Source organism: Carcharhinus amblyrhynchos, unplaced genomic scaffold (assembly GCF_965287045.1).
Source record: "Carcharhinus amblyrhynchos unplaced genomic scaffold, sCarAmb.v2.hapA chromosome_111, whole genome shotgun sequence".
Taxonomy (NCBI): Eukaryota; Metazoa; Chordata; class Chondrichthyes; order Carcharhiniformes; family Carcharhinidae; genus Carcharhinus; species Carcharhinus amblyrhynchos.
In genome coordinates this window covers 293,319-365,407 of record NW_027649851.1, presented here as the reverse complement: position 1 = coordinate 365,407, position 72,089 = coordinate 293,319, and the positions used below count along the sequence as shown (strand labels likewise).

General features: G+C 45.9%; 1 protein-coding gene across 1 annotated transcript; it reads left to right on the top strand.

The window, feature by feature from the left end:
- Positions 1–24,270: 24,270 nt before the first annotated feature.
- On the top strand, positions 24,271–64,949 carry LOC145338625 (NACHT, LRR and PYD domains-containing protein 3-like). The gene is made up of 10 exons (XM_080183001.1): positions 24,271–24,715; positions 35,315–35,481; positions 38,134–38,305; positions 38,412–38,477; positions 39,426–41,205; positions 57,200–57,286; positions 57,418–57,588; positions 58,003–58,173; positions 58,436–58,603; positions 64,811–64,949. The coding sequence occupies exons 1-10, from the start codon at positions 24,271–24,273 to the stop codon at positions 64,947–64,949; spliced, it is 3,366 nt and encodes a 1,121-aa protein (XP_080039127.1).
- Positions 64,950–72,089: the final 7,140 nt, after the last annotated feature.

The window sequence follows — 72,089 nt, the reverse complement described above, 5'->3', positions numbered from 1 at the left end:
GCCCACCTGTACACAGAAATAGAGTCCTCCTGTACACAGAAATAGAGTCCTCCTGTACACAGAAATAGAGTCCTCCTGTACACAGAAATAGAGCCTCCCTGTACACAGAAATAGAGCCCCCCTGTACGCAGAAATAGAGTCCTCCTGTACACAGAAATAGAATCCTCCTGTACACAGAAATAGAATCCTCCTGTACACAGAAATAGAGCCATCCTGTACACAGAAATAGAGCTCTCCTGTACAGAGAAATAGAGCCCTCCTGTACACAGAAATAGAGCTCTCCTGTACACAGAAATAGAGCCCTCCTGTATACAAAAATAGAGCCCTCTTGTACACAAAATGGAGCCTCCTCCCTGTGCCAGTGAGCTGGTATAATTCAGCTGAATTGGGACTGGATATAGCCCTGGGAAAACCTCCCCAGGCCCACTGCTGGGCTGAGAGCGCTCTATGAAGCCAGCTTCATTTTCAATGTCACAGAGGGAAAGGTTATTCAGTGTCTGTACAAAGGGCACATTGATAACTGGAAATTTATGTTGTCAGGAGTTGCATCTTATTTGTTTTACATAAAGGAAGTAACATTTGACATCATGAGTCCATCATGTCCATCATGGCTGCAAGGTGACAGGGACTGGGAGCTGAATGTCCAGGGGTATCAAGTGTTTAGGAAGGATAGGCGGGAGGGAAAAAGGGGGGGCGTAGCTCTGCTGATTAAGGATAGCATCAGGGTGGTAGCAAGGGATGATATTGGAACCAAGGAGCAGAAGGTGGAATCGTTGTGAGTAGAGATTAGGAACAGCAAAGGGAGGAAGACGCTGGTGGGTGTCATCTATAGGCCCCCCAATAATGATCTGGAGGTGGGGCGGGCTGTTAACGCACAAATAAGTGCGGCATGCAGGAATGGGACAGCCGTGGTTATGGGGGATTTCAATCTGCATATTGATTGGTCGACCCATGTTGGACGTGGGGGGCTCGAGGAGGAGTTCTTGGAATGCTGCCGGGATAGTTTCCTCGAACAGTGTGTGTTGGAGCCGACGAGGGAGCGAGCTATCTTGGATCTGGTGCTATGTAATGAGGCGGGTAGAATTAGGGACCTTGTGGTGAAGGATCCTCTTGGGGAGAGTGATCATTGTATGGTGAAGTTTCTGGTGCAGATGGAGGAGGAGAAAGTGGGTTCCCGGACGCGTGTCCTTTGTTTGAACAGAGGGGAGTACGGTAGGATGAGAGAAGAATTGGCGAATGTGGACTGGGGGAGCGCGTTGGAAGGTAGGTCTGCTGAGGAGCAGTGGAGGATTTTTAGGAGATCTTTCTTGGTGCTCAGCGGAAATTTATTCCGATGGTCAAAAAGGACCGTAGGAGGAGAGGTAATAAGCTGTGGATAACGAAGGAGGTGAAGGAAAGTGTTAAATTAAAAGCGGAGGCGTTTAGAGTAGCTAAGAGTAGTGGGCGAGAAGAGGATTGGGAGAGGTTTAAATGTCAACAAAGATTGACAAAGAAGTTGATAAAGAAGGGTAGGAGAAACTATGAAGCTGGGCTAGCGCTTAATATAAAAAAGGATAGCAAGAGTTTTTATAAATATATAAAAAGGAAGAGGCTGGCTAGGGTGAACGTTGGTCCCTTAGAGGATGAGAAGGGGGACTTAGTGGTAGGGGATGGGGATATGGCGGAGGTCTTGAATAACTTTTTTGTTTCGGTCTTCACGGAGGAGGATGTGAATAATTTGCCGGATGTTAGAGATGGAAAGGTGGTAGGACTGGAGGGTCTCGATGACATTACTGTTACTAGAGAGGTGGTGCTCGACAGACTGGAGGGGCTGATTGTGGACAAGTCCCCAGGACCGGATGGAATGCATCCGAGGGTTCTGAAAGAAATGGTGGAGGTGATAGTGGATGCCTTGGTGGTTATTTTTCAGACGTCGCTGGATTCCGGGGAAGTGCCGGAAGATTGGAAAACGGCTAATGTTACGCCGTTGTTTAAGAAGGGTGCCAGGCAAAAGGCGGGGAATTATAGGCCTGTTAGTTTAACATCTGTTGTAGGTAAAATGTTAGAATCCGTCATCAAGGAGGAAATAGCGAGACATCTTGAGGGGAACTGCTTGATAGAGCAGACGCAGCATGGTTTCCTTAAAGGGAAGTCGTGTCTGACAAATTTACTGGAGTTCTATGAGGATGTGTCTAGGGCGGTGGATAGAGGAGAGCCGGTGGATGTGGTCTTTCTGGATTTTCAGAAGGCGTTTGACAAGGTACCTCACAAGAGGTTATTACAGAAGGTCAGGGGGCATGGAGTTGGGGGTAGGGTGTTAGCGTGGATAGAGGACTGGTTGTCAAATAGGAGGCAGAGAGTGGGGGTCAATGGGTGCTATTCGGATTGGCGGATGGTGACTAGTGGAGTGCCCCAGGGGTCGGTGCTGGGGCCTCAGCTATTTACCATTTATATAGATGATCTGGAGGAGGGAACCGAGTGTATGGTGTCGAAATTTGCTGATGACACCAAGATTGGTGGAACGGCAAATTGTGCAGAGGGTGTGGAGAGTCTACAGGAGGATCTAGATAGGCTGGGCAAATGGGCCAGGAAATGGCAAATGGAATTTAATGTTGGCAAGTGCGAGGTGGTCCACTTTGGTAGGAATAATGGTAGGAAGGATTATTACTTACGTGGAGAAAAACTGCAGCAGGCGACGGTGCAGAGGGACCTTGGGGTCCTTGTGCATGAGTTGCAAAAACCCAGCTTGCAGGTGCAGCAGGTGGTCAGGAAGGCGAATGGGATGCTGGCCTTCATAGCGAGGGAGATTGAATATAAAAGTAGGGAGGTCTTGCTGCGGCTGTATAGGGCATTGGTGAGGCTGCAGCTGGAGTACTGTGTACAGTTTTGGGCGCCGTACTTACGCAAGGATATTTTAGCCTTGGAGGGAGTGCAGAGGAGGTTTACTAGGCTGATGCCGGAGTTGAGGGGGTTGAGCTATGAGGAGAGGCTGAATAAACTAGGCTTGTACTCGTTAGAGTTTAGAAGAATGAGGGGAGATCTCATTGAGACGTATAAGATGATGAATGGGATGGATAGGATAGAGGTGGAGAGACTCTTCCCACTCAGAAAGGATAGTAGGACTAGGGGGCATAGCCTCAAGATAAAGGGGGGGCGGTTTAGAACGGAGTTGAGGAGGAACTTCTTCACTCAAAGGGTGGTGAATCTCTGGAATTCTCTGCCCGTTGAAGTGGTGGAGGCTGCCTCGCTAAATATTTTTAAGACGCGGGTTGATGGGCTTTTGATGAGAGAGGGGATTAAGGGTTATGGGGAGAGGGCGGGAATGTGGAACTGAGCCACGACAGATCAGCCATGATCTTATTGAATGGCGGGGTACGGTCGAAGGGCTAGTTGGCCTACTCCTGCTCCTATTTCTTATGTTCTTATGTTCTTATGAATACATGGCGACTGGATGTGGATTAAGGAACTGTAAGTGCTTTGAAACGCGCTCTTAACCTGGGAATACAAACTGATTTTCTCCTTTTCTGTCTACTTTAAAATAAGTGGGAATTTTTTACTGTGAATGTATTGGAAGGGTGTCAATAAGCAGAGTGATCCCAGAGATAGATAGGCACCCCCCTGCTCAGTTTGGGCGTTGTCTCTTGGTGTTTGTTCCCTGGTGATCTCCAGCCAATCGACTTCCCAATCCACCCGAGCCGAGAGAATTTAATAAGCAGGGGTCTTCAATCGTGAAGCTGATAGGACTGAGACCATTTGGACCAGTCCGAACCGATCTAACTCATTATCCTTTTAAAATTCATTCTGATAAATACTTATATCTGTATTTATAAAGATAATTTACTTCAAACTGGGCAACACACAAACAGTCTGTTGTTCTCACCCAGTCCGTGCTGTTGTTCATCCTCCACTCGTGTGGGACTGCAGGATCTAATCCCATGTTTTCAGCATGTTCCTATTTCTCTTTATTCTCTTTCCTTTCTCAATACTGAACCGATTGTTAACACCGACACACCCTCTGTTTTAATCATTAACTCTCCTTGTCGACTCCACAACCCGATCACTGGCCAGCCTGGGACCCCCACAGTACTGCTGTGCCACCCTCCTCCCACTCTGCAATGCCCCGATATCCAGCCCAGCCCCCCGGTAGTGGTGATCACCCCATCCCCCTCACCCTGGCAGATGCCCCCTCCTCCCGCTGACCTTCCCGGGGTCAGACCTCCCCTCCTCAGGTCAATGTATGAACCTCATTGTACAGAAAGGTTTCTATTTCAAATTGAGGTTCCCTTTGCCCTGTCAGATAAAAAGGCTCAAAGTCACTATTGGAAGAACAGTTGTGAGATTTCCTTGACTGTCCTCTGAGTGAATTAGTTTCATTCCACAGATTCTCCACCATCCACTTCTCTGACTATTCCACATCAGTATACTGTCTCCCATTTTAAATGTCAATGTGACTTGTGATTTTATAAAATATGTCATAATTCTGAAAGAAAGATGTGCAACATATCACATCTTTAAATGTCCAATCTCAATGTTCAGAAGTGTTTCAGAGGCTGAAATTCTCAGGCTTTTCCTGCCAATGGGATCATCCATTCCTGCTAATGATGGTCCTCCCCCTGAGATGTGTGTGCTTGTGCATGGGGATTTCAGATGAGTAGGGATGTATACATGGGTGTGATGCTGGGAGGTCCCAATATTATCATGCATTTTTTGTATAATACGGCAGGCAGGTGAGGTGGACGTAAAATGTCAACACTGCATTATTAACGACCCAATTAAATGTCATAATACAATGTGAACATAATAATACAATCTGACAATCAGATTGACACCATGTGTGGTTCCTGTTTTTTTCAATGGGAAGTTTGTTTGTGCGTCTTGAGCAGCACTACCTCAGTACTGACCCTCTGACAGTGCAGCACTCCCTCTGTAGCAACCCTCTGACAGTACAGCACTCCCTCAGTACTGACCATCTGACAGTGCAGCACTCCCTCAGTACTGACCCTCTGACAGTGCAGCACTCCCTCAGGACTGACCCTCTGACAGTGCAGCACTCCCACAGTACTGAACCCCTGAGAGTACAGCACTCCCTGAGCACTGACCCTCTGACAGTGCAGCACTCCCTCAGAACTGACCCTCTGACAGTGCAGCACTCTCTCAGTACTGAACCTCTGACAGTGCAGCACTCCCTCAGGACTGACCCTCTGACAGTGCAGCACTCCCACAGTACTGACCCTCAGACAGTGCAGCACTCCCTTAGTACTGACCCTCTGACAGTGCAGCACTCCCTCAGTACTGACCCTCTGACAGTGCAGCACTCCCTCAGTACTGACCCTCTGACAGAGCAGCACTCCCTCAGTACTGACCCTCTGACAGTGCAGCACTCCCTCAGGACAGACCCTCTGACAGTGCAGCACTCCCACAGTACTGACCCCCTGACAGTGCAGCACTCCCTCAGCACTGACCCTCTGACAGTGCAGCACTCCCTCAGCACTGACCCTCTGACAGTGCAGCACTCCCTCAGCACTGAGCCTCTGACAGTACAGCACTCCCTCAGTACTGACCCTCTGACAGTGCAGCACTCCCTCAGTACTGACCCTCTGACCGTGCAGCACTCCCTCAGCACTGACCCTCTGACAATGCAGTAATCCCTCAGTACTGACCCTCTGACAGTGCAGCACTCCCTCAGCACTGACTCTCTGACAATGCAGCACTCGCTCAGCACTGACCCTCTCACAGTGCAGCACTCGCTCAGCACTGACCCTCTGACAGTGCAGCACTCCCTCAGAAGTGACCCTCTGACAGTGCAGCACTCCCGCACTACTGACCCTCTGACAGTGCAGCACTCCCTCAGCACTGAGCCTCTGACAGTACAGCACTCCCTCAGTACTGACCCTCTGACAGTGCAGCACTCCCTCAGTACTGACCCTCTGACAGTGCAGCACTCCCTCAGCACTGACCCTCAGACAGTGCAGCACTCCCTCAGTACTGACCCTCTGACAGTGCAGCACTCCCTCAGCACTGACTCTCTGACAATGCAGCACTCGCTCAGCACTGACCCTCTCACAGTGCAGCACTCGCTCAGCACTGACCCTCTGACAGTGCAGCACTCCCTCAGAAGTGACCCTCTGACAGTGCAGCACTCCCGCACTACTGACCCTCTGACAGTGCAGCACCCCCTCAGTACTGACCATCGCTCAGTGCTGCAGTCCCTCAGTACTGACCCTCTGATAGTCTGGCACTCCTTCAGCAGTGACACTCTGACGGGGCAGCACTCCCTCAGTACTGAACCTCTGACAGTCCGGCACTCCCTCAGTCTGACCCTCTGACAGTGCAGCACTCCTTCAGGACTGACCCTGTGTCAGTGCGGCAGTCCCTCAGTACTGACCCTCTGACACTGCAGCACTCCCTCAGCAGTTACCCTCTGACAGTGCAGCACTCCCTCAGCACTGACCCTCTGACAGTGCAGCACTCCCTCAGCACTGACCCTCTGACAGTGCAGCACTCCCTCCGTAGTGACCCTCTGACAGTGCAGCACTCCCTCAGCACTGACCCTCTGACAGTGCAGCACTTCCTCAGCACTGACCCTCTGACTCTGCAGCACTCCCTCACTACTGACAATTTGACAATGCAGCCCTTCCTCAGCACTGACCCTCTGACAGTGCAGCACTCCCTCAGCACTTGACCCTCTGACAGTGCAGCACTCCCTCAGCACTGACCCTCTGACAGTGCAGCACTCCCTCAGTACTGACCCTCTGACAATGCAGCACTTCCTCAGTACTGACCCTCTGACAGTGCTGCACTCCCTCAGCACTGACTGTCTGACAATGCAGCACTCCCTCAGTACTCACCCTGTGACAGTGCAGCAGTCCCTCAGCATTGACCCTCTGACAGTGCAGCACTCCCTCAGTACTGACCCTCTGACAGCACAGCACACCCTCAGCACTGACCCTCTGACAGTGCGGCACTCCCTCAGCACTGACTGACAGTGCAGCACTCCCTCAGCACTGACCCCCTGACAGTGTGGCACTCCCTCAGCACTGACCCTCTGACAGTGCAGCACTCCCTCAGCACTGACCGTCTGACAGTGCAGCACTCCCTCAGCACTGACCCTCTGACAGTGCAGCACTGAGAGGCTGGTAAAATTCAGCTGAATTGTGTCTGGATGTGGCCCCAGAAAAACCTTTCCTAGCCCATTGTTGGGCGGAGTGATCTCTAAATCCTGTTTAATTTTGAATCTAATAACCTTTCACAGGCAGAGGGGAAAATTATACAGCACAAAGAGTATGTTTGCTGACTGGAAATTTCTGATAGCAGAGGCCCCACCTTCTTTCTTTTACACAAAGGGAGTAACATTGGACTTCAAACTCCATCGTGAATACATGGCGACTGGATGTGGATTAAGGAACTGTAAGTACTTTGAAACGCGCTGTTAACCTGGGAATACAAACTGATTTTCTCCTTTTCTGTCTACTTTAAAATAAGTGGGAATTTTTCACTGTGAATGTATTGGGTGTCCATAAGCAGAGCGATCCCAGAGGTAGATAGACACCCCCCTGGTCAGTTTGGGCGTTGTTTCTTGGTGTTTGTTCCCTGGTGATCTCCAGCCAATCGATTTCCCAATCCACCCGAGCTGAGAGAATTTAATAAGCAGGGTTCCTCAATCGTGAAGCTGATAGGACTGAGACCATTTGGACCAGTCCGAACCGATCTAATTCATTATCCATTTAAAATTCATTCTTATAAATACTTATGTCTGTATTTATAAAGATAATTTACTTCAAACTGGACAACACACAAACAGGCGGTTGTTCTCACCCAGTCCGTGCTGTTGTTCATCCTCCACTCGTGTGGGACTGCAGGATCTAATCCCATGTTTTCAGCATGTTCCTATTTCTCTTTATTCTCTTTCCTTTCTCAATACTGAACCGATTGTTAACACCGACACACCCTCTGTTTTAATCATTAACTCTCCTTGTCGACTCCACAACTGTATGAACCTCATTGTACAGAAAGGTTTCTATTTCAAATTGAGGTACCCTTTGCCCTGTCAGATAAAAAGGCTCAAAGTCCCTATTGGAAGAACAGTTGTGAGATTTCCTTGACTGTCCTCTGAGTGAATTAGTTTCATTCCACAGATTCTCCACCATCCACTTCTCTGACTATTCCACATCAGTATACTGTCTCCCATTTTAAATGTCAATGTGACTTGTGATTTTATAAAATATGTCATAATTCTTAAAGAAAGATGTGCAACATATGACATCTTTAAATGTCCAATCTCAATGTTCAGAAGTGTTTCAGAGGCTGAAATTCTCAGGCTTTTCCTGCCGATGGGACCTTCCATTCCTGCTAATGATGGTCCTCCCCCTGAGATATGTGTGCTTGTGCATGGGGATTTCAGATGAGTAGGGATGTATACATGGGTGTGATGCTGGCAGGTCCCAACATTATCATGCATTTTTTGTATAATACGGCAGGCAGGTGAGGTGGACGTAAAATCTCAACACTGCATTATTAACGACCCAATTAAATGTCATAATACAATGTGAACATAATAATACAATCTGAACATAATAATACAATCTGACAATCAGATTGACGCCATGTGTGGGTCCTGTTTTTTTCAATGGTAAGTTTGTTTGTGCGTCTTGAGCAGCACTAACTCAGTACTGACCCTCTGACAGTGCAGCACTCCCTCTGTAGCAACCCTCTGACAGTGTAGCATACCCTCAGTACTGACCCTCTGACAGTGCAGCACTCCCTCAGTACTGACACTCTGACAGTGCAGCACTCCCTCAGTACTGACCCTCTGACAGAGCAGCACTCCCTCAGGACTGACCCTCTGACAGTGCAGCACTCCCTCAGTACTGACCCTCTGACAGTGCAGCACTCCCTCAGCACTGACCCTCTGACAATGCAGCACTCCCACAGTCCTGACCCTCTGACAGTGCAGCACTCCCTCAGCACTGACCCCCTGATAGTGCAGCACTCCCTCAGCACTGACCCTCTGACAGTGCAGCAGTCAGAGGCTGGTAAAATTCAGCTGAATTGTGTCTGGTTATGGCCCCAGAAAAACCTCTCCCAACCCATTGTTGGGCGGAGAGATCTCTAAATCCAGTTTAATTTTGAATCTGATAACCTTTCACAGGCAGAGGGGAAAATTATACAGCACAAAGAGTATGTTTACTGACTGGAAATTTCTGATAGCAGAGGCCCCACCTTCTTTCTTTTACACAAAGGGAGTAACATTGGACTTTATCAAAGTCCATCGTGAATCCATGGCAACTGGATGTGGATTAAGGAACTGTAAGTACTTTGAAACGCGCTGTTAACCTGGGAATACAAACTGATTTTCTCCTTTTCTGTCTACTTTAAAATAAGTGGGAATTTTTTACTGTGAATGTATTGGAAGGGTGTCCATAAGCAGAGTGATCCCAGAGATAGATAGGCACCCCCCTGCTCAGTTTGGGCGTTGTCTCTTGGTGTTTGTTCCCTGGTGATCTCCAGCCAATCGATTTCCCAATCCACCTGAGCCGAGAGAATTTAATAAGCAGGATTCTTCAATCGTGAAGCTGATAGGACTGAGACCATTTGGACCAGTCCGAACTGATCTAATTCATTATCCATTTAAAATTCATTCTGATAAATACTTATATCTTTATTTATAAAGATAATTTACTTCAAACTGGGCAACACACAAACAGGCTGTTGTTCTCACCCAGTCCGTGCTGTTGTTCATTCTCCACTCGCATGGGACTGCAGGATCTAATCCCATGTTTTCAGCATGTTCCTATTTCTCTTTATTCTCTTTCCTTTAACCAGACATGACCCTCAATACGGAACCGATTGTTAACACCGACACAGACTCTATTTTAATCATTAACTCCCCTTCTCTACTCCACAGCCTCGTTAATCTCTTTGTACACATTACAAATCGAGGCACCTCTCTCAGATGAAAAGGGCCAAAGCCATGAATAGCCATTGTGAAGCTTTCCCGGCAAATTCGAAATTGGCGACCCATTTCACTTTTGAACGTGGATTATAAAATTCTGGCCAAAGTCATCGCCAACCGGGTCAAGTCTGCTCTGGGGTCGGTTATCCATCCTGATCAAACCTGTGCCGTACCCGGCAGGAAGATCTCTGACAGCCTTGAGCTACTCAGGGATACGATCGCCTACGTGCAGGACAGGCAGGTGGATACGTGCCTCATCAGCCTAGACCAGGAGAAAGTGTTTGACAGAATATCGCACAGCTACATGATGGATGTGCTGTCCAAAATGGGCTTTGGGGAGGGAATTCGCAATTGGATCTGGCTGCTCTACACAGACATCAGTAGCGCAGTTTCAATCAATGGGTGGGAAACAGATAGCTTCCAAATCAGGTCTGGAGTCAGACAGGGCTGCCCTCTCTCCTCCGTCCTATTTGTGTGTTGCATTGAACCCTTTGCCCAGGCCCTCAGAAGCATCCCAGGCATCAAAGGGGTGACAATCCCAGGCAGTGGAGGCACGCAGGTCAAAGCCTCCCTGTACATGGATGACGTGGTTGTCTTCTGCTCGGACCCCTCGTCTGTTCGCAGGCTCCTCCAGGTCTGCGAGGAGTTCGAGCTGGCCTCGGGAGCCAAAGTCAACCAGGGTAAGAGCAAGGCCATGTTCTTCGGGAACTGGGCTGAGAAATCCTTTATCCCCTTCACCGTCGGGGCAGAGTACCTGAAGGTGCTGGGGATATGGTTTGGAGCGGCAGGGGCTTACGCCAAAAACTGGGAGGAGCGCAGCGCCAAAGCCAGGCAGAAACTGGCCTTGTGGGAGCAACGCTTACTCTCCATGACAGGGAAAAACCTGGTGATCCGGTGCGAGGTGCTGTCTGGGTTATTGTACGTGGTGCAGGTGTGGCCTATCCCCAAATCCTGCACTGCAGCAGTGACGCAGGCCATCTTCAAGTTTATCTGGAGATCAAAGATGGATCGCGTCCGGAGGGAAGCGATGCACAAATCTCCAGAGAACGGAGGGAAAAACAATGCTGCCCTCGTCCTGTTGGCCACCTTTGACAAGTACATGAACAGGATGGGAATAGAGGGGTCTGAACCGTGCTGGGACCAGAATCCTGGCAAATCGTGTCAAGAGGACTGTAGACAGGGCTTTAAACTAATTGGGGGGGGAGGGTGCGAGGGTAGGTGGCATTATGGGGCCTAAAGTTAAGGAGAGGGTACAGGTAAGGGAAGAGGCCGAGGATGTCCCAATAATAAAGGGAGTAGGGGGCGTTCTGGCAAATAGGGTCCAGGTGAAGGCTGGGATGAAGGCACTTTATCTGAATGCACGAAGCATTCGGAATAAAGTGAATGAGCTGGTGGCGCAGATCAGCGCAAATGGATATGATCTGGTGGCCATTACAGAGACATGGCTGCAAGGTGACAGGGACTGGGAGCTGAATGTCCAGGGGTATCAAGTGTTTAGGAAGGATAGGCAGGAGGAAAAAGGGGGGGGGCGTAGCTCTGCTGATTAAGGATAGCATCAGGGTAGTAGCAAGGGATGATATAGGAACCAAAGAGCAGAACGTGGAATCGTTGTGGGTGGAGATTAGGAATAGCAAAGGGAGGAAGACGCTGGTGGGTGTCGTCTGTAGGCCCCCGAATAATGATCCGGAGGTGGGGCGGGCTGTTAACGCACAAATAAGTGCGGCGTGCAGGAATGGGACGGCCATAATTATGGGAGATTTCAATCTACATATTGATTGGTCGACCCATGTTGGACGCGGTGGGCTCGAGGAGGAGTTCTTGGAATGCTGCCGGGATAGTTTCCTTGAACAGTGTGTATTGGAGCCGACGAGGGAGCGAGCTATCTTGGATCTGGTGTTATGTAATGAGGCGGGTAGAATTAGGGACCTTGCGGTGAAGGATCCTCTTGGGGAGAGTGATCATTGTATGGTGGAGTTTCTGGTGCAGATGGAGGAGGAGAAACTGGGTTCCCGGACACGCGTCCTTTGTTTGAACAGAGGGGAGTACGGTAGGATGAGAGAAGAATTGGCGAATGTGGACTGGGGGAGCGCATTGGAAGGTAGGTCTGCTGAGGAGCAGTGGAGGATCTTTAAGGAGATCTTTCTTGGTGCTCAGCAGAAATTTATTCCGATGGTTAGAAAGGATCGTAGGAGGAGAGGTAATAAGCCGTGGATAACGAAGGAGGTGAAGGAAAGTGTTAAATTAAAAGCGGAGGCGTTTAGAGTAGCTAAGAGTAGTGGGCGAGAAGAGGATTGGGAGAGGTTTAACTGTCAACAAAGATTGACAAAGAAGTTGATAAAGAAGGGTAGGAGAAACTATGAAGCTGGGCTAGCGCTTAATATAAAAAAGGATAGCAAGAGATTTTATAAATATATAAAAAGGAAGAGGCTGGCTAGGGTGAACGTTGGACCCTTAGAGGATGAGAGGGGGGACTTAGTAGTAGGGGATGGGGAAATGGCTGAGGTCTTGAATAACTTTTTTGTTTCTGTCTTCACAGAGGAAGACGTGAATAATTTGCCGGGTGTTAGCGATGGAAAGGTGGTAGGACTGGAGGGTCTCAATGACATTATTGTTACCAGAGAGGCGGTGCTCGACAGACTGGAGGGACTGATTGTGGACAAGTCCCCAGGACCGGATGGAATGCATCCAAGGGTTCTGAAAGAAATGGCGGAGGTGATAGTGGATGCCTTGGTGGTTATTTTCCAAATGTCGCTGGATTCCGGGGAAGTGCCGGAAGATTGGAAAATGACTAATGTTATGCCGTTGTTTAAGAAGGGTGGCAGGCAAAAGGCAGGGAATTATAGGCTGGTTAGTTTAATGTCTGTTGTAGGTAAAATGTTAGAATCCATCATCAAGGAGGAAATAGCAAGGCATCTTGAGGGGAATTGCTTGATAGAGCAGACGCAGCACGGTTTCGTTAAGGGGAAGTCGTGTCTGACAAATTTATTGGAGTTCTATGAGGATGTGTCTAGGGCGGTGGATAGAGGAGAGCCGGTGGATGTGGTCTTTCTTGATTTTCAGAAGGCGTTTGACAAGGTACCTCACAAGAGGTTATTGCAGATGGCCAGGGGGCATGGAGTTGGGGGTAGGGTGTTAGCGTGGATAGAGGATTGGTTGTCAAATAGGAGGCAGAGAGTGGGGGTTAATGGGTGCTATTCGGATTGGCGGTTGGTGACTAGTGGAGTGCCCCAGGGGTCGGTGCTGGGGCCTCAGCTATTTACCATTTATATAGATGATCTGGAGGAGGGAACCGAGCGTATGGTGTCGAAATTTGCTGATGACACCAAGATTGGTGGAACGGCAAATTGCGCGGAGGGTCTGTAGAAGGATCTAGATAGGCTAGGCGAATGGGCCAGGGACTGGCAAATGGAATTTAATGTTGGCAAGTGCGAGGTGGTCCACACTGGTAGGAATAATGGTAGGAAGGACTATTACTTACGTGGCGAAAAACTGCAGCAGGCGACGGTGCAGAGGGACCTCAGGGTCCTTGTGCATGAGTCACAAAAACCCAGCCTGCAGGTGCAGCAGGTGGTCAGGAAGGCAAATGGGATGCTGGCCTTCATAGCGAGGGGGTTTGAATATAAAAGTAGGGAGGTCTTGCTGCGGCTGTATAGGGCATTAGTGAGGCCGCATCTGAAGTACTGTGTGCAGTTTTGGTCGCTGTACTTACACAAGGATATTTTGGCCTTGGAGGGAGTGCAGAGGAGGTTTACTAGGCTGATACCGGAGTTGAGGGGGTTGAGCTATGAGGAGAGGCTGAATAAACTAGGCTTGTACTCGTTAGAGTTTAGAAGAATGAGGGGAGATCTCATTGAGACATATAAGATGATGAATGGGATGGATAGGATAGAGGTGGAGAGACTCTTCCCGCTCAGAAAGGACAGTAGGACTAGGGGGCACAGCCTCAAGATAAAGGGGGGGGTGGTTTAGAACGGAGTTGAGGAAGAACTTCTTCACTTAAAGGGTGGTGAATCTCTGGAATTCTCTGCCCGTTGAAGTGGTGGAGGCTGCCTCGCTAAATATTTTTAAGACGCGGGTTGATGGGTTTTTGATAAGCGAGGGGATTAAGGGTTATGGGGAGAGGGCAGGAATGTGGAACTGAGCAACGACAGATCAGCCATGATCTTATTGAATGGCGGGGCAGGCTCGAAGGGCCAGATGGCCTACTCCTGCTCCTATTTCTTATGTTCTTGTATGGTCCCCGGAAGGGTAGAGGGTTTTAGTTCAGTTGGTAGCACAGTTGATCAGGCTTGGAGGGCGAATGGGCCTGCTCCTGTGCTGGAATTTTCTTTGTTCTTTGTTCTATGCAGGGTGACAAGGGAAAGAGAAACAAGGATAGTAATAAAAGAAAGAAGAGTAAAATACAAAAACAATAGACAGGGTAATCAAGAGCAAGAGGCAAATAGGGCCACAGTACAAGTAAAAGTTATGATTAAAATGGTCAAAAGGCAAGCCTAACGCTTTGTATATTAATATATGAAGCATTTAGAATAGGTTGGACAAACTGACGGCACAAATAAAGATAAATGGGGGTGATCCTGAGACTGTGCGCACCTTCCACAGGAATAGTGGTGGAGACTCAAGATCCTGCGTAACCCCGAATTGATGAATCTCGCTGATGAGATTATGATCTCTGATTTCTGCCATCCCTCACCAGCAACATAATCAGGTTATGGCCGTGAACCTGATCTGAATATATTTTAATAAATTTAAATGTAATTAAAGACCCACCATGACAGATATTCCCCTCCCCTCCTTCCCCAGTGTATTTTCAAACCCCGTCAATGAGGTTTACCACAGGTTCATCCTTCTGGAGAGGGACATTGCGAGGCAATGCCCTCTCCCTGATACTTCCCACTGGCACAGGCTGGCACCATGACAACCTGTTCCAGGATGCAATACCAGTTACAGACCCTGGTGGGAGTCTCATGGGGAGAGGACTCATTTAGTTTGGAAAGACATGCTGGTTAGGGTCATTTACTGGAACATGCGTCAGAGTGTGGCAAATAGGGGATTTTCACAGTCACTTCATTGCAGTGTTAATGTAAGCCTTTCTTGTGACTAATAAGTAAACTTTAAGGATTGGGTGGTTATGCTGGCTCTGATCATGGGACAGGTGAGACTCTTGACTCCTCCTGAAATCAGTGCAGCTGGACTTTGCCAATGTGTTTAGGCCCCATTTCTCAACATGGCAAGTTTGAAACACACCTACCTGTTTTTCTATTGATTAAGTATCATAAGATCTGGAGTGAAAACTGATGTGTTTCTGGTTTTCAGACAGACCTTAACACTTTTTGATAACATTCCACCCAGGATTAAAAGGAGATCAAAACTGAGAACTGAACTGTCAGGGATGTTTGACATTTTGGAAAGTCAGAGGGGAAGAAAAAGGTGGTGGAGTAGCACTGTTAGTAAGAGATAAAGTGAGGTCAGTTGTAAAAGATGATCTAGGCTTGGGTGATGTCGAGACCATTTGGAGGGAGATGAAAACAAAAGCAAGGGAAAAAGAAGTTTATAGACCCAAAGTGTGGTCACACTGCAGGAAAGAGTATAAATCAACAAACAATAGGAGCATGCAAAAATAAAAAAGTAACAATTATGGGTGACTTTAATCTTAATGTTGATTGGATTAATCCAACTGGAAAGGGTGACAACAAATTCATAGTGTGTTTGGGATAGTTTCCTAGAACAATATGTCATGGAGCCAACCAGGGAACAGGCTATCTTGGATCTGGTAATGGATAATGAGGCAGTTTTAATAAATTACCTCAGAGTAAACAATCCTCTAGGAAATAGTGAGCATAACATGACAGAATTTAATATGCAGTTTGAGAGTGAGAAACCTGGGTCGGAAACAACTGTGTTTAACTGAAAAAAAGGGAATGATAATGAAATGAGGATAGAGTCAGCTAAGGTCCTGGTCAAGAAGAAGAAAGGGGCACATGACAGGCATAGACAGCTGGGATCAAGTGAAGCTCTTGAAGAGTACAGGGGGTGTAGGAGTAGAGTTAAGAGAGAAATCAGGAGGGCAAAAAGGGGACACAAAATTGTTTTGGCAGATAAAGCAAAGGAGAATCCAAAATCTTCTACAAATACATAAAGGGCAAAAGAGTAACAAGGGAGAGAGTAGGGCCTCTTAAGGTTCAACAAGGTTATCTATGTGCAGAGATGGGTGAGATCCTAAATGAATGCTTCTCATCAGTATTTACTGTTGAGAAAAGCATGGATGTGAGGGAACTTGGGGAAATAAATAGTGATGTCTTGAGGAGTGTACATATTACAGAGGAGTCTCTGGAAGAGCTGGAAGTCTTAAAGCGCATCAAGGTAGCTAAATCCCCGGGACCTGATGAATATATCCTAGGATGTTGTGGGAGGCTAGGGAGGAAATTGCGGGTCCCCTAGCCGAGATATTTGAATCATCGGTAGTCACGGGTGAGGTGCCTGAAGATTGGAGGATGGCAAATATTGTGTCTTTGTTTAAAAAGGGCTGCAGGGAAAAGCCTGGGAGCTACAGGCCAGTGAGCCTCACATCTGTGGTGGGTAAATTGTTGGAAGATATTTTGAGAGACAGGATCTACAGGAATTTAGAGATGCAAAGACTGGTTAGGGACAGTCAGCATGGCTTTGTGAGTGGAAAATCATGTCTCACAAATTTGATTGAGTTTTTTGAAGGGGTAACTAAGAAGGTAGATGAGGGCAGTGCAGTTGATGTTGTCTACATGGACTTTAGCAAGGCCTTTGACAAGTTACCACAGGGTAGGTTGCTGCATAAAGTTAAATCTCACGGGATCCAGGGTAAGGTATCTAAATGGATACAAAATTGGCTTCTTGTCAGAGGGTAGTTGTAGAGAGTTATTTTTCAAACTGGAGACCTGTGCCTGAGCGGTGTGCCTCAAGGATCAGTGCTGGGCCCACAGTTATTTGTCATTTATATTAATGATTTGGATGTGAATATAGGGGGCATGGTTAATAAGTTTGCAGATGACACCAAGATTGATATCATAGTGGACAGTGAAGAAATTTATCTCCAATTGCAACGGGTTCTTGATCATTTGGGCCAGTGGGTTGACGAATGGCAGATGGAGTTGCTGCGAGGTGCTGCATTTTGGTAGATTGAACCAGACCAAGACTTACTCAGTTAATGGTAGGGCACTGGGGAGAGTTACAGAACAAAGAGATCTCGGGGTACATGTTCATAGCTGCTTGAAAGTGGAGTCACAGGTGGACAGAATGGTGAAGAAGGCATTCAGCATGCTTGGTTTCATCAGTCAGAACATTGAATACAGGAGTTAGGATGTCTTGTTGAACTTGTACAAGACATTGGTAAGGCCACACTTGGAATACTGTGTGCAATTCTGGTCATCCTATTATAGAAAGGATATTATTAAACTAGAAAGAGTGCAGAAAAGATTTACTAGGATGCTACCAGGACTTGATGGATTGACTTATAAAGAGAAGCTGGATAGACTGGGACTTTTTTCTCTGGAACCTAGGTGGCTGAGGGGTGATCTTATAGAGGTTTATAAAATAATGAGGGGCATAGATCAGCTAGATAGTAAATATCTTTTCACAAAGGTGAGGAGTTAAAACTAGAGGGCGTAGGTTTAAGGTGAGAGGGGAGAAATACAAAAGTGTCCAGGCAGCAACTTTTTCACACACAAGGTGGTGTCTGGAACAAGCTGCCAGAGGTAGTAGTAGAGGCGGGTACAATTTTGTCTTTTAAAAAGCATTTAGACAGTTACATGGGTATGATGGGCATAGAGGGATGTGGGCAAAATGCGGGCAATTGGGATTAGCTTAGGAGTTTTAAAAAAAAGGAGGGCATGGACAAGTTGGGCCAAAGGGCCTGTTTCCATGCTGTAATCCTCTATGATTCTATGAGGTAAACTGAGCAGATTAACAGAAAAGACAGTAAGCAAACAATGACAGATATTTATGGAGGTAATTCAAGGCTCTCAGCAAAAATATATACCAGTAAGGAGGAGAGGAATAAACCTACCATGGCCAACCAAGGAAGCTAAGGAAAGTATTAAGTTGAAAGAAAAAACATAAAAGGAGACAAAAGTCAGTCAGCCCCGAAGACTGGCATAAATTCAGAATCCAACAAAGGAGGACTAAAAGGTAATAAAGAGAGAAAATAAGCTATGAAGGCAAGTTGGAATATAAAACTGACAATATGAGCTCCTTTTAATTTATATAAAGGAAGAGAGAGGTCAAAGTGAACATCGGCCCCTTCCAAAATGAACCTGGGAAGATAGTTATGGGGAAAAGAAAATGACAGAGGAGTTAAACAAATATTTTGGACCAGTTTTTACGGTAGAAGATACTTCAAATAATACTAAAGAACCCGGGGGGGGGAAGAATTAACGCCATCAATAATGACATAGTATCAGACAAACTAATGGGGCTAAAGGCAAATAAGCCTTGCAGGCCCTTATAGTTTCATATCTTGCATCCTCAAATCCTAAAGGAAGTAGCTACTATTAGGGTACAGATCAGAAACCAGACTAGACCCCAACAATTTGCTATTTTGACATTAATGTGAGGGTAGGATGTTTCAGTTCAGCGCGATTCTACTGATACATTGGGAAGCTTTATTAAAACAAACTTTAATTAACAACACAGCTTAACTATAACAAATGAGTTAACTTTAACAATTGAACAAACTTAAACATGACAAGATACAAGTCTTAACTTCTAACATAGGAATTAGGAATGAGAATAGGCAATTCAGCCCTTCAAGTCCATTCCACCATTCTATATGATCATGGCTGATATCCATCTCATCCTAACTCCACTTCCCTGCCTTTTCCCCATCGCCCTTTATCTGCTTTTGATCAGTATGTGTTCCAATTAGCAATATTTCTCTAACAGACTTAAATCCCTCTTTAAAATTAGCAAAACACAGGCATATTTGCTTTGACTTAGGTTACGTGGTTTAGAACTTTCAGAAGGATTTTGGAGAGAGAATGCGGGGAACAGAGAGAGACATTGTTTTCTTCTGGTAGCCCAGCAGTAACTGCTGTTGGTTTGAGAATGAAAATGAAACTGTCTTCTTCCTGCAAGCTTAGCTCCTCTCATTGACCATATGACTGTGCATACCTAGTTTAAAATACAGGAGAACCTAAATAAAAGGCTAATTAACGCAATAAAATAACACATTCCTCGCTAAATTCAGTTATTATCCTGCATTCTCAGCATCTGCTGCATGTTTTCCCAGACAAACTGACTCTTGCAACAAAACACTGCCTCTTAGAACGTCCCATCATATAGCTTAAATAAATCAAAATAACACAGCATTATCATACTAGAGAATCATGGAAATGTTGGTAGTAATCTTCCAAAAATCCTTGGATTCTATAGAATTACTGGAGGATTGGAAAAGTTAATGTGACACCACTGATTAAAAAAAAGGAGGGAGACAAAATGCAAGATTAGCCTAACATTTATTGTTGGAAAAGTGTTGTCTGTAATCAATTATTAAGGAAGTAATAGCAGCACATTTGGAAAATTATAATCTAATCGAACAGAGTCAGCATGATTTCATGAAAGGTTCATTATGTCTGACTAATTTATTGGAGTTTTCTCAACCAGGTAGAGGAGAACAAGTAGATTTGTAATATTTGGACTTCAAAAATGTGTTCAAAAAGGTATCTCACAAAAGGCAAAGTCATGTAATAAGAGCTCGTGGTATTGGGGGTAGTATATTGGCACAGATGGATATTTAGCTAATGGGCAGGAAATAGCGATTGGGGGGCAGGGGGTTCTTTTTTCAGGTTAGTGACCGGTAATCAGTGAGGTTCCACAGGGATAAGTGCTTGGTCCACAGTCGTTTACAATATATATTAATGACGTGGAGGAAGGAAGTAAATGTATTGTCTAAATGTGCAGATGACATCAAAATAGATAGACAAGTTGCAAGAGGGATACAGTTTATAAAGAGACAGTGATAAGTTAAGCAAATGGGCAAAAAGCTTGCAAATGGAGTATAATGTGGGAAGATGTGAAGTTTTAATTTTGGAAGGGAGAACAAATGGAATATATAAATGGAAAAAAACTGCAGCAAGTTGCAACACAAAGGGACTTGGGGGTAATTGTGCACCAAACACAGAAAGCAAGCACACAGATACAGCCAAGAAGGCTAATGAAATATTTCTAGGGATTGGAGTATAAGAATAGAGAAATCTTGCTGTACTAGGTACTGGTGAGACCACATCTGGAATACTGTGAACAGTTTTGGTTCGTTTATTTAAGGAAAGATATAATTTCATTGGAAGCAGTTTGGAGAGGGTTCATTAGGATGATCCCTGATATGGAGGGATTGTCATCTGAGGAAAGGTTAAACAGGTTGGGAGTCTATTCATTGGAATTTAGAACAATGAAAGGTGGTCGCACTGAAACATAAGGGATTCTAAAGGGGCTTGACAGGGCAAACACTGAGAGGATGTTTCCCCTTATGGGAGAGTCCAGGACCAGAGGGCAGGATTTCAGAATAAAGAGGCGCCACTTTAAGACGAGGAAGAATTTCTTCTGTCAGAAGGTTGTGAGCCTTTGGAACTCTTCACACAGAGAGCTGTGGGGGTAGAGTCCTTGTGGAGATTTCAGCCTGGGATAGATAGATTTTTGATCAGTAAGGAAATCAAGGCTTACAGAGAAAGGGCAGGAATGTGGAGGTGAGAAATGTTGAATCAGGCAAGGTCCTATTGAATGGCAGAGCAGGCTTAAGGAGCCGAATGGCCTGCTCCTGTTCCTATTTCTTATGATCTTATTGAACAGACTCTCTACCACCCAGCCCTCTGACTGGTTCACATCACTCCACTTTCTTCCATTTATAATATCTGTATTAATTGTAATTTTATAAAATGCATCATTACTCTTAATGATTTGCATTACATCAGATGTTTCAATTTCTCAGAATGTCAAAATGTTTGATAATCATTTTCTTTCAGGTATAATCACTGTTGTAATATAGGCGAACATATTGTGAACAGTAAGGTGCCCCAAACAGCAATGTTATAATGGTCCCAGAGAGGAAGAGAGAGGGGAACAGAGACAGCTACAGACTGGAACAGAATAGAGTGAAAAAGGAAAGGAAGGATAGAGATGGAAGAGAGGCAAAGAAGGCAGGAGGAGAGACAGAAAGAAAGTGGGACTGATTGAAACAGACAGAATTAAAGTAAGTTGTGATAAGAGAGTTTAATCTAACAGAGCAAATTGCATTGTCCCTCAGATGGTGGTTTCACCCACTAACTTGCAGAGAGAGGAAATTATCCAGTTCTATGAAAAGAAGTCAATCTTTTCATTGGTTTTTCCTCCCTGCAGCTCATCGATTACAAAAGTAGGGAGGTTATGCTTCAGTTGTGGAAGAGTCTAGAATGAGGGGTCACTGTTTATAGATCCCTCAATGGTAAGTGCTGATTGGGCAATTCTCTGTGTTCAGCAGTCGCTTTCCCTAATGCATTCTGGTTGAGAGTAAGCCCTACATCTGGACAATTATCACCGTACTTACGGAAGGATCTAAATGCATTGGAAGTAGAAAAAGGTTTACTGCCCTACTACCTGGAATGATGGGTTATCATGAGAGGAAAGGTTAGAGAGTTTAGTATCCACTGGAGAGTTATAGAGTAAAAAGTCTGACAACACCAGACTTTTTACTGTGTTTACGCCAGTCCAACGCCGGCATACCCACATCATGAGTTATCGAGTCACAGAGGTTTACAGCATGGAAACAGGCCCTTTGGCCCAACTTGTCCATGCCACCCTTTTGTTAAGCCGTAAGCTAGTCCCAATTGCCCACATTTGGCCCACATCCCTCTATACCCATCTTACCCATGTAACTATCTAAATGCTTTTTAAAGGACAAAATTGTACCCATCTCTACTGCTACCTCTGGCAGCTTATTCCAGACACTCACCAATCTCTGTGTGAAAAATTGCCCCTCTGGACACTTTTGTATCTCTTCCCTCTCACCTTAAACCTATGCCATCTAGTTTTAGACTCCCCTACCTTTGGGAAAAGATATTGACTATCTAAAATAATGAGGGGCTGATCTGTGACCCTCACTACTTTATAGACCTGTATAAGATCACACCTCAGCCTCCTACGCTTCAGAGAAAAAAGTCCCAGTCTATCCAGCCTCTCCTTATAACTCAAACCAGTAGTATCCTAGTAAATCTTTTCTGCACACTTTCTAGTTTAATAATATCCTTTCTATAAAAGGGTGACCAGAACTGTTCACAGTATCCCAAGTGTGGCCTTACCAATGTCTTGTACAACTTCAACAAGACATCCCGATTCCTATGTTCAATGTTCTGACCAATTAAACCAAGCAGGCTGAATGCCTTCTCCACCACTCTGTCCTCCTCTCTAGTCGGGCCATTCACACACTGAATGAGAAATTCCTTCTGAATACACTCAAAAAAATCTTAAAGTTTAGAAGTGATTTGATCAAAAGCTTTGAGCTCCTGTGGGTTATTGACAGGGTGAATGTATAGAGGATGTTTCATCTTGTCAGGGAATCTAGAATGAGGGGTCACTGTTTATAGACACAAATGATGAGTGTTGATTGGGCAGTTCCCTGTCATCAGCAATGGCTTTCCCTTATGCATTCTGGTTGAGGGTAAACCCCTCAAAACCATTAACACTGCAATCATTAACACTGCAATCATTAGTGGGAGATGCTTTTGAGCTGAGAGGATTCTGACCCAGGCCTGCTAATCACATTGAAAGTCTAATTTCAATATAATAATCAGCTCTGCTCCGATTTCCGGCACAGAGCTGACTGCACTTGTAAAATAACACTTTGGAGGCTTGCAACTGATGAAGGTCCCGCTTTTCATTTTTTCATGTTCTGAAACTATTACATTGCTTTCCCAGGCCTGTTGAAAGGACATCAGACTGAAATGTTAACTCTTTGTTTTTTCGTCCACAGATGCTGCCAGATGTGCTGAGTAATTCCAGCATTTTCTGTACAGGGAATAAATCCAGCCCTGTGCTGATGGTGGCTTTGACCAGGGAGTGAGAGCAGCTGAACTGATCCCATGGGATTATTGCACAGTGCCTGTGTTTCACCACTGTAAAGTTCACAGACTTCACCTGTACACAGAATCGTCCATCTAGGGGAGACTAGTTTGTAAAATCACGTTTCTGTGTGAGGAGGGATAAACAAGGCAGAGACAGTGGGACAGGCTGTGATCCCTGAGGAATGGAGGAATTAACTTCCATTGGGTGCTTTGGTACATGTGTGACAGTGACTGAGAATGAGTGGAGAAGGGAATAGCCACCTGTCACAATATTAAAGGCTTTTTTATTGGGCATTTCCAACCAAACATATTCAATAAATTTGGGTCCAGGCATAAAGAATCCAGTCGACAAAAGAGGGACAGAAGTGGTCTCCCTGAGCCTTGTAACCAAATGCTCAGCAGCACAGGTTTGGTCCAAACATTGGTTTGACTCACCTGGCTGCAACAGATGTGGAATTGACCCCTGAGCCAGTAGCAGGTACTGCCCCTTTCTCTTCTGCCACTGCACCCCAGAGCAGCAGATTCTCACCATCAGCAGGCTCCAGATGTGTGATACTGAGCAATGAAGAGCAGAAGCTGAATCCAGTGGCTGGAGAGAACCTATTCAGTTCAGTTAATATGCACCAGGCAGGCAGCAGGCCAGGGAAAACTGGTGGTTACAGCCCTGCAGCACCAGGGATGGTAGATAAGGGACCAGGTTTAAAATTAAAGGACCGAAGCTCCCCTTTCAGTGATCTCACACAGGTTCACAGTAATATCAGTGAATTTTGTAGCAGGGACACTAGCCAAGCATTCCACAGCGAGGTGAAACAGACAGGCAGTAACTCAGGGAAAACTGGTAGTCTTCATTACAGCCCTGAAGGGACAGTAGATATCAAGCCAGGCACCAGATTAAGGATCCCCAGCTTCACTTTCAGGGGTCTCACACAGGCTCACAGTAATATCAGTAAATTTTGTAGCAGGGACACTAACCAAGCATTCCACAGTGAGGGTAAACAGAAGACTAAGTGGAAAGTAGGAGCTTTTCCCTTTAAATCAGGGTGGGGAAGAAGGAAAACAAAAATCTGTGAAACACTGGATGACCCTGATCAAAAACAAAGCCATCCCACACCAGCAGCAGTCAGTGTGAACAAACCAGGTACAGGAGTCCAGAGGGTCTTTGCTAATGTTGGAGGTTGGCATGGTGCAGCTCCTGGGGGTGAGGAACAGGTCTCGAGGACAGCAGCTTATAAAGGTAATGCTTTCCATCAGAGGAGTGGGAATGAGAAGGACTGCAGCATGAGTGGGAATACTGGCTTCAGCTACAGATCCCAGGACCCCAGTGTAGAAACAAAGTGCTCTGTTACCAGTTGGAATCAGACCAGTGGCAAATCAGAGACAGTCAGTGAGTTTGCATTGAGTAAAAGAGCAGTGGGAGGTGAGGATGGAATATCCCCCAGTAAAGGTGATAATCCCTTCAGTAACATGAATCAGATTGGAAATATAACAGATCCACTCAGTTCTTACTCGAGCTATCTCACTGGTGATGAGAATCATACACTTATCAAAGCCACCATGAACACTGCCAACACTGGTGAAAATGTGAACCAGATGGACAACAGGGAAGATTCATTTGAGAAGATGGAACTAGCGCATGGATTTGGAAACGGAGTAATGCCTGTGAAAAAAGCAAAGCAGCCTAACACTCTCCATTCATCTGATGTATTGGAGCAGACTGACAGAGGTATCTATACAGCTTCTCCTTTTACATATCAAACAATGTCTTTCATGCCCTTTGTCAAACTTTAACCCGGTGTTGTGAGACTTCTTACTGTGTTTACCCAGTCCAGCACCAGCATCTCCACACTTTGTCTAACAGTCAGCTTTGAACATGACAAAACCTCTGTTATCTGGGTGTGGAAACTTGCAGTGAACAGACAGTCGCACTGACTGCAGTAGCTCACTGCTGCCAAAATTAATCCCAGAATCATACGATATCACAATGCAGGGAAGGAGGCCATTTGGCTCTTGTTACTGTACTCTCTCTATGAGAGAGCTATCTGATTAATCCCACTCCATACTAAGCTGCTTAGCTCTGGAAATTCTCAAGTTCTCCTTAAACTGTTTAGCCGTGGAATGGCACGGTGACACAATGGTTAGCACTAGGGATCTGGGTTCAATTCCAGCCATGGGTGACTGACTGTGTGGTGTCTGCAATTTCTCCCATGTCTTTGTGGGTTTCCTCCGGGTGCCCCGATTTCCTCCCACAGTCCAAAGAAATGCAGGGTTAGGTTGATGGGCTATGCTTTCCTTTAGAGTCCCAAGATGTAGACTAGGAGGATTAGTAGGGTAAATATGCAAGATTATGGGGATAAGGCCTGGGTAAGATGCTCTGTCGGAGAGTCCATGCAGACTCCATGGACTTTTGAACTGTAGGGATTCTGTGGATTGCCTTTTGAAGGTTATAATTGACTCTGCAAATGAACAGAAGGAGAATTGACTTGTCCATCTGGTCATGAAAAAGAAGGAGGCACATGACATGCAGAGGCAGCTGGGATCAAGTGAATCTCTTGAGGAGTATAGGCAGTGTAGGAGTAGCGTTAAGAGAGAAATCAAGAGGCCAAAAAGGGGACACGGGATTGTTTTGGCAGGTAAGGCAAAGGAGAATCCAAAGAGCTTCTATAAATACATAAAAGGCAAAAGAGTAACAAGGGAGAGAGTAGGGCCTCTTAAGGATCAATAAGGTCATCTATGTGCAGATCCACAACAGATGGGACCTGATGAAGTGTATCCCATTGAGAGGCTAGGGAGGAAATTGCGGGTCCCCTAGCCGAGATATTTGAATCATCAATAGTCACAGGTGAGGTGCTGAAGATTGGAGGATGGCAAATGTTGTGTCTTTGTTTAAAAAGGGCTGCAGGGAAAAGCCTGGAAAGACAGGCTGTGAGCTTCATATCTGCGGTGGGTAAATTATTAGAAGGTATTTAGAGAGACAAGCCCGACAGGCATTTAGAGACACAAGGACTGTTAAGGGACAGTCAGCATGGCTTTGTGAGTGGAAAATCATGTCTCACAAATTTGATTGAGTTTTTTGAAGGGGTAACCAAGAAGGTAGATGAGGGCAGTGCAGTTGATGTTGTCTACATGGACTTTAGTAAGGCCTTTGACAAGGTGCCACATGGTAGGTTGTTGCATAAAGTTAAATCTCACAGGATCCAGGGTGAGGTAGCTGAATGGATACAAAATTGGCTTGATGACAGAAGCCAGAGGGTGGTTGTAGAGAGTTGTTTTTCAAACTGGAGGCTTGTGACCAGTGATGTGCCTGAGGGATCAGTGATGGGTCCACTGTTATTTGACATTTATATTAATGATAGGGGGCATGGTTAATAAGTTTGCAGATGACACCAAGATTGGTGGCATAGTGGACAGTGGTCAGTTGGGCCAGTGGGCTGTTGAATGGCAGATGGAATTTAATTTAGATAAATGCGAGGTGATGCATTTTGGTAGATTGAACCAGGGCAGGATTTACTCAGTTAATAGTAGGGCACTGGGGAGAGTTACAGAACAAATAGGTCTCAGGGTACAGGTTCATAACTCCTTGAAAGTGGAGTCGCAGGTGGACAGAGTGGTGAAGAAGGTATTCAGCATGCTTGGTTTCATTGATTAGAACACTGAATAGAGGAGTTGGGATGCCTTGTTGAAGTTGTACAAGACACTGGTAAGGCCACACATGGAATACTGTGTACAGTTCTGGTCGCCCTATTGTAGAAAGGATATTGTTAAACTAGAAAGATTTGCAGAAGAGATTTACTAGGATGTTACCGGGTCTTGGTGGTTTGAGTTATAAGGAGAGGCTGGATAGACAGGGATTTTTTTTCTCTGGAGCGTAGAAGGCTGAGGGGTGATCTTATAGAGGTCTACAAAGTAATGAGGGGCATAAGAACATAAGAAATAGGAGCAGGAGTAGGCCATCTAGCCCTTCGAGCCTGCCTCGCCATTGAATAAGATCATGGCTGATCTGAAGTGGATCAGTTCCACTTTCCCGCTTTCTCCCCATAACCCTTAATTCCCCTGTCTATCAAAAACCTATCTACCCGTGATTTAAATATATTTAGCGAGGTAGCCTCCACCAGTTCAACGGGCAGAGAATTCCAAAGGTTCACCACCCTTTGAGTGAAGAAGTTCCTCCTCAACTCCGATCTAAACTGCACCCCCCCCCCCTTATCTTGAGGCTGTGCCCTCTAGTTCTGCTATCCTTTCTAAGCGGGAAGAATCTCACTACCTCTCTCTCTACCTTGCATAGATTGCAAGATAGTCAATATTTTTTCCCAAAGGTAGGTAAGTCTAAAATTAGAGAACATAGGTTTAAGGTGAGAGGGGAGAGATACAAAAGAGTCCAGAGGGGCAATTTTTTTCACATGGAGGTCGTTGAGTGTCTGGAACAAACTGCCAGAGGTAATAGTAGATGTGGGTAAACTTTGTCTTTTAAAAAATGTTTAGATAGTTTCATGGGTAAGAAGGATATAGAGGGATACAAGAACAAAAGAACAAAGAACAAAATCAGCCTGGGAAACAGGCCCTTCGGCCCAACGAGCCCGCGCTGCCATCTCAACACCACCAGTCCACCTCTCTACCCACGACCCTGTCTAATGTTTTATGGCCATCCAGATTCAGGGAAACTGATTTAGGGACAATTCGAGAACATAAGAACATAAGAAATAGGAGCAGGAGTAGGCCATCTAGCCCTTCGAGCCTGCCCCGCCATTCAATAAGATCATGGCTGATCTGTCGCTGCTCAGTTCCACCTTCCCGCCCTCTCCCCATAACCCTTAATCCCCTCTCTTATCAAAAACCCATCAACCCGCGTCTTAAAAATATTTAGCGAGGCAGCCTCCACCACTTCAACGGGCAGAGAATTCCAGAGATTCACCACCCTTTGAGTGAAGAAGTTCCTCCTCAACTCCGTTCTAAACCGCCCCCCTTTTATCTTGCGGCTGTGCCCCCTAATCCTACTGTCTTTTTTGAGCAGGAAGAGTCTTTCCACCTCTATCCTATCCATCCCATTCATCATCTTACACGTCTCAATGAGATCTCCCCTCATTCTTCTAAACTCTAACAAGTACAAGCCCAGTTTATTCAGCCTCTCCTCATAGCTTAACCCCCTCAACTCCGGTATCAGCCTAGTAAACCTCCTCTGCACTCCCTCCAAGGCCAAAATATCTTTGTGCAGGTGCGGCGCCCAAAACTGCACACAGTACTCCAGCTGCGGCCTCACCAATGCCCTATACAGCTGCAGCAAGACCTCCCTACTTTTATATTCAATCCCCTTGGTTATGAAGGCCAGCATCCCATTCGCCTTCCTGACCACCTGCTGCACCTGCAAGCTGGGTTTTTGCGACTCATGCACAAGGACCCCGAGGTCCCTCTGCACCGTCGCCTGCTGCAGTTTTTCGCCCCGTAAGTAATAGTCCTTCCTACCATTCTTCCTACCGAAGTGGACCACCTCACACTTGCCAACATTAAATTCCATTTGCCATTTCCTGGCCCATTCGCCCAGCCTATCTAGATCCTTCTGCAGACTCTCCACACCCTCCGCACAATTTGCCGTTCCCCCAATCTTGGTGTCATCAGCAAATTTCGACACCATACACTCGGTTCCCTCCTCCAGATCATCTATATAAATGGTAAAAAGCTGAGGCCCCAGCACCGACCCCTGGGGCACTCCACTAGTCACCATTCGCCAATCCGAATAGCACCCGTTGACCCCCACTCTCTGCCTCCTATTTGACAACCAATCCTCTATCCACGCTAACACCCTACCCCCAACTCCATGTCCCTCGACCTTCTGCAATAACCTCTTGTGAGGTACCTTGTCAAACGCCTTCTGAAAATCTAGAAAGACCACATCCACCGGCTCTCCTCTATCCACCGCCCTAGACACATCCTCATAGAACTCCAGTAAATTTGTCAGACACGACTTCCCTTTAATGAAACCGTGCTGCGTCTGCTCTATCAAGCAATTCCCTTCAAGATGCCTCGCAATTTCCTCCTTAATGACAGATTCTAACATTTTACCTACCACAGACGTTAAACTAACCGGCCTATAATTCCCCGCCTTTTGCCTGGCACCTTTCTTAAACAACGGCGTAACATTAGCCGTTTTCCAATCATCCGGCACTTCCCCGCAATCCAGCGACGTCTGGAAAATAACCACCAAGGCATCTACTATCACCTCCGCCATTTCTTTCAGAACCCGGTGCAGAGGGACCTCGGGGTCCTTGTGCATGAGTCGCAAAAACCCAGCTTGCAGGTGCAGCAGGTGGTCAGGAAGGCGAATGGGATGCTGGCCTTCATAGCGAGGGGGATTGAATATAAAAGTAGGGAGGTCTTGCTGCAGCTGTATAGGGCATTGGTGAGGCCGCAGCTGGAGTACTGTGTGCAGTTTTGGGCGCCGCACCTGCGCAAGGATATTTTGGCCCTGGAGGGAGTGCAGAGGAGGTTTACTAGGCTGATACCGGAGTTGAGGGGATTGAGCTATGAGGAGAGGCTGAATAAACTAGGCTTGTACTCGTTAGAGTTTAGAAGAATGAGGGGAGATCTCATTGAGACGTATAAGATGATGAATGGGATGGATAGGATAGAGGTGGAGAGACTCTTCCCGCTCAAAAAAGACAGTAGGACTAGGGGGCACAGCCTCAAGATAGAGGGGAGGCGGTTTAGAACGGAGTTGAGGAGGAACTTCTTCACTCAAAGGGTGGTGAATCTCTGGAATTCTCTGCCCGTTGAAGTGGTGGAGGCTGCCTCGCTAAATATTTTTAAGAAGCGGGTTGATGGGTTCTTGATAAGAGAGGGGATTAAGGGTTATGGGGAGAGGGCGGGAAAGTGGAACTGAGCCACAACAGATCAGCCATGATCTTATTGAATGGCGGGGCAGGCTCGAAGGGCTAGATGGCCTACTCCTGCTCCTATTTCTTATGTTCTTATGTTCATTCCATCCGGTCCTGGGGACTTGTCCACAATCAGCCCCTCCAGTCTGTCGAGCACCGCCTCTCTAGTAACAGTAATGTCATTAAGACCCTCCAGTCCTACCACCTTTCCATCGCTAACACCTGGCAAATTATTCACGTCCTCCTCCGTGAAGACAGAAACAAAAAAGTTATTCAATACCTTAGCCATATCCCCATCCCCTACCACTAGGTCCCCTTTCTCATCCTCTAAAGGACCAACATTCACCCTAGCCAGCCTCTTCCTTTTTATATATTTATAAAAACTCTTGCTATCCTTTTTTATATTAAGCGCTAGCCCAGCTTCATAGTTTCTCCTACCCTTCTTTATCAACTTTTTTGTCAATCTTTGTTGACATTTAAACCTCTCCCAATCCTCTTCTCGCCCACTACTCTTAGCTGCTCTAAATTCCTCTGCTTTTAGTTTAACACTTTCCTTCACCTCCTTCGTTATCCACGGCTTATTACCTCTCCTCCTACGGTCCTTTTTGACCATCGGAATAAATTTCCGCTGAGCACCAAGAAAGATCTCCTTAAAGATCCTCCACTGCTCCTCAACAGACCCTCCCTCCAACACGCTCCCCCAGTCCACATTCGCCAATTCTTCTCTCATCCTACCGTACTCCCCTCTATTCAAACAAAGGACGCGTGTCCAGGAACCCACTTTCTCCTCCTCCATCTGCACCAGAAACTCCACCATACAATGATCACTCTCCCCAAGAGGATCCTTCACCACAAGGTCCCTAATTCTACCCGCCTCATTACATAGCACCAGATCCAAGATAGCTCGCTCCCTCGTCGGCTCCAACACACACTGTTCGAGGAAACTATCCCGGCAGCATTCCAAGAACTCTTCCTCGAGCCCCCCTCGTCCAACATGGGTCAACCAATCAATATGCAGATTGAAATCCCCCATAACTACGGCCGTCCCATTTCCTGGGGGTGTAGGTTTGCTGTTAAAGGTAACGCTTGCTGAGCTTGAAACTGTTGCACTGCCCAACCATTTGTTTAATTCACTGTCAATGTCAGACATGGATTGTGGCCAACACTTTCTGGATTGGATGTGCATTGTGTAACTCTTAGGGCAGTGACGGTGTGGGCTGTGGCAGTGATGGTGTGGCCTGTGGGCAGTGATGGTGTGGCCTGCGGGCAGTGACGGTGTGGCCTGCGGGCAGTGACGGTGTGGCCTGCGGGCAGTGACGGTGTGGCCTGCGGGCAGTGACGGTGTGGCCTGCGGGGAGTGACGGTGTGGCCTGCGGGCAGTGACGGTGTGGCCTGCGGGGAGTGACGGTGTGGCCTGCGGGCAGTGACGGTGTGGCCTGCGGGCAGTGACGGTGTGGCCTGAGGGCAGTGACGGTGTGGCCTGTGGCAGTGACGGTGTGACCTGTGGCAGTGACGGTGTGGCCTGCGGGCAGTGACGGTGTGGCCTGTGGGCAGTGACAGTGTGGCCTGTGGCAGTGACGGTGTGGCCTGCGGGCAGTGACGGTGTGGGCTGTGGCAGTGACGGTGTGGCCTGTGGGCAGTGATGGTGTGGCCTGTGGCAGTGACGGTGTGGCCTGCGGGCAGTGACGGTGTGGGCTGTGGCAGTGATGGTGTGGCCTGTGGCAGTGATGGTGTGACCTGTTGGCAGTGACGGTGTGGCCTGCGGGCAGTGACGGAGTGACCTGTGGCAGTGACGGTGTGGCCTGTGGGCAGTGACGGTGTGGCCTGTGGCAGTGATGGTGTGACCTGTTGGCAGTGACGGTGTGGCCTGCGGGCAGTGACGGTGTGGCCTGTGGGCAGTGACTGTGTGGCCTGCGGGCAGTGACGGTGTGGCCTGTGGGCAGTGACGGTGTGGCCTGTGGCAGTGACGGTGTGACCTGTGGGCAGTGACGGTGTGGCCTGTGGGCAGTGACGGTGTGGCCTGTGGGCAGTGACGGTGTGGCCTGTGGGCAGTGATGGTGTGACCTGTGGGCAGTGACGGTGTGGCCTGTGGCAGTGACGGTGTGACCTGTGGGCAGTGACGGTGTGGCCTGTGGGCAGTGACAGTGTGACCTGTGGGCAGTGACAGTGTGACCTGCGGCAGTGACGGTGTGGCCTGCGGCAGTGACGGTGTGGCCTGTGGGCAGTGACGGTGTGGCCTGTGGGCAGTGACGGTGTGGCCTGTGGCAGTGACGGTGTGGCCCGTGGGCAGTGACGGTGTGGCCTGTGACGGTGTGGCCTGTGGGCAGTGACAGTGTGGCCTGTGGGCAGTGACAGTGTGGCCTGTGGGCAGTGACAGTGTGGCCTGTGGCAGTGACGGTGTGACCTGTGGCAGTGATGGTGTGACCTGTGGCAGTGACGGTGTGGCCTGCAGCAGTAGGAGACAGTTAAATAAACCTGCATTTGAGATGTGTCCAGTCTGTGCTGGAACAGATAGCTGTCTGCCAGCAGCAAGACCCATCTCTGCACCCTGGCCAAGGCTGTAGGTGGCACTGGCTTGTCCTCATTGAAAAGTCCCAACAATGACTTATTTTCAGTTTGTTTGTGGGACACAGGTGTCGCTGGCTATCCAACATTTATTGCCCATCCTTGTTTGCCCTTGAGAAGGTGGTGGTGAGCTGCCTTCTTGAATCGCGGTTCATGTTCTGTGGGTCATCCCACAATATCGTTAGGGAGGGAATTCCAGGATTTTGACCCAGCGACTGTAAAGGAACGGCGATATATTTCCAAGTCGGGATGGTGAATGATTTGAAGCGGAACCTCCAGGTGGTGGTGTTGCCATGTATCTGCTGCCTGTCTGTTACAGTGGTGAAGTACCATCAGTGGATGTACTGGTGAAATTTCCTCACACTGTACAGGAGTGCCCAGCTTTCTTTGTCAATTTGTGAGTACCATTACTCAGTGTCTGACAAAACCTCGAAGCAAATGCAATTGGCTTCTCCGTCCCATCTGCTGTATGGGATAGTACTGTTGCAAATACATCACAAGTGACTATTATTGGCTTGCTTGGGTTAAAATACGTGAACAAAGCCTCACCACTTCCATCACTGATGCTTGTTAATGTCTGTGTAGAGGGCAGGCAGAATCGTTGACACATTTGACAGAAATCTTTTGTAATAATGGACCTTTCCGGGTTCAATGCGATCATGTTTGGAGTTTAGAAGGATGAGGGGGGATGTTATAGAGACATATAAGATAATGAAAGGGATGGATAGGGTAGAGGTAGAGAGATTCTTCCTGCTCAGAAAGGACAGCAGGACTAGAGGGCACAGCCTCAAGATAAGGGAGGCGCAGTTTAGATCGGAGTTGAGGAGGAACTTCTTCACTCAAAGGGTGGTGAGTCTTTGGAATTCTCTGCCCTTTGAACGGGTGGAGGCTACCTTGCTAAATATATTTAAGTCATGGGTAGATAGGTTTTTGATAGACAGGGGAATTAAGGGTTATGGGGAAAAAGCGGGAAAGTGGAACTGAGTCACTTCAGATCAGCCATGATCTTATTGAATAGCGGGGCAGGCTTGAAGGGCTAGATGGCCTACTCCTGCTCCTATTTCTTATGTTCTTATATTCCTCGGTTCCAGCAGTCCTTTAACAGCTTTCTCCTTATCTTTAGGTGGATGCAACCCCTTTACATCCATTTTGAAACTGAGGTACATAAGCCCCTCAGGTGGAAAAGTATATTTCTTTAAATGAATGCCAGCTTTGTTAAACGTCTTATTCCTCTTCCAGGTTTACAGCATCTTCCTCAGAAGATACACCTGTAATTAGCACATCGTTCAAGTATATCACCATGTTGGGGATTCCCTGTAACAGGCTCTCTATAGTGTACTGAAAAATAGCAGAGGCTGACAAGAGACCAAATGGCAGTCAGGTGTCCTGATATAACCCCCTTAATCATAACTGACTTTCTGGATATGTATAACTTAAGTCTATCTTAGTATACCTGAGGCCCTGGCTAAAGTAATGTGGAGGTCCTCTATCCTGGGAACGATCTAGCTGGGCTTCTCTCTGTAACATCAGCTTATTGCCCTCACAGATCCTCACACTGCGGTCTGGATTCAGGACAGGGACAATGGGTGTAGCCCATTCTGAGAACTGTACAGGTTTGATGATGCCCAAACAGCATTCTCAGTTTAACCTCCACTTTCTGATGCAATGTGTATGGTACAGGATGAGCTCGGATAAACCTAGGCATAGTCTTGGGATTCAAGTATATTTCACCTTTAACCCCTTTTATCCAAACAAGTTCCCTTTTTAAACACTTCCTGACATTTACACAGGAGTTCCAGGAATTCCCCATAAAAATGCCCGGACTCTAACTGAGGTCCTCCTTGCTCCTGACTGGCCCAGGTTTAAGAACATAAGAGCATAAGAAATAGGAGCAGGAGTAGGCCATCCAGCCCTTCGAGCCTGCCCCGCCATTCAATAAGATCATGGCTGATCTGTCGCTGCTCAGTTCCACTTTCCCGCCTTCTCCCCATAACCCTTAATCCCCTCTTCTATCAAAAACCCATCAACCCGCGTCTTAAAAATATTTAGCGAGGTAGCCTCCACCACTTCAACGGGCAGAGAATTCCAGAGATTCACCACCCTTTGAGTGAAGAAGTTCCTCCTCAACTCCGTTCTAAACCGCCCCCCTTTTATCTTGAGGCTGTGCCCCCTAGTCCTATTGTCTTTGCGCGCTCACACTCCATTGGCTCCGGCTGTATGAAAGAAGCCACACTACCACATGGACATTGTACAACCATCAGCAAACAGCTCCATTTCTGACCTACTGATGGAAGGCAAAGATAATTGATAAAACAGCTAAGGACGGTTTGTCCTAAGACACAATCCTGAGGAATTCTGATCCTGGGAAACTGATGATTGACTTCCAGCAATCACAACTATCTTCATTTCTACCAGATATGACTATAACCAGCAGAGAGTTTACCCTGATTTCCATCGACTCCATTTTGCTCAGGCTCCTTGATGCCTCACTTGGTCAAATGCTGCCTTGATATCAGGGACAGTCACTCTCACCTCATCTCTGGAGTTCAGCTACTTTGTCCATGTTTAAACCAAGGCTGTAATGAGGTCAGGGCCCCAAACTAAGTGCCTGTGAGCAGGTTATTTAATGTTTAGCTGCCACTTGATAGCACTGCCAATGACACCTTCCATCACTTTGCTGATGATAGGAAAGAGGTTGATGGAATTGGAAAGAGCAGCAAGAAGTCTCAATACCAACCTAAAGGCCAATTGGGATGGGCAATAAATGAGACATTGTCAGTGATGCTGTCACCCTGAGACCTCACAACATCCAATTTAAATTATATTCAGTATGGGTGAAATCAGTGATGTGCCATTGTTTGTAACGGAGTTTATTTTTACTGTGTTTCCAGGTAACAGTGCTGCTGTCAGAGAGACTCTGAGAGGTTACACTGACACTCAGCTCCGCAAAGTCACTGAATTCTACCGACAGAGAATAGAAGAAGTCATTGAGGAACGTGTGGAAGGTGTCAGCCTGATAATACTAAGTGAAGTAAAGTCGAATGATCGTCGCTATAAGGTATGTGGAATAAAAATCCTCAATGTAATTGTCTGCTAATCGTTGTTTTAAACAGTACTGATGTTTCAGCACAATAGCTTTCTTTAACGCAGATTTGTCTTTCTGGCAGTTTTGTTCTCTTCTTTCCTGAAGATGTTAGTTTGTCCACATGGTTAACAGATACCTGCGCTCCTCAATAGAGTCGATAATGACAGTGAAGGAGGCATTTTGTGTGTGGGTGTGATTGGGGGGAGGCTGTAGAATAGAAGTGTGTATAACTCACTGATCTCCCATCTTTGGTAGAACAATTGTTGGGTCCACTAACCGCAGCCTGCAACACTGATTGCATTTTAATGATGTTACTGAGGCTGGTAGCCTTGTATCGATCAGATTTAACTGATGGTTATCCTGGGTCTTGGGAAAGCCTCCAGCTGCAGCATGGTGAGGACAGTCAGTGAGATCCAGGGAGCTTTTCAGCACTGCTTGTGGGCCAAGAGGAACAAGAGAGTTTCACCCTAGGCTCCCAAACCAGGCCACAGTGACCTCCTAACCCTCACCCTTCTCCTCCTTTAGACTCGGCTGCCCCTTCTCCACCGTGCAGTCCAAGACCAACCTCCTTCCCTTTACTATATCATCATTCCTGAAGAGACAGTTAAAGTGTGAAAAGAATGGAATCTCGAAATAAACCCATCAAAAACATTTCACTTTCTATTCTCGCTGTAACAATCAAACCATACCAATGTAATTCAAATATTAATTAACAAGTGAATAATACTTCAATCAAAATTCAAATTTCAATCAAAACATTTCATTCCAAACAGCAAAAAGAATTTCATAAAATTGCAAGCACTCAGCATTAAACATAACTGGCATTGATTTCAGCTCTCCAGTCTCTCAGTCCTCTGTATTCCCCAGATGGTGATTCAGTTCCTTTATTCAGGCGTTGGCCCAAAGTCCCTTCCAGTTTCTGTCTTTTCCCAGTCGCTTTCACAGCGATCCCCAAAATCTCTCTGATTGGCTCCAAAATCAATTTTTTGGCTCTCCTTTGACCTTCCACTCACAGCTTCGCTGTTTCCCTGTCTAACTGTTCCTTTTCTCCTGACCTGTGGGGGAATAAAAACAGGCCCAGGCCGATTCCTATCTAATTTTCAATCCCGTGCAGCCTTATCTTTTGCACTAATGTGCTGTGTTCCTCTATCATTGAGGATGGGGAACTTTGTGGAGCCTCCTCCTCCAGTGAGTTGTTTAATTGTCCACCACCGTTCATGAACGAATATAGCCGGACAGCAAGGCTTATATCTGATTCCTTGGTGTTTGGATCACTTAGCTCTTTATTTAGCATGCGGCTTACGCTGTTTAGTGTGGATGCAGTCCTGTTCTGTAGCCTCACCAGATTACCACCTCATTTTTAGGAATGCTTGGTGCCGTCACGGCATTCCTTCCTGCAGTCCTCATTGAACTAGGGTTAATACTTTGTCTGATGGTAATGGTACAGTTGGAGGATATGCCGGGACATGGGATTACAGATCATGGCTGATAGCAGGTTGTGCTGCTGATGCCACATGGGTGCCTAATTCGAAACTTTATCTTCAATCCACTCTAACGAATGCTTATGTCACGAAGCATAATGATCTTTACAGACTGATGATGGCAGTCACTCCTACCTGTACCATCATGGATAGAAGCATTGCAGCTAGATTGGTGAGGATGAAGCCTTGTTTGTTCCCTGAGCCTGCCACAGACCCAGGCTAGCAGCTCTGTCATTTAGGGCTCAGTCAGTGAGGATGAAGCCTGTTTGTCCCCTGAGCCTGTCACAGACCCAGGCTAGCAGCTCTGTCATTTAGGGCTCAGTCAGTGAGGATGAAGCCTGTTTGTTCCCTGAGCCTGCCACAGACCCAGGCTAGCAGCTCTGTCATTTAGGGCTCAGTCAATGAGGATGAAGCCTGTTTGTTCCCCCATCCTGCCACAGACCCAGGCTAGCAGCTCTGTCATTTGGATTCAGTCAGTAATGGTGCTACCCAGCCACTCTTGCTGACGGACATTGAAGTCTCCCAGCCAGAGAACACTCTGTGCCATTGTCACCCTCAGCGCTTCCTCCAAGTGATATTCAACATGGAGGAATACTTATTCATCAGCTGACAAGAGCATTGAGGGCAGTAAGGAATAAACAGCAAGAGTATTCCTTGCCCATGTTTGACCCGATGTCAGAGCTTCATGTGGTCGAGAGTCAGGGTTGAGGAGTCCCAGGGCAAGTCCTCCTGACCACTGTATACCTGGGTATTCACTCACTCACTCGACAGTGTAGTCTCAATGCACTAGTCATATTACACAGAGTTACACCACACACCGGGAAACTCTGTTAAACACTTGTCTGTTGCATCTCAACGATAATTAATTGTTTATCCATCCAGCAATTGGGCCATAATTTCATGCTTCATTTTTGAAAGAATTTCTCTCAATTCTGGCTCACTGCACTCACCTGAAGAAGGAGTGACACTCTGAAAGCTTGTGCTACCAGATAAACCTGTTGGATTTTAATCTGGTGTTGAGAGAGTTCTTACTGTGCTTATCCCAGTCCAATGCTGGCATTTCCACATCCTCACTACACTCAGACCAAATAATGACCAGAGATTTCCTGACCCTCATGGTGATGATTAGCCTGTTATTTTCCAGGAAATCCAACAGCTGGCGAGAGACGGGCGTCAACGGGAAGCTTCCAAACTTCTCCTGGATACTGTGATGGAGACTGGAGCTCAGGCAGCGAGAGCAATGTGGGAAAGCTTTGTAAAGATGATGCCTAATTATCCAAAACTGAGAAAGATACTGCAAGAGATTGAAAATAAAGGTGTGGAGTAACACTCAATGTATTCAAGTTTAAGATGAGAATATTCAGTATTCTGTTTATACATGGATAAAATGTGAATTGTAAATAATGGAACTTATTTTAATAGGAGCCAATCTACCAATGGAAGTGATGCAGAGTCAAATGGAATCCAGAGTGTCCAATTATCTGAAAGGTAAAACTGCAGAAAAGCATTGGTTCCCTGAGAATGATCTCCAACTAGCAAACTGTGAGACTCATTCCCGTTCACACACTAATGTGGCCATGTGTTCCAGTTTCTTGTACCACGGGGCAATGGCCTTCTCTGGTTCTCCGACTTCCCCTCAACATCATAATCTCTGACAAATCAAACCCTTTAACCTTCTAAATTCCAGAGAGTTCATTCCTAGTTTGTGTAACCTCGCCTTGTAATTGAACCCTCGGAGTACACAAATCATTCTGCTAAATCTACTCCCTCCAAGGCCAATATATTCTTCAGCTCACAGTTCTCTACCTGTGGTCTAACCAGAGTTTTGAGTCACTGAGATATGGTTTTGACCAACTTGTATTCTAGTTTTCAAGGCCATCATTTCATTAGCCTTTCGGATTATTTTCTGTCCCTGTTCTATTATATCCTAGCTATGACTGTAACACTAAATTTTGCACTCTCTCCTTCCTATGTCTATGTACGGAATGCTTTATCTGTACAGCATGAAAGAAACAATACTTTTCACTGTATGTTAAAAAATGTGGCAATGAATACATCAAATCAAAGATCATAGAATCCCTATAGTGCAGAAGGAGGCCATTCGGCCCATTGAGCCTGCACCGACAACAATCTCACCCAGAGCCTATCCCTGTAACCCCACACATTGACCCTGATAATCCCCCGGCACTAAGGGGCAATTTAGCATGGTCAAACAACCTAATCACACATCTTTGGAGTGTGGGGAGAAACCGGAGCACCCGGAGGAAACCCACACAGACACAGGGAGCATGTGCAAACTCCACACAATCACTCAAGGCTGGAATCGAACTGGGGTCTCTGGTGCTGAGAGACCGCAGTACAAACCACTGTGTCACCCATGTTATACTATTCTACTCCGTGTTATACTATTGATAACAATTTCAATTTTCATTTCAGATATCCAGGTGCAACACAAAAAATTCCTTCATGAAAAGAATAAATATCTACTGATCAATGTCATTGGTGGGAGAAAGGTTAAAGTCTCCCTGAAAGATCAATATACCGAACTGATCATCACTGCTTCAGACCCTGATCAGAATGTTCCAAGACTTGATCTAACAGTAAGAGGGAAAAGGCGTGAAGATGGTCAGAGGAAGATGATCAAAACACATTGGGAAACAGTGGGAATCGGTCAGCTCTTCAGGAGCAGTTTTGGGAAAAGCAGCCTGTCTGGGACTACGGTGGTCAGTGGTGCTGCTGGAATTGGGAAGACCACCATGATCCAGAAGATTGTCTGTGACTGGGCGGACGGGAAAATATATCCACAGTTCCAGTTTGTGTTCTTCTTTAGATTTCGAGACCTCAACAACATTAAAGGCAAAACGAGTATCAAGAAACTGATCCTGGATTCATATCCTCACTTTGGTAATGAGATTGAACATCTCTGGGAGGATCCACAGGGATTGCTCTTTATATTGGACAGTTTAGAGGAGTTTAAGGAGAAGATAGATTTCACAAACTCAAAGAGAAACTCACTCCCTGAGCACCAGTGTTTCCACCCAGACTGTGAATGTGAAGTGTCTGATATTGTACGCTGTCTGATCCAACAGAAAGTATTGAAAGGCTGTTCAGTGCTGGTCACAACCCGCCAGACTGAACTGGAGTCACTGAGACAGGCTGAGATTAATCTGTGGGCAGAGATTGTGGGCTTCTTAAAGGAGCAGCGCAAGGAGAATTTTCAGAAATACTTTAGAGATCAGAGCATGGTAGAAGCAGCTTTCACCCACCTGGAACAGAATGACATCCTGTACTCCATGTGTGACAACCCCTCCTATTGCAGAATCATCTGTTACTCACTGGCTCCAGGATTGAGACGAATGCAGGGGACACAGGAAACTCTCCCTACAACAGTTACTCAGACATTTGCAACTCACATCTCAAACATTTTCAAAAACCATGAATTCAATATTTATAAACATCATGATCTCAGTCCTGAACAAATTCGTGACCTGGTAATTAAAACTGGTGAAATGGCCCACATGGGAATCTGTGACAATATCATCCATTTTAATGAGAAGCAGTTAAATAATTTCGGATTGGAGCGATCACACACCTTGCCAGGGTTTCTGATAGAATATCTCGACACAGATATGTCTCAACCCATCTTCTCATTCATTCACATCACCCTCCAGGAGTTTGTAGCAGCTCTGGCTAAATACCTGACTGTGGATCCACAGAATCTGACACAGCTCCTGGATTCTGCTGCTGAGCGTGGTGACAGATTCAGGACATTCCTCCGATTTATGGTCGGTCTCTCCTCACCAGTTTCAGCTCGGATACTCGGAGACATCCTGGGACCCCTTCCTCAACAGACAACCCGCACAATGATTGACTGGGTGAAGGAACAAACTAAGAACAACCTAAGCAATACCCAGAACAATCTCAACACACAAAGTGAAGGCAGTAGCAGCAGCAAGTTGTTGGAATCACTCTATTATCTGTCTGAGTTACAGAACACAGGGTTAATGCGGAACACTGTGGGATCAGGAGGAATACTTGCACTGGGTCATGACTCTCCCAACAGTGCAATCCGACTGACACCTATGGACTGCTCTGTACTGGCGGCTGTCATTAGTCACTGTGATGAGGTGCTGGAGCTTAACCTCAATAACTGCTGCCTGGGAACTGAAGGGATCCAGAGACTGGCACCTGTTCTACACAAATGCAAACAGCTCAGGTATGTCCGTAAATTATTCTCTCACTCTTGTTTCAGTCATTTGATTTTCTGGTTTTCTACTTTCCTGTTTCCTAATCTCCTTCCTTCTCAGGATCTATCACTCCCCTATCAGGAAGAGATCTGTGTGTAAATTGTGTGAAGTCAGATTTTTCATACCCATATTATAGGTGAAAAGCAGGGAGTGAATTTCTTTCTCGAGGTAATGGTTTTAAGGAGCTTACTTTGATCTGAAAGTTCATTGAGGAAGCAATGACTGAGACACAGAGAATCTCCTGATCAGCACTCTCACCATTTGGGTATGAGTCTATCAGCAATCCTGAACTGTTGTCCTTCCCTTTCCTTCCAAATGACATTGTGCCTCAACTCCATTGGTCCTTCAGGTACCAGATTGGCTAACCTGCCAAGGTAAAGATTCTGGGGCGAAAGTCAAAGAATTCTTAGTGCTGAATTCACATAAAAACTGGAGTAACTCCACTGATTTTCTTCGCATGATTTTCAGAATGAATCTCCCACACTCTGAGCACCGTGGATTCACACGGAACATCAGTGAGGGGGCCTATTCCCACTGGAGAGGTCAGCAGCACTGTGCTGAGCAGGTCACTGCAAATGTGCCAATCTATCAGTGCCAAGATTGGCACACGGAGTGGCCTTGCATTACCAGCCTGCTGACTGCTGACCAGCTCAATCCCTGGCCAGCCCCGAGACCCTGCATCACTGCCACTCCAACACCCCCCCACCCCCAGGCACTTGCCTCCCGTCCTCTCCTGGCCAGCCCTGATGTTCCACCCCTCCACCCTCTCCCCCAACCCCTGCTCCCCCCACCCGGCCAGGCCTGATGACCATTTCCCCCTCTCCCCAGCTGCCCCAACCTGCTCCCTCTCCTGATTCCCCCCTCATCAAGATGGCCAGCCCTGACCAACGTCCTTCTTCCCTCTGTCCGCAATCCTTTTGCAGCGTGGCAGCAGGATACCCTGACCCACCGATCACCCCTGTCAAAATCTCAACTTCCCAGTTTGAATTTAACACAAGCACACATTAACATAAGATAGTTAATCGAGAAATTGTCTTTATTTTACTTGCTCCCAGGGGAATCAATTCCCGTCACAATGGGCCAGAGACACCACTTCACCAGACAAAGAAAATCATCCTGGTTTGTACTATTCTGCAGCTTACAGTCAGTTTCTCACAATCCAATCAAAAGTGTTACAAATGACATCCTTTACATATTGATCTAATGGAAAAAGTGCTGAACAACCCTGATCCACGAGATCATAATACCTCGTGGGTACCTCAATAAATCATCCCAAAGCCTATCCTCTAATCTCTTAGTCAGATATCATGTCTCTATTTTGATAGCAGCCTCACAAAGCATCTTTACTAAAACAGTCTCACATGGGCATCCTTTAATAGATAAAGGGGGGGTCTACAAAAGCCATGAACATTTTATGGCCTTGTCAGTGAAATGAAACTAACTGAATCTCTAAGGGATGTGCCTTCAGGATATTCCCCAGTTATAGCCCTGATAAGTCATAGAGGTTTACAACATGGAAACAGGCCCTTCAGCCCAATTTGTCCATGCCACCTTTTTTGAAACCCCTAAGTTAATCCCAACTGCCCTCTATACCCATCATTGCCATGTAACTATCTAAATGTTTTTTAAAAGATAAAATTGTACCCACCTCTACTACTACCTCTGGCAGCTTGTTCCAGATACTCAGCACCCTCTCTGTGAAAAAATTGTCCCTCTGGACTCTTTTGTATGTCTCCCCTCTCACCTTAAACATATGCCCTCTAGTTTTAGACTTCCCGATCTTCGGGAAAAGATATTGACTATCTAGCTGACCTGTGCCTTATTTTATAGACCTCTATAAGATCATCCCTCAGCCTCCTGTGCTCCAGAGGGAAAACGTCCAAGTTTATCCAGCCTCTCCTTATAACTCAATCCATCAAGTCCCGGTAGCTTCCCAGTAAATCTTTTCTGCACTCTTTCTAGTTTAATAATATCCTTTCTGAAATAGGGTGACCAGAACTTTCCAAGTGACCACAGCATTCCAAGTGTTGCCTCACCAATGCCTTGTACAACTTTAACAAGACGTCCCAACTCCTGTCTTCAATGTTCTGACCGATGAAACCAAGCATGCTGAATGCCTTCTTCACCACTCTGTCCACATGTGACTCTACTTTCAAAGAGCTATGAACATGTATGCCTAGATCTCTTTGTTCTGTAACTCTCCTCAATGCCCTCCCATTAACTGAGTAAGTCCTGCCCTGGTTCCATCTACCAAAATGCATCACCTTGCATTTGTCTAAATTGAACTCCATCTGCCATTCATCAGCCCACTGGCCCAATTGACCAAGATCCCATTGCAATTGGAGATAACTTTCTTCACTGTCCACCATACCATTAATCTTGGTGTCATCTGCAAACTTACTAACCATGCCTCCTATATTCTCATCCAAATCATTAATATAAATGACAAATAACAGTGGGCCTAGCACTGATCTCTGAGGCACACCACTGGTCACAGGCCTCCAGTTTGAAAAACAACTCTCTACAACCGCTCTCTGGCTTCTGTCAAGAAGCCAATTTTGTATCTACTTAGATACCTCACCCTGGATCCCGTAAGATTTAACTTTATGCAACAACCTACCACGCAGAAAGATCTTGCTAAAGTCCACGTAGACAACATCAACTGCATTGCCCTCATCTACCTTCTTGGTCACCCCTTCAAAAAACTCAATTAAATTTGTGAGACGTAATTTTCCACTCACAAAGCCATGCTGACTGTCTCTAATCAGTCTTTGCATCTCTAAATGCCTGTAGATCCTGTCTCTCAAAATACCTTCCAACAATTTACCCATCACAGATGTCAGGCTCACTGGCCTGTACTTCCTAGGCTTTTCCCAGCAGCTTTTTTTAAACAAAGGCACATGTGCACTCTCCAATCTTCAGGCACCTCACCCGTGACTATTGATGATTCAAATATCTCGGCTAGAAGACCCGCAATTTCCTCCCTAGCCTCCCACAATGTCCTGGGATACATCTCATCAGGTCTCGGAGATTTAACTACTTTGATGCACTTTAAGACTTCCAGCACCTCCTTCTCTGTAACATGTACACTCCTCAAGACATCACTATTTATTTCCACAAATTTTGTTTATCGCCAACTTAATGAAACACAGGTGTATAAGAACATAAGAAATAGGAGCAGGAGTAGGCCATCTAGCCCTTCGAGCCTGCCCCGCCATTCAATAAGATCATGGCTGATCTGTCGTGGCTCAGTTCCACTTTCCCGCCCTCTCCCCATAACCCTTAATCCCCTCGCCTATCAAAAACCCATCAACCCGCGTCTTAAAAATATTTAGCGAGGCAGCCTCCACCACTTCAACGGGCAGAGAATTCCAGAGATTCACCACCCTTTGAGTGAAGAAGTTCCTCCTCAACTCCGTTCTAAACCGCCCCCCTTTTATCTTGAGGCTGTGCCCCCTAGTCCTATTGTCTTTTTTGAGCGGGAAGAGTCTTTCCACCTCTATCCTATCCATCCCATTCATCATCTTATACGTCTCAATGAGATCTCCTCTCATTCTTCTAAACTCTAACGAGTACAAGCCTAGTTTATTCAGCCTCTCCTCATAGCTCAACCCCCTCAACTCCGGTATCAGCCTAGTAAACCTCCTCTGCACTCCCTCCAAGGCCAAAATATCTTTGCGCAGGTGCGGCGCCCAAAAATGCACACAGTACTCCAGTTGCGGCCTCACCAATGCCCTATACAGCTGCAGCAAGACCTCCCTACTTTTATATTCAATCCCCTTCGCTATGAAGGCCAGCATCCCATTCGCCTTCCTGACCACCTGCTGCACCTGCAAGCTGGGTTTTTGCGACTCATGCACAAGGACCCCGAGGTCCCTCTGCACCGTCGCCTGCTGCAGTTTTTCGCCCCGTAAGTAATAGTCCTTCCTACCATTCTTCCTACCAAAGTGGACCACCTCACACTTGCCAACATTAAATTCCATTTGCCATTTCCTGGCCCATTCGCCCAGCCTATCTAGATCCTTCTGCAGACTCTCCACACCCTCCGCACAATTTGCCGTTCCCCCAATCTTGGTGTCATCAGCAAATTTCGACACCATACACTCGGTTCCCTCCTCCAGATCATCTATATAAATGGTAAAAAGCTGAGGCCCCAGCACCGACCCCTGGGGCACTCCACTAGTCACCATCCGCCAATCCAAATAGTACCCGTTGACCCCCACTCTCTGCCTCCTATTTGACAACCAATCCTCTATCCACGCTAACACCCTACCCCCAACTCCATGTCCCTCGACCTTCTGCAATAACCTCTTGTGAGGCACTTTGTCAAACGCCTTCTGAAAATCTAGAAAGACCACATCCACCGGCTGTCCTCTATCCACCGCCCTAGACACATACTCATAGAACTCCAGTAAATTTGTCAGACACGACTTCCCTTTAATGAAACCGTGCTGCGTCTGCTCTATCAAGCAATTCCCTTCAAGATGCCTCGCAATTTCCTCCTTAATGACAGATTCTAACATTTTACCTACCACAGACGTTAAACTAACCGGCCTATAATTCCCCGCCTTTTGCCTGGCACCTTTCTTAAACAACGGCGTAACATTAGCCGTTTTCCAATCATCCGGCACTTCCCCGGAATCCAGCGACGTTTGGAAAATAACCACCAAGGCATCCACTATCACCTCCGCCATTTATTTCAGAACCCTCGGATGCATTCCATCCGGTCCTGGGGACTTGTCCACAATCAGCCCCTCCAGTCTGTCAAGCACCGCCTTTCTAGTAACAGTAATGTCATTAAGACCCTCCAGTCCTACCACCTTTCCATCGCTAACACCCGGCAAATTATTCACGTCCTCCTCCGTGAAGACAGAAACAAAAAAGTTATTCAATACCTTAGCCATATCCCCATCCCCTACCACTAGGTCCCCTTTCTCATCCTCTAAAGGACCAACATTCACCCTAGCCAGCCTCTTCCTTTTTATATATTTATAAAAACTCTTGCTATCCTTTTTTATATTAAGCGCTAGCCCAGCTTCATAGTTTCTCCTACCCTTCCTTATCAACTTCTTTGTCAATCTTTGTTGACATTTAAACCTCTCCCAATCCTCTTCTCGCCCACTACTCTTAGTTACTCTAAATTCCTCCGCTTTTAGTTTAACACTTTCCTTCACCTCCTTCGTTATCCACGGCTTATTACCTCTCCTCCTACGGTCCTTTTTGACCATTGGAATAAATTTCCGTTGAGCACCAAGAAAGATCTCCTTAAAGATCCTCCACTGCTCCTCAACAGACCCTCCCTCCAACGTGCTCTCCCAGTCCACATTCGCCAATTCTTCTCTCATCCTACCGTATTCCCCTCTATTCAAACAAAGGACGCGTGTCCGGGAACCCACTTTCTCCTCCTCCATCTGCACCAGAAACTCCACCATACAATGATCACTCTCCCCAAGAGGATCCTTCACCACAAGGTCCCTAATTCTACCCGCTTCATTACATAGCACCAGATCCAAGATAGCTCGCTCCCTCGTCGGCTCCAACACACACTGTTCGAGGAAACTATCCCGGCAGCATTCCAAGAACTCTTCCTCGAGCCCCCCACGTCCAACATGGGTCGACCAATCAATATGCAGATTGAAATCCCCCATAACTACGGCCGTCCCATTCCTGCACGCCGCACTTATTTGCGCGTTAACAGCCTGCCCTATAGACGACACCCACCAGCGTCTTCCTCCCTTTGCTGTTCCTAATCTCCACCCACAACGATTCTACCCTTTCCTCCTTTGCTCCAATATCATCCCTTGCTACCACCGTGATGCTATCCTTAATCAGCAGAGCTACGCCCCCCCCTTTACCTCCTGCCTATCCTTCCTAAACACTTGATAGCCCTGTACATTCAGCTCCCAGTCCCTGTCACCCTGCAGCCATGTCTCTGTAATGGCAACCAGATCGTATCCATTTGTGTCGATCTGCGCCATCAGCTCATCCACTTTATTCCGAATGCTTCGTGCATTCAGATAAAGTGCTTTCATCCCAGCCGTCACCTGGACCCTATTTGCCAGAACGCCACCAACCATACTCACGCCCCCTACTCCCTCTATTATTGGGACATCCTCGGCCTCTTCCCTTACTTGTACCCTCTCCTTAACTTTAGACCTCGTAAGGTCACCTACCCTCGCACCCTCCCCCCCCCCCTAATTAGTTTAAAAGCCCTGTCTACAGTCCTCTTTACTCGATTCGCCAGCACTCTGGTCCCAGCACGGTTCAGACCAACCCCATCCCGCCCGAACAGGTCCCACCTACCCCAATACTGGTGCCAATGCCCCATAAATTCAAACCCATTCCTCCCACACCAATCCCTGAGCCACCCATTCACTTCCTTAATCCTGTCAACCTTATGCCCGTCTGCACTCGGTTCAGGCAGTAGCCCAGAGATAACCACCTTGTCGGTTCTACTTTTTAATTCCATTCCCAGCTTTTCATACTCCCTCCCCAGATCCTCAGTCCGCATTTTGCCTACGTCGTTGGCACCCACATGTACCACAACGACCGGATTCTCACCCTCCCACTCCAGGTTCCTCTGCAGCCCAGATGCGACATCCCGGACCCGAGCACCAGGCAGACAACACACCCTTCTGTGCACTTTGTCATTGTGACAAAGGACAGTGTCAATACCCTTCACCCCACTATCCCCAATCACTACTACGTTCCTTTTCCTCTTCTCTTTGCCTATGTCCTGCTGCAGCACTGTACCGTGTGCAGTTTGCTCACCAACCTCACCTGCCTCGTTCTCGTCCAGCCTGGAAGCAAGAACCTCAAACCTGTTATGCAGATTAAGAGGCTGAGGCCTCCGCTCCTCACCCCCCTTCCTCCTCCCAGCAGCCCCCTCTTGTCCCTGACCCTTAGAGTTAGCCAGTCTAGGGGGGGTGGATGTCACTTGCACCCCATTGACAATGGCACCATCTCTCCCCCTGATGAGCCTCAGTGTCTGTAGCTCAGAGGCCAGCTCATTTACCCTGAGCTGGAGCTCCACTAGCAACCTGCACTTACTGCAGACATGGTCACTGGGATGAACCCTAGGGTCCATCAGTTCCCACATCATACAGAAACCACACATCACATGCCCCTCCATTATTCACTGTAGTAGTTTTGAAAAAATTTTTTTGTTTTTTTTGTTTTTCAAACGAACTCACCTGGCCTTTTTTCCTTCCAGCCCTTTTTGATATTAAGCCCTAGTAGCTCACTCTGCTTCCCACTCACTCCGCTGCCCGCTGTCTACACCAGGCCTCCTTTTAAATCTGGCGCTGATTTAAAGCTGATGGCCCACAACTGCCTGCTAACCACTCCCTCAGAATTCTTAAAGCAGTAAATACAATAAATAAATGCTTTAAACAGTTCTACAAAGAACAAAGTGCTTTAAACTTAATTTAAACAGGTTTTTAACAGGTAAAATCTTAGCTCTCTCTCTGTTCCTTCACTCGTCTGCTCCAGCAAACAATGGAATATATACTGCTTATCAATTCAATGACTGAGCTTTTTATCATTGCCTACAGTTTCAATCATTGTTACCATCTTGTCAGATCCAATTAAGTCCCCTCCCATAACTCTTTCATTAGCAAAGACATTAATATCTTTCTGACTCTGTTTTGATTACAAACTGTGAAGGCAGCTTCATTAAAACTCACTTTTGTATCAGTCGTTTCTGATAAAGTTTCTAGTGAGGTAATTAAATTTCCTTTATGGCCCTGTGATTCCAACAGTTTGGTGCTTTAAAGGAATGTATCTAACGTGTTTAGTATCAAAGAGGCACTCGTGCATCAAAGTTTCTTTGTTTAATTTCTAAAATATACAGAAGATATATATTTATATGTATGGACTAATTAGAGGTGTTACATATACCTTTAAAACTACAAAGTATTTAAAACACCTCATTACAATTACTAATGGACTGGCTGCCCATTGAGAAAGTTAATTCTACATCTAATTAAACAAAAACCCCGAGTAGATTCTGCCAATCTTATAGTGGCCCTTTCTTCTCTATCTTTCTACATTCCCCCCTGTTGTCCTTCTCAAAGACAAGAATTTCAATCTAACCAAATCTTGTAAAGTCCCCATTTCCTTTTCTACTACATTCTCTGAGAATTCTGGAGTTGTTCCTGTCATCATAGTGGCTGCAGCTCCTGGAATAACTGCATTTCCAAGCTGTGCACAGCAACACTTTATCATGGAAAATACCAGACGTTGTGTAAAGATAACAGGCAACAATATGATTACCCCGTGTACTAGGGACTTACCTATCGCTCCTAGCCAAAAATTCCCCAGGAATCTGGTTCCTTAAACTTCTTAACCTCCTTTGGGATATGGTCCACGAAGCTACCTATTTCCTCAGAATGGTCGGGGATGTATGTGCAGCATTCAAACCCTATTGGAGCACATGTCCCACCCTTTTCAGCTTAAAAGTAATCTCAGGCTATCCTGTAAAGTCACTGTTCTTACGGCTGTTATTGCATTGCTTAAACCTTTTATAGCTTTTGTAATATCATTTGCCACCACTTCTAGTAATTCAGCTAATTTTTACTATTTTGACTGAGGTAAATCTCACTCTGACAGTGGGGAAAAAGGGTAGAGAAGAATTGTTGGGTTTCTGTAAGGGCTTGCTTAGATCGATAAAGGGGCTGATGTGTTAGGGAGGGCAAATGATGGATATAAGGTATTACATATCCGAAGTAACATGACCCTTCCCAATTTAATGGCAACCAGAGATAGGCTTTGTGTCCACACAGAAAGTGTGTTCCATTTAAGGTTTGTAAACGGATACCATTTCCTTCAGTTATAGTGTTTGCAGATGTGAGGATCAGAGAATGGTTAAATTTACTTGTTCCTGCATTTCACCCACCTGTCTAAATACTGACCAGACAAATTGTCCCATTGGCTCTTCCCAGTCCTGTGATGTTTGTAAGGAACAAGACAGGGGGCTTCTGAGAAAGGTTATAATTAGGTTTAATTTATTCATAGCATACCCAGCTCATTCCCAGTGTTCCTTGCTATCCCTTAGTCCCTCCTTAAGAAATACTATTGTTCTGATTTTGAGTGACCTTTTCTGATTCAGCCACTATTCTGCTGTTTCTGATTCTTGGAAGGAATTGGTCTTAAAGGAATATCTCCCTTCAAGTGTGTCAGTACATGTGTACACGACCAATAGCTGGAGGCATTGCTATCTTTGGTATAGGTGTATGGCATGCGTATGAAGGTATTTTTGTACAATTCAGACAATACAGGTATTATAAATGTCATAACAAAATAGAGTCTTAATGTCCACTTTCCTCCATTGGTGAGGCTGATGATTCCTTTTCCTTGGGACCTGGAGCCCTCTTGCAGTGAGATGCCTGGATCCATGTCGGTCTTTCCTTCACCTTGACCACAGTGTTGGTGGTCAACAAGACTTGAGAGGGGGCCCTCAAATCTTGGGTGAAGACTATTCTCTCTTTTAAACACCTTCACATAAATGAAGTCACCCGGTTCTAAGCTGTGGCACCTCCCTTCTGTGGGATCAGCCTGAGCTTCCTTTACCTGGGAATGGAAACTAGAAATACATTTTGTTCGTGCAATCCAAATAGTTTAGCATATTTTCTTCCATTCTGTGGACATCCATCTGCTTAACAGTAAGTGGTGCAGAAAAAGGCAAACATTGGGGGCTCGTCCCATAACGATTTTGTGTGGTGATAGCCCAGTTGTTCTGTTTGTTGCTGACCGCATTACCATTAATGTCAGAGGGGTAACAGTTCAACCCATTTTAATCCAGTTTCAGCATTCAGTTTTGCCAGCTTGTTCCTCAGCTTTCCATTATATCTCTCTGCCCCTCAGCTGTCTGTGGATGATAACTGCAGTGAAAATACTGACTAATTTGCAATGCTCAGCACATTTCTTTCATAACTGTCCCGGTAAAATCTGATCCATTATCGGTACAGGTATGACAAATCGTGACACAATTCCTTTAAGCAAATATTTAGCAACAGTCATAACATCATTGTCTTTACATGGAAAGGCTTCAATCCATCTAGAAAATATATCTACTATTATGAATACATACTTACCCCCCATGTACGGGATTTAATTCAATAAAATCCATTTGCAGATTTACAAAGGGTCCTGTTGGATTGGGGGGGGGGGGGGGGGGGTGCGGGGGCAGGGAGGGCAGCCTGTACCTTTTCTGTCTTCCCACATTTATGGTTTGACAGGTAACACATCTTTCACTAACTTGTTTTGCAATTGCCAAAATACTTGATGCGTAACATGTTTATAAAATATAGTCTGCCATCCCCTCTTTGTCTGCATGTGTGCAAGTATCAACAAAGTGGGAAATCTATGGGAGTATGGATCTGGGTGCTACCACACGGCCATCGTGGTGAATCCACACTCCCTCAGGTGTTTTATTGCACTGATCTTGTGCCCAGGCTAACACCTCCTCAGTGCTGGCCTGTGATTGTGAGGCGAGTACATCATTAATTGTGGGTGGTGGATCAATGGGTTTGGTGCATTTAAGGATGTAAGCAGACACCTGGAGTGTTGTGTCTGAGATAGCAACCCCTGGTGGAGCCCTGTCAGTCCTTTCATTGCCCAATACAATCTCATCTTAGTGACCTGTGTGTGCTTGGCCATTATCGGTACAGGTATGACAAATCTTGACACAATTCCTTTAAGCAAATATTTAGCAACAGTCATAACATCATTGTTTTTACATGGAAAGGCTTCAATCCATCTAGAAAATACATCTACAATTATGAATACATACTTACCCCCCATGTACGGGATTTAATTCAATAAAATCCATTTGCAGATTTACAAAGGGTCCTGTTGGATTTGGGTGGGGGGGGGGGGGGGGGGGGCAGCCTGTACCTTTTCTGTCTTCCCACAATTTCCTAGGGGCACCATATGGCATGTAGGAGGTTATCAACCTGTTCAGCATTTTTAATTCTTGAGCCAGTTGAGGTTAGGTGTCCTTGGAATTTCCAAATCCATCTATAATCATGGGTTACTCCGAATGTATACCGTGAGTTAGTGTAAATATGGACAGTTCGTCCTGTAGCCAGAATACATGCTTGGTTAAAGCAAACAGCTCTGCCTACTGGGCGGATAAAGTATTTGGTAAAGCTGCAGCTTTGATTATGCAGTGATGCGTGACAATAGCATAACCGGCTTGGGGCTGACCACGTTTATCCCTTAAAACTGATCCATCTACAAAATATATCATCCCTGCAGTTGTGCACTGGTCCCAACTCCTATATTCAATGTTCTGAGCAATGAAACCAAGCAGGCCAAATGCCTTCTTCACCACTCTGTCCACCTGTGACTCCACGTTCAAACAGCTATAAACATCTACCCCTAGATCTCTTTGTTCTGTAACTCTCCCCCTTTCTGCTTGTTGGACAGCATAATATGCTGCAGCCAGTACATGTAGACATCCTGGTAAACTTCGGGCTACTGGATCTAATTGAGTGCTAAAATAAGCAACAGGCCATTGATTGTCCCCATGCTTTTGAGTCAAGACAATTGGGTGAAGCTGACTTATGATGAATGTAGAGTTTAAAAGGCTTGGTACAATCAGGGAGACCTAATGTTGGTGCTTAGATGAGGGACTGTTTGAGAGATGCGAAGGTGCCCTCCGCACCCTGTGTCTATTGTAATGTTTCAGGTTTAGAGGGTAAGGAGATGTCCATGAGGGGACGCACTAACTCTGCATAGTTAACAATCAATTGTCGGCACTATCCGGATATTCCCAGAAATTGTTTCATTTCCCTTTTTGTCACTGGTAAAGGAGTCTGGTATATAACCTTCACTCGATCAAATGTTAGCTGACAGGTATCACAAAAGAGTTCATGGCCCAAACAGTGAATTGGTTCAGATAGCAGTTGGAGCTTAGCTCGGGACATCTTATGGCCCTTTTTGGCCAGCGTTTGTAGCAATAACAGCGAATCCATCTCACTAGGTGTTTACTGGGTGAGGCAATTAAATCTCCTTTATGGCCTTGTGATTCCAATAGTTGGGTGCTTTAAGGACTGTAGCTCACATTGCTTGGTATCAAAGGAGCATCTGTAACTGTGCATCAAAGTTTATTTGCTTAATTTTTAAAATGTACAGAAAATGTATATTTATATGTGTGGACTAATTAAAGGTGTTACATGTACCTTTAAAACTACAATGTATTTAAAACACCCAATTACAATTACTAACAAATTTACTCCCCATTGAGAAAGTTAATTCTACATCTAAACCCGAGCAGAGGCAGCCAATCTTACAGAACCCTTTTTCTTTTCTATCTTTCTACATCGTCTGCCCCCACCCTCTTACTGCATGATGCCCCTTGGGCAGTGCCAGGGGCAGGTTACTGCCGATTTGGGGGTGGGGGGGTGGAAAAGTGGGCTGGGGGTGGGAGAGGGCAGGTGTGAGGGGGTTGGGGCTGGGCTCAGACATGTCGGGGGGCCAGCGATTGGACCACAGTGGGGTATTGCTTGACTGGCTATGCAGGATCAGGGGGGCTGGCCAGCAATCAGGAGGCTGGCAGACAGGTCACTGTGCATGGGCCGATCTCAGCGCTGACACATTGGTGAATGCTCTGTGGTCCGCTCAGTGATATGCTGCCGGCCTCTCCAATGGGAATAGGACCCACCCACTGAATTTCAGTGTGATTCACGCTGGTTCACTCACTGTGCACAGAATGTGGGAGATTCATTTTGAAAATCCTGCTGAAAAACTAGTGTGATTTACTCCAGTTTTCACACAAATTTGACACTAACGTCAGGATTTTATGATCTCGTTCAGGTGAGATTGTAAAATCCCGCCTGAGGCCAACAGAGATTTCTGTTTTGCGAGCCGCGCCCACCCCGGAATCAAGGCGGTAAAATACTGGCCTTAGAATTTTTTTTCCTTCTGAAACAGTGGGTGTCCTTGCAGTAACTCCTTCTGAAACAGTGGGTGTCCTTGTAGTAACTCCTTCTGAAACAGTGGGTGTCCTTGTAGTAACTCCTTCTGAAACAGTGGGTGTCCTTGTAGTAACCCCTTCTGAAACAGTGGGTGTCCTTGCAGTAACTCCTTCTGAAACAGTGGGTGTCCTTGCAGTAACTCCTTCTGAAACAGTGGGTGTCTTTGCAGTAACTCCTTCTGAAACAGTGGGTGTCCTTGCAGTAACTCCTTCTGAAACAGTGGGTGTCCTTGCAGTAACTCCTTCTGAAACAGTGGGTGTCCTTGCAGCAACTCCTTCTGAAACAGTGGGTGTCCTTGTAGTAACTCCTTCTGAAACAGTGGGTGTCCTTGTAGTAACCCCTTCTGAAACAGTGGGTGTCCTTGCAGCAACCCCTTCTGAAACAGTGGGTGTCCTTGTAGTAACCCCTTCTGAAACAGTGGGTGTCCTTGCAGTAACCCCTTCTGAAACAGTGGGTGTCCTTGCAGTAACTCCTTCTGAAACAGTGGGTGTCCTTGCAGTAACCCCTTCTGAAAAAGTGTGTGTCCTTGTAGTAACTCCTTCTGAAACAGTGGGTGTCCTTGTAGTAACTCCTTCTGAAACAGTGGGTGTCCTTGTAGTAACTCCTTCTGAAAAAGTGAGTGTCCTTGCAGTGTTGGCCTGGGTCCCTCACAATGCTGGGAATATCTCCTGGTACTCCTCCCAATGGTTGCTGCCCCTATTGCATTCCCTGGCTCTGCTGCTGCATCTCCACAGTTCAGGGATATCTGGCATCTGGTTTGGGGTCAGCTGAATCTTGCCTCCAGCAGGCCTTGATGTGCCAGAGGCCTCAGACATTTCCTCTTCCATCTAATGTACATCAGTGGTTGTGTCATGCACACCAGAGAGTGACACTGAAGCCTCACCACTAATTTGTCCCACTGAGCTGTTGGATGGTACGGACAATGTCTGTGGCAACCAACAGGTGCTGGCCTCAAAGCTTTCCTCAGGCTTCCCTCCGAGCTGTCATGGAGTGTCTCGGTGAGGACTCCGGGAGGGCAGTGATGCCAAATGAACCGAGTGCAACAGGGTCATTTCCTGCAACATAGGGCACCAGGTTTAAGTGTGAGAGAGACAAGTATTTGGGCAGCTTGCCACTTAGCTAAAGTATTGCTGGATGCTCAGTTCTCTGTCACAGGTCGACCTGGCTGCCCGTCATGGTCCTGAGCTCCTCTTCTGCCAAATCCATGGCGCTCTCCTCAAAAGGCATGGATTCTGAGCTCAGGGACTGCACCCCCTGTCTTCTCCCACTCCTGGTGGTTATGGACCATCTTCTCCTGTGGCATAGAAGGGGGCACTGAAAGCCTGATAGCTAGAAGGGCAGCGAGTGTCTGGGTCCGTGTCAGGGCTGGGACTATGCCTCAGCCAAGAGGGGGCTATGACAGGGATGCCAGAGGGGTTGGAGACAGGTGCTAGGGGGTCAGGTGCTGGAAGGCGCAGGGTGTCAAGGGGTGGATGAATTGCCACATATGGGACTGATGCAAGGACAAAATCTGTACTGGCACTGGTGGCCTGTCCTACGTGCCAGTGCAAGGGCACTGACTGCCTTCGCCTTTCAAGCTGTACCAATCCCTGATTCACCACTTGTCTGGGGGAAGAAGTGTCCCTCCTCCCCTCCAATGCATCTAGCAGATGGCCCAGCTCTCAGTAAACCTTGGTGCAGTTCTCCAAGATGTGTGATTGCCTCTATGTCCATCATTGGAACTTATGTGAAGCTCTCTCTTGTTAAGGAGCTCAGCTGCAGGCAGTTTGGGTGAGTTACATGACTGAAAGTACATTCTGAAGAGAATCACTGCAGGCTGTTTCATTGTGATGGATGGGCAGCTGGTGTGGAGGAGGAGAGGGAGGGCAAGGACAACTCTGCAGGGTTGCTGATGGGAGGTGGATGGGAAAATGGTGGAATCTGCAGAAGTGGTGATCCGGAAAGGGTGAGGGGGTGGTCCAGTTTCCATGGAGTGGTTGTGGGGTGAGATCCCCGCAGGTGTGTGGGGGTCTCAATTTCCATGAGATGTCTGGATGACGCGAGGTCAGCAGGAGGTCTCCCAGTAGACTGGGAGATTGGGGTGCCTGCGCAATGGCACCCCTGGAACTCAGGATCCAGCTTCTCCAGTGAGATCAGACTCCCCCTTCTCCCACCCCAGTTGGTGAGAATCACATTCTTTGCACTAATTGTTGTAAGATTGTGACTCGCAGTTCGTCAAAAAAAAAGCGCCATTCTCTCCTGTTTTCTCACTCATTCGGCACTTCAAATCTTTTTAGTAAGATTGTGCCCACAATCTACAATATTTAAGTTAAACCTCCCCAAATCTAAACTTTCCTTGAGTTTAAAAAGTCTCTAATCCTACAATGAGAAAATGAAGAGAGGGAGGCTAAAGTGGGCAGCAGGATAGAAAGAAGATACCAGATTGAGAGGAATAACACAGAGAACTAGGAACACAGAGAAATAGGATCAAAGAGATAGGATGGATGTAGAGGGATATGATGGACAAAGTGATATGATTACCTGCCTGAAACACTGAAGAGAAATTCTGACAGATTATAACACAATCCACCAGGATTTTCCAGCATGTGAAACAATGGGACTGGAATCTGTCAGGTTCTGTCAGGGTGTGTGATCTTCTTCTTTCTGTGTTTTGCCCAGATGACCATTAATATCTGGACGGTAAAACTCAATCCCTGTGGTTTGGACTGGAAAATCCATGTACAATTACCTCTGGATCTTCCTTCTTGAACTGCAATTTTCCACAACAGCTCATGTCCTTTACACTTGTCCGGTTTCACTCTCTCTGTCCCCACACCAATCAATATAACTGCATCCTGAACAGATTTCACTCTGATATTTTTATATTTGTTGTTCAAATACAATGGAAGTTAATGGTTGAGTTTATTGAGGTAAAGCTGATCTAACGTGGTGGAAATGAGAGTGCACAGTGCTGGTCTCTGAGTCTGTGTGTGTTTGTGTTCAGGCTGAGGGGCAATAATCTGACTGAAGGAGGAGTCAAACTGCTGTCAGCTGCACTGAGGAGACCGGAATGTAAAATACAGACACTGGAGTAAGTAATACACTGTGTACATTATCTGAATGTGTATTTGTGATAAGAAATACTTGTGTGAGTTGTTTATATATAATCTTACTGTTCCAATGTTAACATACTCCCCAATTCACTGTGTTTCACTCCCACAGCTTGTGTTCCAATGGTTTGTCTCATACAGATGCTCAGCAACTTGCAATGGGTCTCACCAGCAATTCATCACTGACACAGCTTTATCTGAGTAAGAATAAACTGGGAGATGCTGGAGTGAAATACCTGTGTGAGGCACTGAACAGCTGGCACTGTAAAATACAGACTCTGGAGTAAGTTCACAGACTTATAACAGCATGGAATGAGGCCATTTGGCCCATCATGTTCATACTATCTCTCTGAATGAACATTTTACCTGGTGCTATTCTCTTGGTTTCTCTGTGGAACTTTGCACATTGTTTCTTTTCAAATAATCATCTAATTCCCTCTTCAATGTCTTGATTAAACCTTTCTCCACCAATCTCTCAGGCAGGGCATTCCAGATCTGAACCACTCGCTGTGTGAAAAGGTTAATTTTCTTATCGCTTTTGCTTCTTTAACCAATTATCTTAAACCTGTGCCCTTCAATTCTTGATCTGTCTTTATCTTAGTTTAAAGGAACATTAAGTTAATCTGCCTTTGTCCTCCTGTGTGTGGAAAAACTTTCTAATACAGTAACTATTAACACTGTTTGTCTTCTTCACCAGGCTCTGTGAGAATCTGATTCGAGGTTATATCATTGATCAACTCAGTTCTGTTCTCAGAAACAACCAATCATTGACAAACTTAAATCTGAATAACAACAAACTGGGAGACGTGGGATTTAAACTGTTAACTAACACACTGAGTCAGCAAAACTGTCCAATCCAAACATTGGAGTAAGTAAATGTGTGTGTGGCTGTATGTACTTGTGTATGCATGGGTGTCTATGCCTATATGTATGTCTGCCTGTGGGTGTGTGCACGTGCACACGTGTTGCCATGGCTGTGTTTGCGGTTGTATACAAGCTCTGAGCATGAAGTGCATTTCATTTTGACACCAATTTACTGCCATTCCACGCTTTCCCTGCCACTATCTCTACCTACTCTTGTGTATATAACTTGCTCTTCTGTTAATATATGTTATTTCTGATCCATGCAGACTGGAGGGTAATGAGATCTCAGTTACCTACACAGACGAACTGACCAGGATTCCCTTTATAAACACATCACTGACAATGGTGAACCTGTCCAACAATCTGCTCACAGACCAGTCCATCTGTGCTCTTCAGAACCTGATCCAGAGGCACACTTATCTCCGTGAGATCAGGTGAGTATATCCATGTTCAAGAAAGTATTCCTTCCACCCACTTCACTGAGCAACTGAGAGAAAGAAAGTAGTGAATCACCTTACACACACAGCAAGATCCCACAAAGACCAGGGAGGTAAATTTTGTGCTAATCTTTTTCCGCTGATATTGGCTAAGAGTTTTGAACAGGACATTGGGAGAAGTCGCTATTCCTCTTGCAATAGAGCTACGGGACCTTTAACATTATCTGAAACAGGATGATCACCTATTTACTCATCCTCCATCCAAACAATAGCACCTCTGACAGTTCAGCATCCCCTCAGTCCTGTACAGAGCCTCAACCTAGATTCTTTGTTCAGCTCCTGTTGTGCGGCTCCAGATAAGAACGTGAACAGGAACCATCAGCAATAAAAACACTTCAACATCTTTCTGAGAAATGTTAATTAAATGTGACCACTCATTCCCCATATTTCCTAACCCTTCCCTCATTCTCTCCAGAGACTCACTTTGAATCCATTTATAATCTTTTCACTTCAATGATCCTCCCTCCCTCCTTCCCTCAGTGTATTACTTCCCTGTGGATCTGAATAAACATTTAGACTCTATATTAGACAGACACAAATACAATCCACTTGATTGATGCACCCATTCCTGTTTAGTCTGGTGTCCATATTTTCAGGGTAAGTTCTCCCTTTCTGCAGTCTGGAGATCAGGAACTTTGACTGGGACATCGTGTGTCCTCAGACCCTGATTTACTGCTCATTAATAAAACAAAGAACTCCCCTGTGTTGTATGAATATCGTTGATGATTAACTTGTGATGGATATTAATCACTGTGTTTCAGGCTGCAGAGAAACAAGTTCAGTCCAGGTACAGTGAACTATCTTCAGTCACTGAATAATCACAGACCAGGACTCTGTGTGGGAGTGTACACAACAATGTTCAGTAAAGGATTTGCGACAGTAACCTGACGGCAGACTGCTGACATTCATCAACTTGTGACAGGAAAGGGATATATGGGAATATGAATAGGTATCTATGTATTTGTACATTGTGTGGATTGGTTTGCTCAGTAGACAGGAGTGTGCCGCAGAATGACACCAACAATGCAGGTGCCACCATCTCAGTACAACCCAAACGCGGCATGAGGTAGAAAAGGCCATCTGATAGTGAAAGAATAAGCATCTGAAAGAGATGGAATGCCTGCCAAATCACTACGGCCTGTGGAAGGTTTTTGTTTGATTGGAGCATCTTGGATACATTCGAGGATTGTATATATCGTGGTTATTTTGCTTTTGTTTTTATTTAATAAAATATCGAGCTAATGATCTTACCATACATGTTAATTATATTTTTAAATAAACATAAGAACATAAGAAATAGGAGCAGGAGTAGGCCATCGAGCCCCTCGAGCCTGCCCCACCATTCAATAAGATCATGGCTGATCTGTCGTGGCTCAGTTCCACATTCCCGCCCTCTCCCCATAACCCTTAATCCCCTCTCTTATCAAAAACCCATCAACCCATTTCTTAAGAATATTTAGCGAGGCAGCATCCACCACTTCAACGGGCAGAGAATTCCAGAGATTCACCACCCTTTGAGTGAAGAAGTTCTTCCTCAACTCCGTTCTAAACCGCCCCCCCTTTATCTTGAGGCTGTGCCCCCTAGTCCTACTGTCCTTTCTGAGCAGGAAGAGTCTCTCCACCTCTATCCTATCCATCCCATTCATCATCTTATACGTCTCAATGAGATCTCCCCTCATTCTTCTAAACTCTAACGAGTACAAGCCTAGTTTATTCAGCCTCTCCTCATAGCTCAACCCCCTCAACTCCGGCATCAGCCAAGTAAACCTCCTCTGCACTCCCTCCAAGGCCAAAATATGCGTAAGTACGGCGCCCAAAACTGCACACAGTACTCCAGCTGCGGCCTCACCAATGCCCTATATAGCCGCAGCAAGACCTCCCTACTTTTATATTCAATCCCCTTCGCTATGAAGGCCAGCATCCCATTCGCCTTCCTGACCACCTGCTGCACCTGCAAGCTGGGTTTTTGCGACTCATGCACGAGGATCCCGAGGTCCCTCTGCACCGTCGCCTGCTGCAGTTTTTCTCCACGTAAGTAATAATCCTTCCTACCATTATTCCTACCAAAGTGGACCACCTCGCACTTGCCAACATTAAATTCCATTTGCCAGTTCCTGGCCCATTTGCCCAGCCTATCTAGATCCTTCTGCAGACTCTCCACACCCTCCGCACAATTTGCCGTTCCACCAATCTTGGTGTCATCAGCAAACTTCGGTTCCCTCCTCCAGATCATCTATATAAATGGTAAATAGCTGAGGCCCCAGCACCGACCCCTGGGGCACTCCACTAGTCACCAACCGCCAATCCGAATAGCACCCATTGACCCCCACTCTCTGCCTCCTGTTTGACAACCAATCCTCTATCCACGCTAACACCCTACCCCCAACTCCATGTCCCCTGACCTTCTGCAATAACCTCTTGTGAGGTACCTTGTCAAACGCCTTCTGAAAATCAAGGAAGACCACATCCACCGGCTCTCCTCTATCCACCGCCCTAGACACATCCTCATAGAACTCCAATAAATTTGTCAGGCACAACTTCCCCTTAACGAAACCGTGCTGCATCCGCTCTATCAAGCAATTCCCCTCAAGATGCCTCGCTATTTCCTCCTCGATGACGGATTTTAACATTTTACCTACAACAGACGTTAAACTAACCGGCCTATAATTCCCCGCCTTTTGCCTGGCACCCTTCTTAAACAACGGCGTAACATTAGCCGTTTTCCAATCTTCCGGCACTTCCCCGGAATCCAGCGACGTCTGGAAAATAACCACCAAGGCATCCACTATCACCTGCGCCATTTCTTTCAGAACCCTCGGATGCATTCCATCTGGTCCTGGGGACTTGTCCACAATCAGCCCCTCCAGTCTGTCGAGCACCGCCTCTCTAGTAACAGTAATGTCATTGAGACCCTCCAGTCCTATCACCTTTCCATCTCTAACACCCGGCAAATTATTCACGTCCTCCTCCGTGAAGACCGAAACAAAAAAGTTATTCAAGACCTCAGCCATATCCCCATCCCCTACCACTAAGTCCCCCTTTTCATCCTCTAAGGGTCCAACGTTCACCCTAGCCAGCCTCTTCCTTTTTATATATTTATAAAAACTCTTGCTATCCTTTTTTATATTAAGCGCTAGCCCAGCTTCATAGTTTCTCCTACCCTTCCTTATCAACTTCTTTGTCAATCTTTGTTGACATTTAAACCTCTCCCAATCCTCTTCTCGCCCACTACTCTTAGTTACTCTAAATTCCTCCGCTTTTAGTTTAACACTTTCCTTCACCTCCTTCGTTATCCACGGCTTATTACCTCTCCTCCTACGGTCCTTTTTGACCATTGGAATAAATTTCCGTTGAGCACCAAGAAAGATCTCCTTAAAGATCCTCCACTGCTCCTCAACAGACCCTCCCTCCAACGTGCTCTCCCAGTCCACATTCGCCAATTCTTCTCTCATCCTACCGTATTCCCCTCTATTCAAACAAAGGACGCGTGTCCGGGAACCCACTTTCTCCTCCTCCATCTGCACCAGAAACTCCACCATACAATGATCACTCTCCCCAAGAGGATCCTTCACCACAAGGTCCCTAATTCTACCCGCTTCATTACATAGCACCAGATCCAAGATAGCTCGCTCCCTCGTCGGCTCCAACACACACTGTTCGAGGAAACTATCCCGGCAGCATTCCAAGAACTCTTCCTCGAGCCCCCCACGTCCAACATGGGTCGACCAATCAATATGCAGATTGAAATCCCCCATAACTACGGCCGTCCCATTCCTGCACGCCGCACTTATTTGCGCGTTAACAGCCCGCCCCAACTCCAGATCATTATTCGGGGGCCTATAGACGACACCAACCAGCGTCTTCCTCCCTTTGCTGTTCCTAATCTCCACCCACAACGATTCCACTTTCTGCTCTTTGGTTCCAATATCATCCCTTGCTACCACCCTGATGCTATCCTTAATCAGCAGAGCTACGCCCCCCCCCCCCCACTTTTTCCTCCCGCCTATCCTTCCTAAACACTTGATACCCCTGGACATTCAGCTCCCAGTCCCTGTCACCTTGCAGCCACATCTCTGTAATGGCCACCAGATCATATCCATTTGTGCTGATCTGCGCCACCAGCTCATCCACTTTATTCCGAATGCTTCGTGCATTCAGATACAGTGCCTTCATCCCAGCCTTCACCTGGACCCTATTTGCCGGAACGCCACCAACCATACTCACGCCCCCTACTCCCTTTATTATTGGGACATCCTCGGCCTCTTCCCTTACCTGTACCCTCTCCTTAACTTTAGACCCCATAATGTCACCTACCCTTGCACCCTCCCCCGCCCCCCCAATTAGTTTAAAGCCCTGTCTACAGTCCTCTTTACACGATTCGCCAGGACTCTGGTCCCAGCACGGTTCAGACCCACCCCATCCCGCCCGAACAGGTCCCACCTACCCCAATACTGATGCCAATGCCCCATAAATTCAAACCCATTCCTCCCACACCAATCCCTGAGCCACCCATTCACTTCCTTAATCCTATCAACCCTACGCCCGTCTGCACTCGGTTCAGGCAGTAGCCCAGAGATAACCACCTTGTCGGGTCTACTTTTTAATTCCATTCCCAGCTTTTCATACTCCCTCCCCAGATCCTCCGTTTGCATTTTGCCTATGTCGTTGGCACCCACATGTACCACAACGACCGGATTCTCACCCTCCCACTCCAGGTTCCTCTGCAGCCCAGATGCGACATCCCAGACCCGAGCACCAGGCAGACAACACACCCTTCTGTGCACTTTGTCATTGTGACAAAGGACAGTGTCAATACCCTTCACCCCACTATCCCCAATTACAACTACGTTCCTTTTCACCTTCTCCTTGCCTATGCCCTGCTGCATCACTGTACTGTGTGCAGTTTGCTCACCGACCTCACCTCCCTCGTCCTCGTCCAGACTGGAAGCAAGAACCTCAAACCTGTTATGCAGATTGAGAGGCTGAGGCCTCCTCTCCCCACCCCCCTTCCTCCTCTCCCCACCCCCCTTCCTCCTCTCCCCAGTGGGTCATTTGAATCATACCTGAAGGAAAACATCTCATGCTTATCCGAGACAAATTCCAAATGCAAAACTTATGATCCAAGCAGGCTCCAAACAACACTTTGTGGTTTCTGACCCGAACCATAACTCAAGACTGGTTTTACAATATACAACTAGTTTTGTTTATTGAAGAAAGCTGGTAATTGAGTTGTCATTCTAATATTAAAGCACAAATTTGACTATATAACTAGCTGGAGAAATTATTTGAATATATGCTGTGACCTGTGAACTAGAGACAGACAGTGCATCACTCCCAGCTCTGTTGTAACTTCTATCATGCAGCAATCAGTGATGGACACAGATTTCAAACACATCTCACACTTTGCTGCAGACAACGTGTAAGAATTATCTCTGGGTCTTCCACAGGGGACTGCAAAAATACAGGAAGAGCTGGAAAGAGCAGACCTTCTTTCTAGAAGATGAATCTTATAACTAACTCAGGCTTGTGGACAGAAGTGACAGACTTATCTGATTGATATTCTTATGCGAGCCAAATAATTTCAGGTTTTTTTGTCTTGTTAATGAGATCAGCACCAAGTAAACAATTGATGGGAGATTTACAAACCAAACCGCAGAGGTACTTCAAGTAGTGTCATGCAGAAAGGTTGGTTCAGGCTCAGTTTCTGCATTCTCCTCTCAGACACAAAAGGCCACTTGTCACAGTCCTCCATTCAGGAACACACCTTTCAATTAATACCCTCTGTCTTCTATGACCAAGCCAGTTCTGTATCCACCTTACCAGCTCACCTCTGATCCCATGCAACTTCACCTTCTACGCCAATCTGCCATGAGGGACCTTGTCAAAGGCCTTACTGAAGTATTAGACACAAATACAATCCACTTGATTGCTGCACCCATTCCTGTTTAATCCGGTGTCCATGTTTTCAGCATAAATTTTCCCTTTCTGCAGTGTAGAGATCAGGAGCCCCGACTGGGGTGTTGTGCGTCCTCAGACCCTGATTTACTGAACATTAATAAAACAAAGAATTCTCTCCCTACATACCTGTGCTGTATGAATATTTCCAGTTGGGATAATTAACCTGTGTTGGATACTGTGTTTCAGGCTTCAGAGGAACAAGTTCAGTCCAGATGGATCCAAATATCTTCAGTCACTGAATAATCACAGACCAGGACTCTGTATAGAAATGTACACAAGAGCAATCAGTGAAGACAGCCAGAACAACAGCATGGTTACTGAGTAATAATGAACATCCACCAGCTCAGTACGGAGAAGAAACCCACCGGGACTCAAACTGAGATATTTTAATATAGGCTCAGACAGTGGTAATATAAAGTGAAGAGGAGGAATATTCCTCGATTGCGTTCAGGATAGTTTTGTATAAAAATGTGTTCAATCCAACAAGAAAGGATCAAAGTTTGGACCTTTTGGAGTAACAAAGACAGTTTTAAATAATCTATATTAGCATTTGCAGATATCAGAAATAAGATATAGCTTTAACATAGAAACATCGAAACTAGAAGCAGGAATAGGCCATTCGGCCCTTCCAGCCTGCTCCACCATTCATTTTGATGATGGCTAATTATCAAATTCAATATCCTGACCCCCTGCCCCTTCCCCACATATCCCTTGACCCCTTTAGCTCCAAGAGCTAAATCTAATTTCTTTAAATCATACAACGTTTTGGCCTCAACTACATTTGATTTCCAAACATTCAGCATCCTCTGAGTGAAGAAATTTCTCCTCACCTCAGTTCTAAAAGGTTTATGCTTTATCCTCAAACTCTGACCCCTAGTCCTGGATCCCTCCACCATCAGGAACATTCTTTCTGAAGATACCCTGTCTAACCCTTTTAGAATTGTATAAGTTTCTGTGAGATTCCCTCTCACTCTTCTAAACTCCAGTGAATATAATCTGAACTGACTTAGTACCTCCTCATATGACAGACCTGCCATCCCAGGAACCAGCCCAGTAAACCTTCGCTGCACTCCCTCTATTCCTCAGAATAGGCACCAAAACTGCACACAATACCTCACCAACACCCTATACCATTGCAATAAAATACTCCTATCCCTATGCTCAAATCCTCTCGCTGCAAAGGCCAACATACTATTTGCCTTCTTTACTGCCTGCTGTACCTGCGCCCTTACTTTCAGCGACTCATGCATGAGGACACCAAGGTCTCGCTGAGTACCCACCTCTCTAAATGTACACCCATTCAAGTAATAATGTATCTTCCTATTATTGCTACCAAAGTGGATCACCTCACATTAACCCACATTATACTGTATCTGCCATGCAGATGCCCACACACACAGCCTGTCCAAATCACGGTGAAGCATCTCTCCATCCTCCTCACAGCTCATCTTCCCACTGAACATTATATCATATCATCTGCAAATTTAGAGATAATACATTCAGTTTCCTCGTCCAAATTATTAACCCTGTGAAACGTGAACAGTTGGCGTCCTAGCACAGTACCTCACTAATCACTGCCTGCTTCCTATCTGCTACCCTAGCTTTCTATCCATCTCAAGACATTACCTGCAATCCCATGTGGTTTAACTTTACATAATAGTCTGTTATGTGAGACCTTGTCGAAAGCCTTCTGAAAATCTAAATAAACCACATCCACTGGTTCTCCTTGGTCAACTCTCCAGTTACATCCTCAAAGAATTCCAATAGATTTGTCAAGTCTGATTTCCCTTTTGTAAATTCATGTAGACTTTGTCTGATTATATCACTGCTTTCCAATCATGATTATGGACTCCAGCACCTTCCCTCGTAATGACATTAGGTTCAATAGTCTTTAGCCCTGTTTTCTCTCTATCCCCCTTCTTGAATAAGGCTTACATTAACTATCCTCTAATCTTTAGGACCCAATCCAGAGTCAAAAGAATTTTAGAAAATAACCACCAACAGATCTACTATTTCCAGGGATGCTTCTTTAAGTGCTCTGGGATGAAGATTATCCAGACCTGGAGATTTATCCACCTTCAACTCCAATAATTTCCCTAAAACCATTTCTCTTTTAATGTGGAGTTCCTTCAGCTTCTCAGTAAAACTTGTTTCTCTCCGAATTTCTGGTAAATTATTCATATCTTCCTTTGTGGTGATTGATATAAAGTATAATTTTGTTCTTCAGCCATATCTTTGTTCCATGTTAAGAATTCCCCTGTTTCTGACTGTAAGGTATCTACATTGACTTTTGTCAATCTTTTTCTTTTTAGTAAGCAAGTTTAATATTTATGGTCTTGTTTTTGAAAGGGGAATGATTTGCAGTTAGTTCAGATGCCTGTACTGTGATGAGAACTTACGGCCTGAAAATAAACAGGTTTAAAGGAAAATTTGGTTATTGTTAACAACCAGAGGCCATCTTTGGAAAGAACTTTTGAGTTAGCTTTGGAACTAACTTGTTTGGGCCGAAGAGAAGGGTCAGAACTGATGAGCTGTGAAAAGCAGACTTTCCAAAAGAACAAAACAAAGTCTAGGAACTCGGGCATTGGGACAATGTCTCAGGAAGACAGTTAATTTAAAGAAACAAAGAACACAAAGTTGAACATGGTCCTGTTGAGTGCAGTTAAAGTAAAAAGAGAAAGTACTCTGAGTTAAAAAGACAGCTGCAAGAACCAGGTTTGGGATGGATAGGATAGAGGTGGAGAGACTCTTCCCGTTCAAAAAAGACAATAGGACTAGGGGGCACAGCCTCAAGATAAAGGGGGGGCGTTTTAGAACGGAGTTGAGGAGGAACTTCTTCACTCAAAGGGTAGTGAATCTCTGGAATTCTCTACCCGTTGAAGTGGTGGAGGCTGCCTCGCTAAATATTTTCAAGAAGCGGGTTGATGGGTTTTTGATAAGAGAGGGGATTAAGGGTTATGGGGAGAGGGCCGAAAAGTGGAACTGAGCCACAACAGATCAGCCATGATCTTATTGAATGGCGGGGCAGGCTCGAAGGGCCAGATGGCCTACTCCTGCTCCTATTTCTTATGTTCTTATGAAAAGCCAGACATCCGAGGTAAATCAAAATTCTAGTGATAGCCTAATGCATGCCCCTCGTTTGACAATGAGGTGGACTTCCACCTGCGGAATAAAAAGACAAAAACGTTAATCTTACAAGTCCGCTTTTCCGGTGTCTCCCGAGGTTCTGACCTTATTTAATAGCCCCTACCATAACCCTCCATCCTCGTTTCACTCATGTGTCTATCTAACTGAACCTTAAACGAGTCCAACGTTCCTGCCTCCACCACGCTACTCGGTAGCGCATTCCATACCCCCACAACTCTCTGCGTAAAGAACCTTCCTCTCACATCCAAATTATACCTCTCCCCCCTCACCCTTAAATCATGACCTCTCGTATTTGTACCCAGTCGAGGGAGCAGTCTCTCACTATTGACTCTATCTATTCCCTTCAGTATCTTATATGCCTCTATCATGTCCCCCCTCAATCTCCGTCTTTCCAAGGAGAAAAGTCCCAGTTTCTCCAACCTTTCCTCGTAACCCAGCCCCTCCATGCCAGACAACATCCTGGTAAACCTCTTCTGCACCCTTTCCAGACACTCCACGTCCTTCCGGTAGTAAGGTGACTAGAACTGGACGCAGTACTCCAAATGCGGTCTAACCAATGTTCTATACAACTGAAGCATTAGACGACAGCTTTTATACTCTATACCCCTTCCTATAAAGGCTAGCATTCCATAAGCCTTCCTAACAACCTTCTCCACTTGTGTCGCAACCTTCATGGATTTGTGAACCTGCACTCCCAGGTCCCTCTGTATTTCTATACTCCTAATCTGTCTACCTTTTGTCACATAGCTCCTCTCTGCATTATTCCTTCCAAAATGCATCACTTCGCATTTGTCAGGATTAAATACCATCTGCCACCTATCTGCCCAATGCACCAACCTATCTATATCCTGTTGTATCACCTGACAATCCACTTCAGTACCCGCCAACCCTGCCATCTTGGTGTCATCCGCAAACTTGCTGATCACACCACCTACGCTCTCTTCCAAGTCATTTATGTATACTACAAAGAGGAGAGGTCCCAGTACTGAGCCCTGCGGCACACCAATGGTCACTGGCCTCCAGCCCGAAAAGGTCCCCTCCACAACTACCCTCTGTCTCCTATTGCCCAGCCAGTTCTCAATCCACCTAGCTACCTGACCTCGTATCCCATGCGCCTTAACCTTTTCTACCAGCCTACCATGATGGTATAGATGGACTGGTCAGATGGGCTGATCAGTGGCAAATGGAATTCAATCCAGATAAGTGTGAGATGGTGCACTTGGGCAGGACAAACAAGGCAAGGGAATACATGCAAACAGCAGACATTGGGAAGCACAAATCATGAACGTACACCGCTGCCTTAAGGTAGCAGGACAGGTAAATAAAGTGGTGAAGAAGGCATATGGTATTATTTTTAGTCTTGATTAGCTGAGACGTAGAGGTTAACAGCAGGAAAGAACTATATAAACCATTGGTTGGGGCACTGCTAGAGTATTGTGTGCATTTCTGGAATCCACATTGTAGGAGGAATGTGATTGAATTGAAAGGTACAGACATTTACCCTGATGTCACCTGGGCTGGACAGTTTTAGTTATGGAGACAGATTGGACAGAGTGGAACTGTTTTCCTTGGAGTGGAGGAAACTGAGGGGGAACATGACAGAGATGTATAAAATTGAGGGACATAAATAGAGTAGACAGGAAGACACTTTTCACCTTGGTGAAGGGATCAATGACTAGGGGGTCTGCGGATTTAGTGTAAAGGGCAAGGGTTTCGAGGGAATGTGAGGAAAAACATTTTCACCCAGAAGGTGGGAGTCTGGAACTCACTGTCTAAAAGGGTGGTGGAGGCAGAGACCCTCATAACATTTAAGAAGAATTTAGATGTCTACTTGCAATGCCAAGACAAGGATGTGGACCAAGTGCTGGAAAATGGAATGAGAATAGTTAGGTGGTTGGTTTTGAACAGCACGGATCCGATAATTCTGCAAGACTCTAGGTCATAACCGTGTGAAAACACGTCTAAGTGAGTTGGCTTGCTGATATTGAAGATGGAGGTGCTGTATCCATGACAGGTGATAGTGAAAAGATAATTTTGCTGCCACTATTTTAGTAAAAGGGGCTGATAGACCAGAACCAGCCATGCAGTGCATCAGGTTGTCTCTGCTGGTTCAGATAATGGAAGTACTGATGGAGTCATACCATCGTGAACAGCGTGTGCAGAGCTGAGGACGATCTGCAGGGATGTACCTTTTTGAAGTTTGTATCGCTGGTACCTCAGATTGCCAGGTAGTTGGTGGCTGCCGATAATCAGTGGCTAAATCTGTGAAGGAAGGGAGCTGGAATTCCACTGGAGGGACATGAGAGCTTTCACGGAGTATGCGGCTGCAAATGATGCCACGTTGGCTTAATAGAATGCAGGATAAATCAATGAGATCTATCTTTGTTTTATCATTATTTACTGCGTAATTTATAATTCATATTGACAGATTCATGTTTATTTTATGTTGATTTTGGTTTGCTTGTTAAAGTAATAGCTTTAAAATGTAAAATCTTGTCTATACTTCCTTCTTTGGAATGCTTTGGTAAATTCAGGTCTTTGGTTTGCTGTTTTCCACAGGGACTGCAATAGTGTAAAGCACTTTAGGGCATCCTCAAATGGTGAATTCAGGATCTTTCCCTTGTAGCCTCCTGCTGTCTAGCAGTCAGTCAGTGAGATTAGTATAGGGATAGTTGAGTAATTATGTCACCCACCAGGTTAATCTGTAAACATGCAAGACATATGTCAGGTTTAGCTTGGCTAAACCAGGAATCACACAGACTACATTCCACTACACCAAAGGGGATTGCCACCTCTTCTATCAATCATTCTCTGGACATATCACAAATCTGTGAAGTTGGAATGGTTTTGCGACCCTGCATGTGCTCTGTGTAAATAGAATGCTTACTGGAGGGCACCGTTAAATGGATTGCTAACTGGAGGGCACTGTTTACATAGGCTGTTCACTGTAGGGCACTATTTAAATAGACTGTTCACTGCAGGGCACTGCTTAAATAGACTGTTTATTGTAGGGCACTGTTTACATACACTTTTTCCTGCAGGGCACTGTTTAAATAGACTGTTTACTGTAGGGCACTGTTTAAATAGACTGTTTACTGTAGGGCACTGTTTAAATAGACTGTTTACTGTAGGGCACTGTTTAAATAGACTGTTTACTGTAGGGCACTGTTTAAATAGACTGTTTACTGTAGGGCACTGTTTAAATAGACTGTTTACTGTAGGGCACTGTTTAAATAGACTGTTTGCTGTAGGGCACTGTTTAAATAGACTGTTTACTGTAGGGCACTGTTTAAATAGACTATTTACTGTAGGGCACTGTTTAAATAGACTGTTTACTGTAGGGCACTGTTTAAATAGACTGTTTACTGTAGGGCACTGTTTAAATAGACGACTGCAGGGCACTGTTTAAATAGACGACTGCAGGGCACTGTTTACATCGACTACTGTAGGGCACTGTTTAAATAGTCTACTGTCGGGCACTGTTTAAATAGACTTTACTGTAGGGCACTGTTTAAATAGACTGTTTACTGTAGGGCACTGTTTAAATAAACTACTGTAGGACACTGTTTAAATAGACTACTGCAGGGCACTGTTTACACAGACTGTTTACTATAGGGCACTGTTTAAATAGACTGTTTACTGTAGGGCACTGTTCAAATAGACTGTTTACTGTAGGGCACTGTTTAAATAGACTGTTTACTGTAGGGCACTGTTTAAATAAACTACTGTAGGGCACTGTTTAAATAGACTACTGCAGGGCACTGTTTACATAGACTGTTTACTGTGGGGCACTGTTTACATAGACTGTTTACTGTAGTGCACTATTTAACTGGACTGATAACTGGAAGGCACTGTTTAAATAGACTTTACTGCAGAGCACTGTTTAAATAGACTGCTTACTGTAGGACACTGTTTAAATAGACTGTTTACTGTAGACACTGCTTAAATAGGCTGTTTACTGTAGGACACTATTTAACTGGACTGATAACTGGAGGGCACTGTTTGAATAGACTTTACTATAGGGCACTGTTTAAATAGACTGTACTGTAGGGCACTGTTTAAATAGACTTTTTACTGGAGGGCACTGTTTAAATAGACTTTTTACTGGAGGGCACTGTTTAAATAGACTTTTTACTGGAGGGCACTGTTTAAATAGACTTTTTACTGGAGGGCACTGTTTAAATAGACTTTTTACTGGAGGGCACTGGAGGGATTTGGACTTGGGGTTTAAATTATTGGGGGTTTGGGGTCAGGATATCAATTGTTGGGGTTTGGTTTAAATTACTGGGTTTGGGATTGCTGTTTTAAATCGTTGGCG

What these genes read in the sequence shown, in the direction of transcription:
- LOC145338625 (XM_080183001.1), top strand. Translation starts at nt 24,271, where the DNA reads ATGAGTGGGAATACTGGCTTCAGCTACAGATCCCAGGACCCCAGTGTA. An exon ending in ATTGGAGCAGACTGACAGAG is followed by an intron (nt 24,716 to 35,314) that starts GTATCTATACAG and finishes CTGTGTTTCCAG; the next exon opens with GTAACAGTGCTGCTGTCAGA. An exon ending in ACTTATCTCCGTGAGATCAG is followed by an intron (nt 58,604 to 64,810) that starts GTGAGTATATCC and finishes ACTGTGTTTCAG; the next exon opens with GCTTCAGAGGAACAAGTTCA.